The sequence below is a fragment of the Molothrus aeneus genome, chromosome 7 (genome assembly GCF_037042795.1).
Source record: "Molothrus aeneus isolate 106 chromosome 7, BPBGC_Maene_1.0, whole genome shotgun sequence".
Taxonomy (NCBI): Eukaryota; Metazoa; Chordata; class Aves; order Passeriformes; family Icteridae; genus Molothrus; species Molothrus aeneus.
Window position 1 is genome coordinate 16,965,993 of NC_089652.1, and position 71,555 is coordinate 17,037,547.

Genomic DNA, 71,555 nt, shown 5'->3' on the forward strand with positions numbered 1-71,555 from the left:
GTGTACATTAGCTGAAGTGCTGCCTGTACAGGGAGATCACTGGCCTCTCATTTTATCTGCTTTTCTGTGTAACTCAGGGGGAATTCCTCTCTGACTCATCCAGACAAAAATCCTAATGTAGGAAAGAGAGACCCAGATGCTTGACCTGTAAGATTTCCAGGACACTTCTACTTTTTTGAAGGTGTCATGGAAACACCAGCTTTCATTTCAGAAAACCATAATGCCTGCCATACTGCTGCTTCTCTCCCAGGCTGCCAGTTTCATGCCTTATTTCTGAATATGTATCACAGCTTCCCTCTCCTGATGTGCTGTGAAAGCCATGACACCTCCTGTGGCCAGGAGAGCACACTGAGGGGTCAGGCAGCACAAACAGCAGCAGATGTCACCAGAGCCAGCTCTGGCCTCCTGCCCCCATCTCCCCAGTGCTCTGCCAGCACCCTTTGGACACATTTCCCTGAGAAGCATTTCAGATATGCCCTGCAGAGCTGAGGCAGAAGGATCAGGGTCATGACCAAGAAGCCTGCGAGGGAATGTTTGCGCCTGGGAGGCACTGGGCGCTGCAGCGTGTTCCCTCAAGCCTCGTGCAGGTGCACTGAATAAATCAGCCCGAGACTGCTTGAAAGTATGCAGGAATTTATTTGTAGCCAGGGGAGCATGTAATAAGGGTGTCTGGGAATGAAGAGCGGGTCAGCTCCAGCTCTGCATTGCTATGGACATTAAACAGTCTAAATCAGGGAATATCTGGTGAGTGTAGGGACTCTCAGATGGTCTTGCAGTAGCAGCTGAAAGAGGAAGATGATCAAAACACAGCTCTGCACTTGGACCCTGCTCTTAAGTCAGACTTAATAGGAACAAGACCTCTGAATATACTGACTGCAAAACATGATTTGCTTCTGACTCTGCAGAGCCTTGCTGTGAAGAGCCCTGGAGCCATGACATATAAAAAGGGGGGGAAAAGGCTTAAATTGGAACAGAGAAAATAAATTCCATGTCCTAATGCTGGCTGTTTAGATATGTGGGGTTGTAAATGAAGAGTTTTAAATATTTCTTCACTGTAGCATGATGTTCCCACTTGCTAGGAAGGCATTTGTGTTCACGGAAAAACAAAATCAGTATGCACTTATTTCAATAGATTGTTTGAATATTCCAGTAAAAGTTTATTTTATAAAAACAGATTAAGCAGCAGTGATGAAGTAGCATTTAGCTATAATATTACACAGGTCCTGAGTAGTGATATCAAAGCTAATTGTACCATTTAATGAGAATGAATCAGCACAGAGGGAAATACCTTTTGTAGCACATTACATATTTACAATTCCTGCCAATATATTTCCCTCTTTCCTCTGAAGAGAGTTCATTGTGTTTTCTTCTTGCAATTCCAGTCTATTACACCTGTGTGGACTCCTCTGAGTCTGTGTACAAATATGCCTGTACACACAAACTCTGTTCAAGATTATTTTAATAACTTTGGCCCATGAATAAGGAGTGCTTGGTAAGTCCCAGTAAAGCCACACTACTAAAACAGAGAAGGTTTCTTGTGAAATATTTCCAAATGCATTAAGTAGTTCTGGATTCTTCTAGGAAGTTCATAAGGCAGGACATTTCAGAAATGAGCATAGTGAAACTAGAGCTTAGACATAAACAAAACAATTGCTTTAACATTATATATGTGTGCCATTTCTGCAATTATCCATAACAGCAGGATGAATCCCATGGGCTTGAGAAACTGCTTTGCAGTTGAGATTCTCTGTGTGTTTCACAGTCCAACAGATGATCTGTTGGTTTGGGCCATACAAATCACTGACTCCTAAGCCTGTGATGCCTTTGATGACTATAAGTAAGAAACTATTTAGTAACTCAATGCTTTTCTGTTCACATATAATTAGAAACACCACAGGAACATACAGTACAACTGGGCCATCTGATTAAACTATCTTTTCTTATTCTTTGTGTGATCAACTACTAGTTTACATATTTAAATGACTGCTAACAATTTAATACAGATTATCTTGATCACACTAATATAACATGATTTGGTTGCTCAGTGTAGGTATTTGTATCAGCTCTCACAAACCCACTTACAATGACTGTTGACTGAACTCCTGGAAACAAGATCCCAATGAGTACTTTCCTGTATTGGCTAAGTGGCTATTTCTTCATGGGGAAATGTGGAAATGCATTTATTCTCTAGCGAGAATTGCTTAAGAGATGTGTGACCAAGGAGTTTGTAATCTGAATTTCCAGATAGCTGAAGTAAAGAAGGAACAACAGAGTCACAGCTTCAGACCTGCAGGTAGGAGGTGACCACTGGGGTCAGAAATTGGAAACCAGGACTAGGCTGGCTTTTAATTTTTCTTACTTTTGTTTTGTCTTTTCTGAGACTTTTTTCACTTACTAGTGGAAATTTCTCAAGAGCAGAGAAGTTTGCCACAAAAGCAAACCTGGAGAGAGATGACGTGAGGCATGTAGGGCAGATTGTAGTGTGGAGCTAGTTCCATTTACCTACAAGTCTGGTGTAATCCTGAAATGCTCAGAAGTGTAAGCATTACATTCAAATGGGATATTGGAAGCAGGTTGTTGCTTGCAAGTTTGTTCCAGCCTGCAAGCCTGCTAGAGCTTGTGAATTTAATTTTAGCTCTGGAACTTGCTCCAGTTTTGTAAGGTTACTGAAAACCTGAGAGAAGCCAGATTTCTTACATGAACCAAGAATAGCATGACAGTGTTTTCTCAAGAATTAAGACACACCCCCACACACACTCACCCCACCCCAAAACCACTGCCCCCCAGCACCAAGGGCTTGAACCTGGTTTTCCCACGTGTCAAACACATGCTGGACTATTGCTATTTGATAGCAATCATTCCCCACCCCTTTCCTCCCAGGAGCTACAAGGATTTAATTACTGAGTTTTTTCCAGCCTCAGAAACCAGGAGACACAAAGAAGACGGGAGCCAAAGTTTCTTGGTGCTGCAATTCATACTGTGCCCTGCTTAGCTTTGTCTCTGCTGCCTGCATTGCAAATAAAATTTTAAAAAACTGTTTCAAAAGTTAGAGCAGCGTTGGTTTGGCTAACAGCCTGCTCCTTGCAAAGTATTTGTATTTGAGCTTATTGAACTTTCATTATGTATCAGCTACTCAGCCTTGTAAAATTGATCCAGGCAAGGTTTGCTGCCCCAGCTGTGCTCCTGCCTTGCTGGCTGGGTGTTGAAGAGTGCATTGCTTTTGCTCCACACTCGAGCAGACAGCACAGCTAAAGTTCCCTGAAGCAGCCTGAGAGTGAGAGCACCAGAACAGCTCTTTTCCTGGCCATTAATTCAAACATCATGCAATCAATCAGATTAATCTGCCCTCCTCTGCAGCTCTTGTGGAGATTGCTGTGCTCTCGGCTCCCTGCAGTCACCTCAATGCAGTAGCACATCTTCCTTTCCTTGGAGTCCATGATAACCCACAGGCAGGCTCATTTTGCCAACAGACACGTACCACACAATGATTTGGGTCAGAAGGGACCTTAAAAATCAGTTCCAACCCCTTGCCACAGGCAGCAGCACCTTCCACTAGACCAGCTTGCTCAAAGCCCCATCCAACCTGGCCTTGAACGCTTCCAGGAATGGGGCATCCATCGTTTCTCTGGGCAAACTGTTCCAGTGCCTCATCACCCCCAAATCACATGGCCATCACTGCCTGGCATCAACAGATTGCTGCTCATAAACAAAGCTGACATGAAAGCAGCAGGCACGGCAACACCCCAGGAGACCACAAACATATCTCTTATGGCCCTCCTCTCTGAGGCTGTCCCACAGTCTGGCTGGGTTTTCATGGTTTTCTTAATTTTGAGCACATGTCAGAGCTGAGAGTGGCACATCAGCCTTGAAAGAGCCCTTTGAAAATGCCTGTGTAGGCAGCCTCATCTCAGCACCAAGCCCAACTGCTCTGGAGCAATGTGCAGTTTAAGGAGAAACAGCTTTGGCAGTCCATCAGTTTTCCTCTGTTGCTGCTGCATATTTTATGTCACCACTGTATTGCAAAATGGATACTCCATATTACAAAATTAACATCGGAAATATTTCCTCTGCATTTTATGGACTTTATTTGTGCTTTGTTTTCATGAGATTTATTTTTTATCTTATTTTTGCCTCTGGAGAATTAATAGTATTATTATCAAGGGCAAACAAGCCTAGAATTAATCTGATTTCATCTTTAATTATTACTTATTATGGGTTTTAGATTACATACCAGTATTGTCGAATGCCATTTTACAAGCTAGAACAGAGAGATGCACAGTGAGCTGGGGCACTGGGATTTCTCTGAGACTGCCTCAGTGAGGTTTGTCAGCCATTGTGTGTTGTGAGGTTTGGTTTCAATTGCTATGGCTCTAATCAAGCAAGCAGGGACAGCACTTAGACAGGAAGCTGAAAAAATTATAAAAATTTTAAAGCTGAGCTGAGAGCACCCACCTGGATAATTTTGTAGTGAGCACAGCTCAGGCGTCCCAGCCCTCCTCTTTGGCAGTAGCTGTTGTCTGGAAGGTTGCACGGAGCATCTGCTACAAAAAGGAATAGAAAAGAAACAAAAAGATTAGTGCACATGTGTTTAGTATCATCTGTGTGAAGGCAATGGGGTATTTCTGTGACTTCTTCTGAAAGCTGGTACAGTTGAGTTTCCTTCTCAAGCATACCCAGCTGCCTGGCTTGCAGAAATCCTGAACAATACAGATGAAAATTTGGGCTCTCTGAAGTTCACAGATAAACTGCAGTTGGTATCAGTGAGAGGCAGGGAGTGAGACTCTGATTTTTCCCTAGTCTGCCTGCCCTGAGAGCAAGGGCATGGATCTGGCTGAGTCCAACCTCCTGCTTTGAAAGTCTGCTTGGGTGACCTGCAGGAGCTGAGTGCAGGCCTGTGAGCAGTCCATTCCTAGGGGGACAGTGACAGTGCACAATGAAATAGCCATGTCTCCATGCAGAGAAGTGGACACATCTTTTGAGATCATTTCCAGGCTTCCTAGAAAGGAAACCCTGCAGTGAAGCCCTGATGTCTGGCACTGTGTAGGCATCAAAATCAATAGCAGGGCAGCATCATTCTGTTAAAGATGGGCTTGCAGACCCTGGGATAGTGCTGTCCCCAGCAGGGTTGTGCTTTCTGCATTACTCCAGATTGGGGAGGGAGCTGGAGCTGTGTCCTCAGGTCTAGCAGGATTGAAAATACCTGATTTCAACTGACGTTACCCAGTAGGAAAAATTGCTTTTAAATTTCTCTTTTTCTCTTTGTCTTTTTCTTGTTTTTTAACTTGAAGAGTGATTGCAATAATGGAGCTGAAGGGTGACCAAATATTGAATGCAAATTGTTTCATTTAAGATAGGACTTTATAACTTCTGGCAAGCCTCAGACAAGTCATTCCTAAAACCTCCTAATTGCTTATGGCTGTCCACATTTGAAATTTAGTTTACATGAAGATTTAGGAGTAGTGCTAAATAATTACACAGCAGGATAATCTGTTCTTTTATATAATATTGTAATAATTTTAAAATCTATCCATGGAGTAGTTCAGCAAAAACTGTTCTTCAGCAGCTATTTTGGGTTAGCTCAATGCATAGTCTATTAGAGGTATTACTTCTGCTGCAGAGTCATGAATCATATTTGCAGTCACAAAGTCACTTGTGTAATTGTCATTAACTATAACGAATACAGGGCTATTTAAAGAATTTCAAGACTGTCTGATGTTCTGTTAGACACTGTTTTTCTGGAGAGAAAGGGTACAAGTCCCTTATTCCAGTGTTCTCAGTGGTTTAATATGGAAGAAAGGGCACTGTCAGGGTTTGTGCAATGGGATATCGCCATGCTTTTGCAATTTCTATATAAAGTGAAAAGAGGGCTTCTTAATTTGGAAAATTGACTGGTAAGGAGGGTATAAAAGTATAGCAGAACTCCTCTGCATATTAAAGCCTTTATTATTGATTTTAAAACCATTCTCTTTGATTATTTATTCTAAGCCCTGTGTTAACACAGGACTTAAACCCCCTATTGCAAATCAAAGCAGAAACTCTGAAAATACTGATTGTTGCAGACAAATTCCCTGGTGCTTCATTTGACAAAAAGATGGATTAGAACAAACTCCAGAGTGTTATTATTACCCCATACATGAAAGATTGTTTCTTTTATTTGTATTAATTACTGATTAGTGCTTTCTGTATCTTCAGCTCTTTCAGATCTTTTGAATGAGATGTATTGCCTTCCATAGTTGCTTATCTAAAGGGAACCCTGACAGAAAACTGGTGTCTAGCCACTGTGTACAAGGAAGTCATTGTGCTGAGACACTGTTCTTCAGGGAAAACCCTGGGTGAGATTCTTGAGAGGTAAAAATAAGTTCACAGGTAATAATGCAGACAGATCATCTTCTACCCAACAAAACTGTCCTGAGTAAATATATGGTTTTAAATTGAAGTACAGGAGAAGGAAGGTGAGCGTGTGGGGCTCCTTGGCTGTGTGGTGCTTGGGGAGCAGCCTGGAGCTCACAGCAGCCCCAGCTGTGGGAGGAGCGTGGGGCATCCCTTGCTGGATGGATTTCCAACCCTGCAGGGCTGCCCAAACCCCTCCTCCAGGCAGACTGGCACTGCTGGCATTGTCTGCCTGTGGAAATATTCGGGGGCTTTCAGTTACTTGGAAAGAAACCCAGCACAGTGGCTCCCACCCCAGCTGGGACACTGGGGCAGAAAGCTGTGGGACATGTCCCAGCCAAGGGCATCAGGGACAGACAGGGTGGCTTCTGACTGCCAAGTGCCACATTGCAGCCAGCCCTGGGGCTGGCAGCTGCCCCCAGTCCGTACAGCTTGGTGTTCCAGTGGTCTCAAATGGGGGAAGAGTGTCCTCACACCAAATCCCTGAGTCCCACTGCTCAGAGGGAGCAGAGGCCTTTCTCTCTGCCAAGGGAAAGGCACTTGAAGAAGCAGCAGGTACATAGGTAGATGGAGGAGGTTGTGCTTAAGAACTTTAAAATATTATTGAGCCCTTGTTTCCCTGTGGAGATTTCAAAACAGAAAACTCCAAGGCAGGTTGCCAAGAGTTAGGTCTGCAGGTTCAGCATCCTACCTGAGTGTTAGGGGGGGAAAAAAAAGAGGTTTTCTGAGGTTCAGTGGTCTTGTTTTCATGTTTTTGCATTTAACAAAGTGTTTTGGATGCTAGGAAGTGAGGCAAGGTATCAATTAAGGTATCAATTAACATGAGGCCAATGTTTTGCCAGGTGACTGCATGAAATTCAGTGATGAACCTTTTGTGGTCCAGGTTCTGTTAAAAAGGGTAGTTTTAAAATAGCCTGTTGTACGTCATCAGTTGATATGTCATTTTCCATAATTCATGAGCACTGGTGCAAGATTAGACAATGGAGCCCAGAGTGAGAATTCATTAATTTCCTCCATGGTTTTAGAAATGTCAGAGGTGCAAAGCTGAGAATAATAAAAGTCAAACTCCTTAGATATATCTACTGTGCTAGGAAAAATATTACTCTGAGCATCTCTGATAGTATACAGTGTCTTAGTGTGCATGTGTCTTTAATTGGTATGCAAGGAGTTTATCTGCTTTACTGCCTGCACTTATCAGAAAAGATATAAAATGGGATGGTGATAATGGCTGCCTTCAAAGAAAAAGATATGTTCTTTCAAGGGTGTAAGTGCAATAAATCTTTCTGCTTTAAGGGCTCACTGGAAGCAGAAAGATTCTGTTCTGCTGACAACTGAATGTGGGGAATTTTCCCAGGGGAAAACAAATCACATTTCTCCATTCAAAATATAGTAAAAAATATCACTGAAATGTGATACTCCAGAATGTATATTACAGTATTTCCCACTGAGTCCTTTACCAATTAAGCACACTTACAGTTCTCAAATGGTTAATCAAAGGTGTCTGGCATTGAATACATTTAGAATACACTTGTGAACTCCCACTGTAATCTGTAGTTCAAATTTAAAAAACAAAAGACTAAAAATAAGTGGTCAGCTTTAGGTCTTTTTTTAAACTATACTGCAGGAATTAATTTGCCAGGAATAAGAGAGACAATGCTGAGGTCATTGCTATTCCAGCCCCATTCTGCACGTCTGTGGAAAGCAGAGTTAATACTACCGGTACCTACCACGTCTCAAAGGGATCTTTTGTGAGTTGAAATCATTTTATTTACTTTAGAAAAGCCCACATTATTCATAAGAATCAAATGTTGTGCCTGACTGTTATAACAAAACAAAACAGACAAGGGTGTTTTAAATTAATCTGTCAGTATGGTGCTTTCCAGTGCTCACTTTGTTCATGCAGCCAGCAACTGATGTTAGCATGAATTTAAATAATTCTTCTTGCTCTGGATAATGACTGTGAAAGTTGAGTAAGGGTATCTAAGAAATATCCAAACTTTTGAGGAGCTGCCTCTTATCTAGGACTGTTTGCTTGCTCCTCATCTCCCCCACCCCTAATTGCAGGGGGGTGCTCCACACAGCATATAACTGAACATAATACAATTTGATTTGTGCTGCAGCGTTCTCCAAAGAACAAATCTGTAAAATTACAACATGTGAAAGCTTAACACAATGATATAAAATGGCAGTGGCACGGTTCATATCTTAAACTGACAGACTGATGGTGATTATTGCAAGGACAATGCCCTGCATATGTCAAACGATTTGCAAATAATTTATGTCACCTTATCCTCCATTATTGTTTTTGCAGAGGACATAAACTGTGTCACTAATATTAAACTGTCGGCAAAAAAAAGCCTACCTCAGCTCTTTCCTAGCTGAGAATGCAAAGACATCTGCACAGAGACAAACATGCATATGGCCATCATTTGTCCAACATCTTACACATTGTGAAGGTTTTTTACTTGAAATGCCAACCTATGTGGCAGATGATGTATGTGTTTCTTCAGTCCTGTGATTACCAGCACAGAGCTGCTCTGCAGTGCTCTTCACCTCATCAGTTCCACAAGCTGCACTCCAAGGTGTGTGAAACATTTGCAGGGAGATGGCATCTGACATGCAGCAAGGCAAAAGCATTCTGGTGTGAATATTTGACTCCAGATTTTGTTCAAATCAGGGTCAGATTCTGACCTGGAGAAATTAGTGTGGGTAGAGATTTAGTACTACAAAATAGCAATTTGAAAACTGGAATGAATATATTTTAAAGATGGGGAAGCAGAAGAAAGTGGTGCTGTCTCCTGGGTGACTCCCAAGGGGCTGTGAAGGAGAGGGGAAGGGGGAGGGCTTTATAAATGACCTGGGCTTTATTCTTTGGAAATAAGCAGAGGACAAGGCAATCTTAGTCATTTCTGTTTGTTAAGTTGCATCATCTCAACTGCCGGGTTCTTTGTTTAGGTTTTGATGGTTCATTTATTACTACCAAGAAATGCCTTTGAAGAGTGATTTTCAGAGGCTGTTGTGGTTAAAAAAGCAGCAAAGAATGCAGTGTGGTGGTTGGAGCGTGGAGCTGGGAAACGAGCCTTCAGCCTCCCGCTCTAGATTTTGCCCTGCTCACATTTGGGACAAATTACTTGCAACTGCTGTGGCTTGACTTACTCTTATGTCAGGCAGGTTTTTCTGTGTGACTCATCCAGTCGGTTAAATTCACCAAGTATTTCATAATCCTCAGCTGGAAATCACTCGTTTGATTGCAGATCAGTGACATTTCAAATAAGATGCATCACATAATTTCTATTGGCTTCAGTGCAAGAGATGGCTCCAAATCACTGCGATGAGAAGGACAATGCACTGACAAACTCTCTGAGTAAGGACTGGAAGGGTGCTCCATTCTCTTGCTGCTACTAGTTTTTCCTCTTTTGGATGCCTCATTTCCCAGACCGAGGGAGCTTAAAGTGCAAAGCATTTTGTTCTTTAAACTCCCTCGGGAGTAAAGAATCTTCTTCTTGCCCTTCCAAGCTTTTCTCAGCCTGCTTCGCATTAAATCAGAGTTTATGACTACATTGATAATTTTCTAGTGTTATAAGACATAAATGCCAATGAAATTTGAGAGAACTGCATTATCTATATGAGTTTTAATCTCACTTCCCATTCTTTCAATGTTAAATTTTGTCAAGCTTTAAAAAATCCCAGTTAACACCAATTACCTTGTTATTGCAATTGTTTCTGATTACTGAGTTAGAAAGCAAATTTTGGGCATTTTAATTTTTTGGAAACAAAATGCGTTTCCTGTGGCAGCAGCTTTTGGACTCCCTATAGAGCAGAAGGATGCAAGCTTGTAAGATGACTCTCTTTGCCTAATAAATCCTTGAAAGCAGGCTTGTTTCTCTACTCACACTAAAGGGATTTTACTGGCACAAGAAAACTCTTTCGAAGCAGAGGGAGGAATAGAGTCCACAGGTGTGAAAACCTTTCCCAGGAGTGAGACCCTTCCTTTTCTCCGTGCAGGAAGACCCTGAAGCATCAGAAAGGGCAGGGGAATCACAAAGGATATCAGGGAGAAGGGGCAGCAGGATGGGCCCCAGGTAGATGCACTGAACCAAATGAAAGTGCCTCCATAGAAACAGGTCTGCAGGAGCTGTCCTGTGTGTGTCACAAGCATTTCCATCAGATGACAGGCAGCTTTTTCCACAGCAGTACCTTTGGGCTTTGCCTCAAATGCGCTTTGGCACAACAGCAAGACCTTTGCACTCACATTTGCATGTAATACACAAGTCATGGTCAGGCCTGTGGTCTTTACACACACATGCAGAAACCTACCTGTCTTTTGCAAAATGTCATAACCTACAATAAAACACGCTGGAAAATTTATTTAAATAGTTAAAAACTTACCCTTCCCATAATGCCCCCAAACTACTGATCTTCATCAACTGGTTCCTTAAACAAGCCACAACATAGACTTAAAGCTGCAAATGAAAGAGATCATGGTGATAGCCAGTAATCTCAGTTATACACTTCTTTGCTAGGAGGCATCATAGATCAAGGTGCTACACACTTGTGAGGGAAGGAGCCTGTAAAAACTGCAGAGGAACTTAAGGGAGGAATTTACAGGAATTAAGTTAGAAACAGCAGTGAACCTAAAGAAAAGTTTTCAGCGTCATGACAAGAAAGTGGCTAGCTCTTATCTAACAGTCCAAGTGATAACAACTGAAAGATGAAGGATAATTTCCACAAGATAATCTCATGTAATAATCCCATGTGTTGGTGAACAAAATGTTGATCTCAGCAGTGAGAGAATATTATAACCAGAAACAGATGTCTTCAAAGCCAAGAAACCTGGACAAAACTGTACTTTGTAGCCAAAAGTTGAAAGAGATGTCACAGCCGTGAGAGCATGGCGGGGCAATCTGAGATGTATGACTGGGGAGGCGGACTTGCTGTTGACAAAGTCTTGGCAGGAGAAGTGACAGAAAACGTAAATTCATGCTGAGAGAAGACAGCCTTGGAAGAGATAGATGCTCTGGGGACTGGGTGATGCCATAGCTTGGCCAGACCAGCTGGGTGATGATTGGTCTACAGAATTTGTCATGGCTAAGCTTCAGTGGTTCCTCCCCACAGTACCTACAACAAGGTTCATTCAAACACATTCTGGTGATTCCTGCTTAGCCTCAGAAGATGGTCTATTGTTTGCAGCAAGCCGTTTGCTGCCATTTATATTTTCTATGAATGATCATCCTTTTCATTCTTGTTTCAAATCTTTCTGTGTGAACTGAGAACATAAACCCTGGAAGACTGATGATTTGAGCAGTGATTGTAGAGAAGGTGACCATTATATTCCTAAGGTCTTTCATTTTCTTCTTAAGTGCAGAATAAACTTCCAGGTATAAAAAAAAATCTGGATGAGAAAACATATATCTGACACAACACTTACATTAAAAATCTTTATTGACAAACTGGGTTACTGTCAACCCAGTACTATCAACCCACAGCTACTGTCAGGAGAGGGGTGAGTTCATGTTGACCTCTCATGTCAGCTCATTGTTTCAAGTCAGCTTCTGAGCAGACCAGCTTGTAGACAGGAGTTACTTTGGCTGCCATAGATGTCATGTGTGGCATGGATGGCAGTCCATCTGTGTCAACAATGTGAAGTTCTTTTTCTCAACTAGCACCATATTTGAGGTCTGAAGCAATAGATGGGAATGGTTGATATTCTCTATGGAAAAAGCCTGTCCTTTCTTTCTAGATAATGAATTACTTGAAGCCAAAAGGGGTCCCTAAAGCTCTCACTGTTTAAATTTTTTCTTGTAAGTCTCAACAAGCTAAGATTCAACAACCACTGCTTTCAGAGGTGAGGCATCTCCCCCAGGCTTTCTTTGACCATAGTCAGGGCTAACACTCCATTTTTACATCTCATTTATGAACTCAGGAATCAGCACTTCTGTGGGCACACAGCAGCTCCTCAGCTGCCCACAATGGCCTGTCAGGGAGGGGATGTGGTGTCATGGTCATTTGGTGGCTTGGGGTTGTAGCAGCACACACAGACCTCACACCAATGCTACCACTTCTGTGTAGGCCAACCCTTTCTGTGGGTGAGGTACATGTGAAACACACCTGATGAGGCAGCTGTCATTTGTGGGCCCCTTTAATCCCATGGGTGCCTAACGGCCCCAGTGTGGATCCAGGGTGTGAACTTCACTCCACTGATGTTGTGGATCTTGTTTCCTGCACGCCTCTTATTGCCTTCACACAATGGTATTTTACCAGGCTGGTAGCTGCTCCTGTGGCAAAACCTTCCAGCCTAGACAAGCCCTAGAAGCTTTAAGTCTTTCATTTCTTTCGAGGCAGTTACACAACAGGCTTCAAGCTCCCTGCCAAACACTGGTTTTTTACAAAGTTGGCACGGGGGATGTAAGCCAAGTATCACAAACCTGTGAAGCACGTGTTAGTCAGTGAATGACAGAGTAGATCAGCCAGGAAGTTTCAAACTGCATCAGGCTAGAGCCTGACTTTGCTAATGCTTTCTACTTCCTACTCCTACTTTTATCCTAAGATCAGATAACGAGTAGCAGTTTTTCTTTGTAACAATTCATTAATCAGAGAAATGATCCTTGCTGGTGTTTAGATGTTTTACTTAATTTGGTACTTCTGGCCTGCTGCCCCAGTAGTGCCAAAATTATTATTTCTCACCCAGCAGGTGATAAATAACAACTTCAGTCATGATTAATACCATGAATTTCTCAACCTGACTAATGCAAAAACTTCAAACCTGCAGAACAAGTGGGTGCTAATTGTTGTGAGAGCCATTGGAGCTGCACCCTGCTTATAAAGAAAGAAAGCCACAGGAAATGAAGTGTTTTTCAGCAGCACAGCTGATCCTAAGAGGCATCATTAAGTGCAGCTCAGCAGCATTCTCCATGTGTAAGGCTATGCTAGCCTCTTTTTTTCCACAACACTGAGCTTTAAGTACATTCAAGAGGTAGGAGATTGCCAGGTTGTTTTCCTTTCCCTGGGGAGGAAAAGGAGAAATAAAACAAAAGGCAGAGAAAACAGCAGTTCAATGTCTCATTAACACCATTCAGTACTAAAATTTTTATAACTGATATGTGAAAAGTGATAGGTCCTAGCAAAAACTGCTCGCACCAAAACCCTCTCACATGTCTCCCTTGAAATCTCATCACATAATAAAAGGCAGCATCAAGAGGCTACCCAGTCAAGGAGAACTTGCTTCAGAGAGGAAGAGGAAAACCAGAATATCAGGGAGGACTGTCAGCTGGAAACAATGCTCCAATACTATAAATCAGCCTGTGGCTGTCTGGCCACTTTCAAATCACCAGCTGGTTTGCTACAGCCTGTGGTGGAGTAGGGTGGTTGCTCCTTTTCCTGTGCTGTACTTAAGAGTGGCACAGGGCACACAGGATCCACAGTCTAGCTGTGTGTAGAGTGCTGTGCTGGTCAGGCCAACGAGACCTTCACACCTGGAACTGGCACCCTGCTTATTTCTGATAGGAGCAGACACCAAAATCCAACAAGAACATGAGCAGGTAACTGCTGCAGGTGCTGAGGGGCGTCTGTGCTGAGCACAGTCCCAAAGAAGCATCTAGGGAATGGAGAAGCCGTCCTGTTTTCACCAGGACTTCCCCAAATGTTTTAGCTCCATCAGGTGAAGAAAGTATCTGCTACTTTCCAACTTGAGCCTTGCCTCTGAAGCTAATTACTTGTAGAAGGAAAAGACTAGGAGAAGCAAACCACAATGGTCAGGTGATTTGTACTCAGACTCAATTATGTCTATTCACTTGTAGCTCTGAGAGCTTTTGTAACTTTGTGTGCTGTTTTGGTTGGGTAACTCCTGCACTTCCTGGTAAGGCATTTTTAGAAGGTGAATGACAATCCATGGTACAGTTGATTCTGACATTTTTTTCTGTTGGAAACATAAATTTTGTCTTAATTTGGGGAAACTTTAGAAGTTCCAGCTATCTCTCTTCACTCAAAATCGCCTGTAAGAACTTTGTAATTTTGAGCCTGAAAAGCTAGGGAAGAAAACCATCATACCCCCTGTCCTGCTATGTGAGACAAACCACAGGCCTTCCTGGCCTGATTCCTGTCTGGTGCAGCAGCTGTGCTTTAGGCATGGGAGATCTCCCAGAAACACCCACAACTCAAGAGTCAGTTCTCACAGACTGCACATGCACAGCCTTGTCTACCAGAGGGCCACTCAGAGCAACAGAAAGCCCTTGCTACTACACCTGGGAGAAGGCAGCTCAGTGCCCTTGCTCAATCTCTTTGTGAGAAAGGTTCTTGGGTTAGGGTTGGTTTGGTTTCCTGCCAAACTGTGCACCCACAGAAGTGCTAATTCCTGAGTTCATAAAGGCTATTGGGTTTGGGTTGGTTTGGGTTTTTTTCTGCCTTTAATTTGTTTTATTGCTGGTGTTGTTAAAACTTTTCATTCCCTTTCCTGAGCTGTGCCCAGCATTTCAGGAGCAATCCGCTTAAGTGTCCTTTGTAGGACTGCAGCTTCACTGAGTTAAAGCACAGCTTGCCAAGCAAGCCTTGGTCCCTGGAGCTCAGCCCAGTCAGCTCCACAGCACCAGTCATGCTACCAATGTCACTTTAAAAAGCATAATAGTTTCTTGTATTTATGAGGTACAAAGTCTGTCATTTGGCTAGGATTTTAACAGCTATTTTCAACACGGGTAGCAAAGCCAAGATTTTCCTTCTAAGTTTAGATATCACCTAGAATGAGCTGCAGCCTGAACTACAAACCAGCTCTGTAGCAAATATGCCAAGAAAGAATCCTCTTCAGTCAAGGAAGTAAGGAATGCTCTTTTCCATTTAAATGAAATTATCAAAGTCACACACGAGGAATGAGGGGTGGTTAAACTTTCAGAAACTTCAGTGTAACTTGAGAGCTCAGTCTCTGCTTGTCCTATCACTTCAATATTGAAAATTCGATGTGATTTGCCTGTCTCTGTATCCTTAAGTGGAGTCTGAGTAGCTCAGGTGGATTTACACAAACTTTGTTTGCAAGAGATCAGTATCTTTTGCCCAACCACTTCCACAGCATTTATTTTCTAGATGAGACATTCAAAGCAGGTTAATGCATATCGTTCTGTGGGGTTTTTTTACTACTCTGAAGTTATAAAGCTCACTGTATGCTACTGCACAAAATCTGCAATAACTTGCTGTTCAGCATTCAAGGTGTTGTATTATCAGAGCTTGCTCTGCCTCACCTTGCCAGAATACAAAAAGTTTCATTCAATGCTGTTTCAAAGCAATTGCTGAAATTCAGCTACAAGGTGGCTAATGGCCACTGAAGCCTTGAAAGAGGAGGAACACGTGTCCACCAGCACTTTTTAAGACCAATAAAAATTAATAGGCAGGTTTAAAAATCCATTAAGTAAATTAGTTCTGTAGTTCAGTCTACTGGTAGCAGAATTGTGAAAACAACAGAAGCTAGCTTAAAATCTTTCCTCGTGAATGGTGCTCTGCAAATAGCAAGAGGGTAAAAGACCAGTTTAATTACTCTGGATTAAGATACTTGAGTTTTCACACAGGATTTCCTCATCACCACAGCATGCTAACTTTAGTCTGAGTGCTCAAAGTAGCGTGTATCACAATATTCTCTCCAAACTTTAAAAAAAAAAGCAAGTTTGAAAGAAATATCTGGGTTCTCAGCTACCAACTGGTTTGATAGTAGAAATAGCCACTAAGCAGTCAACAGCTGATGGGGTTTAATTTCAAAAGGTATTCAACATAGAGACGTGAAATTCCAAGACTGAAATGCAGGATAAGGGCAATCTGCCTCTCCTGGCAAGAGTGGTTTAATGAAAGACCAAGACACCCTGATACACTGATACTTAGTGGATTTGGCTGCAGTAGGACTTAGGACTGTTATATCAAAAAGCAGGCAGTAAGAATTCAGCTCTGTTTTCCAGTCCAGCTGGCAAGAGCAATCCCGACAAAAGCAGTGAGTAAGCAGGAGTGGTTCAGGAGCCTGTCATGGGAGATGCAGCCAGTCCAAGGCATGCAGCTGCTTTCTGCTCAGTTTAAGAGAGAAGGAAATAGCAGCCAAAACCTCATGACCATTGTATAACCATTTATAACCAGTTCAAGCCATTAAGTGTTCTTACAGTGAAGCATATAGTCAAATGAACATATTTCAAAGTAAGAACACAATGGTTCCAACAAGCCAAACAGCCTGAGCTGGTTCCCAGTTGTGCCCATGACTTCCTGAATGCACAAGGTTTGTTTCTGCCACCAGCATGTTCCTGGTGGTGCTTTTGGAAAAGCATCAAGTACAACTGACACAGCAGAACAGAGCAGCACCATTTAATGCACTTGAAATAATACTAGTCAGATCAGTCCTTGCCTGCACACAAGAACTCTCCCTTGAAAAGTTCCAAGTTGCCAGGGTTTTTGGAACACCACAGTGATATTTCTTTGTTTACTCCTGTATCATTGTGGCTACATGTACCATGAATAATGTGGAGGCAGAAGGACCTAGACATGCCAGCCACAGGCTCACAGTGACTCCTTTTTCTATGAGAACCACATCTGGTAGATAGATCAAAGTTCACAAGCAATGTCAACATACTGGAAGTGGAAACAGTGAGGCAGACACTTACATTAGTGTGCAAAATTAGCAAATTAGTTTCTTAAACACATTGCAGGACAAGCTGGGGATTAAAACTGGGAAACTACAGGATGAAAAAAAATTATAATCAAAAAACCAAAGGTGAACGAAAGATAAAAGCAGAGGCAAGACACACACAAGATGAAGGACTGACACCCAGAAGGTACTTTGACACAAAAACAGGAACTGACTGAATAAGTTCACATTAATTGTGTGCTACAGAGCTCCAAGACATTTTTTTCACCCACAATTTCTGATTAAGTTTTAGCTGAGGCAGACAAACATTAAGATCTCTAATGCATACTTTCATTCTCAGCCTAGTAATTGTAACTAGTTCACAACTTTCTTCCAAGTGTCCTGTCAAATGGATCCCATTCATGAACTACACAGAAATTAAATTTATTAAAAGAGGCATTTAGAAAGATCAGGGATCAACTTTCAGTGTTTTATTTTTTGAAACAGATATAATATTTTTCCGAGGTCATTTTACAGTAAGTGGCATACAGGCTATTAAAATGGAAACACTCGTACAGACATTTCAGCTTAAATGTGCACAGTATATTCTACAACACAAAAACTGTACTGAACATTTATTCTTGCTCCAGAATGACTTGGCAGCTTCAAAAAGCTAACACACATCTCCATTCTCAAAATCCATTTATAGAGCAATGATAAAACCAAAACTATGACATGATCCAGCCCAAGCACCACGCTTATCTCAGCAGGGACCTCTTGGAAGATCGGGCTGCAATTGCAGCGCTGTCTCTCTCCTGACCCTCAAAGTACTGCTGCTCTATTCGCCGACAAAATGCTGTGAGGTTACTGTAGTTCTTCACTTTTTCAGAGAGTTCATCAGTGATTAGCTGAGTAGTAAGGATTGTGAACAGATGTCCAAACACCAGAGCATCTAATTCAGTTGGTCTGGGAAAAAAAAAAAAGAAAAAAGAAGAAGAAAAAAAGAACAGGTATTTTGGAAGACAAGTCCTGATCAAGAAAAACCGTGCTGAGTAACCTGTAGCTAGTCATACTGCCTAAGAATTGGGATGAAATCAAGCAAGGCTAAACCAAATGTATGAAATCTGTCTAAAGGGTGTATTAAGAACTCTGCTTGTTCTCAGGATGGCATTTTCCTTGCTTTAGGGAGCTTGGAAATGTGGAAATAACATCTCTTAGACCAGAGAGACTTACTGATCTAGTTTCAAACCATGCTCCGCCTTTTAGTCCTGTAACAAGGGCAAGTGCTTCTCAGGTGGTTTGTGGCTCTTCTTTCTCTTCTGCAGATGTGTGTTGAAAAAATCCAACTATTATCTCACAAGGGGGGAAAAAAAAGGAGATGAGTGGAAGCTTATGACTCCCATTCCTTTTTTTGTGCTCTGCAACAGTTTGGAACTACTCGACCAACAAAAAAGGGAGTTCCATGGTCGCAGCTTCTGGAAACATCCCTTTTCTGAAAGGGGATTACACAGAAGAAAACAGGTGTTTTGGGAATGTTTTAGGTATGATGACCTGTCTGAATTGTCACCTTGGACCTTTAAGTAGTCCATGTATGTAAGTAGTCCATTTTAAAATAATCAATTTTTTTCAAATCTATTAATAACTTCAGAGTCCCCCTCTACTAACCTTCAATGTATGCAGCATGAAGCTTTCCTAACTGGTAAAATTTTTCCCTTTTGATTTGTGGATCACTAAGCACTCTCCAGTGGAGATGTGGACCTCTGCATAACAAACTTTAATCTGTCAGAAACAGGCTGCTTTTCTTATTTACCTCCCAAAGACTCGCAGAAGTCACAGACTGAAAACTACTGGACTAAAACCACAGATTTTCTTAGTCATATTTCAGACAGCTAAAAAATTTAAAGGTTGAAACCAGCAAAAAAGTCTGGTTAACAACCAACCAACACAAATTCCCCAAGTTACAATTCTTTAGAAATACAGAAAGAAAAATTAATATACACTATGTTTAATAATCAAAGGAGAAGATGTACCTTAAAGTCATCTTCTGTAAGGCATATTTCTGTATACTCTGAATTAAGACTACCCAACTAGTCTCAATTTGGAATAGACTAAGGGGCAAAGCCACAATGCAGAGAAGTAACCAAATGCTGCCATTTGAAGACATCTCCCTGTTCAAATGCAGTAAACTGAAATCCAGACCTGAGCATTTCTAGACTGATCTGTGCACAGGGGACAAGGGGGAGCTAATGTGATGTTATTTAAGTGTGTAACTTAATTGCATATTGCAATTTCCAAAATTGTGAATTATTGGAGAGGAAAAAAAAATTAATGAGCATATTGCAATTAAAAGAAACTGGTGAGAACAGAGGACATTCCATAGAGGTCAGGTAATTTCTTTTTTCTCTCCTGGCAATGTGAATCCTGTTTTTCACTTTGCATTTAGTCCTTTGTGGATCAGCTAGCCTTTCCCCCAGTTGTTAGAACTCAGACACCCTCATGCTAATTCAGTTCATTCAGAACTGCTTCTCGTGTTAAGCTGCCCTGATCAGGTTGGCACAACATACATTCACTCCTCTAGCAGAGAATGTTAACCCCAGAAATTCAAGTAATGCTTTAAATGTATCATTTTTAATAAGAAACTAACTATATAAAAATGTACATTTGTAGCCTACATAAGTTGTGGTAGAATCTGCAGAGAAGACAAGCAGAAGTAAAATGAAATCATAAATACAACAAACTTCCAGAGGCTTTCCCTTTAAAACCTTTAAATACTTATTCCTGAAATTTCATGTTTAGATTCCAGTCACACATTTGTATTTTTGCAACTACTCACACAGCATTAAAATAAAATAGGATTTTCATATAAATACATTTGTATGTATGTGGCTATATACCTATATCTCATATTGCTGGGTGCAGTATTTCAATGAAAAGTAACTTACTGCTTATTGAAGAAATATGGTTGTGTTCCTAATCTCTGGGAGAGAGCATGACAGCACTGATCTACATCTTCAAGCACCTATCAAAATACACAGGAAAGAAAGAAAAATCCATATTGTCAGGAAGTAACACCATTGCAAGAAATAACCTCCTTATTCTATTTGCACTGACAGTGGCAACAAGGAATGTAACATGTTGGAATACCAAAAGCAGTTAAAGTCAGTCAAACCTACACAGCAGGCAGGTACCAAAGTGTTACTTAATCTAACATTTGATGCAAGGCAACTCTGATTAAGTGCTTCCCATAACATTTACAACTAAGCTTAATGAAAGGTACTGAGTTAAAACCCACAACCTGCCACGATCCCACAAAGAGTGCCTATCAGCATCATACAGGAAGCAGGGCACAGAACTCACAACCTATTTTCCAGACTATGGCCTAAACTAACACTGACAGAGTTGTACAGTCATGGCAAAACATCCTTCCTTGGACCCCATCAAGTTGCACATAATTTAAAATTTATTGCTGCTGGAGGCAAATACCTGACTCCTGATAATGTTTAAAGTACAGGACATACATTTCACTACATCTGTTTCAGAAACATACTACTCTCATATGCCTATTAAAAAAAAAAAAAGAAATTAAAGAAATAAGGTTCACTTTTCATAGTTACCTGTTCAAGTGTCTTCCCAGCCCATCCAATGGCTTTCATCTTCCTCCTAACCTCCCACTGCTTCTGATAGGACAAAATGCGGTTCAGAGGCCAGGGGTAAGGAGAGCCATACCTGGGGTGAGTAATCTGTGTTGAAAAACAGAAAGGTACTGTGTTATAATGCAAGAAATACAGATACCTCTTGAACAAAACAGCTGATATTTAAACATTTCTCTCAGAAAAGGAGCTGCAGAAGAGAAAAGCAGCTGTGTGTATGCTCTAACTATTTGCACAGAACCCACTGTTTGCAGCATAACTATTTAAAGCTATTATTTCAGAAACATGAACAAAACCTGTATCTATTCTGCTGTCAGCTCCCTCCAGTAACACAGCTTCCCTAAAATGTGTATGAAAGTGAAATTAAAGTGAAAAGACTTTATCATTAATGGTATAAACCCCCATGTTTCATTTATGAGTAGGGACTTGCAGTTGTGAGCAAAAGTGTTTTCTCATTAAATTTTAATTAAGATGAATGCTGCAGAACCACTCACCTCCTCTACTGTAACATCATCACACCACTGGAGATAGAGCTAGGAAAAGAAAGAACACTTACTAAAACTCCCTAATAAAGGAGAATACAGAGACAATCATTTTTCACTAGTAGAATTTTCTTTTCTAAATTAGATTAAAACTTCCATTTCATTTCTTCTCATAGACCTTTGATGTACAAAAGAAATTAAAACTGGAAGGCAAAAGCCCAGCTGCTATTCCTTACTTTACCAGCCCCAAAACTAGGCTGAGACCAAAAGTCTGTTCCTGTTGCCCACACCACACCCAGCCCCAGGCACAGGTGACCAGCCCTCACTCCTCAGCCATCTGCATCCTCCCAGTGCTTCCCACACTGCTCCCACACCAGCACTGAGGCACCTGAACTGGCCACAGACAGGCAGCACAGAGGATCCCAGTGGGACAGTGACAGGGGGTGGCTGGCCAGCCAGGGGATGCAGTAGGACCCCAGGAACCACTGGCATTTTCTGTCAGTTACTTCAACAGCTGTGTGCCACACTTGACACAGGTGAGGGGAAACCCACAGGAACAGGTCAGCAAGCAATCCACAGTGTAGGAGAATTTGTTCCTGTCATTTCACCTCAAAAGCTGATGAACTAATTTAGGAACAACACTTTTTCCACTACAGGGAAAAATCCTAAAGCTTTCTTGCCTACAGGGTGTGGAGTTACTAGGGTTTGCTGTACCTCTGCTGTCAAGAGCATATTATTGACCAATTCCATGTAGGCTTTCATCTCAGCTTTTTGGACTTCATCCAACCCATCACTGAGAGAATGGCCCTAATGGGGAAAGAAAAAAGACACACATGTAAGAATGGGTATTGGAATATTCAGCAACATATGACCCAAGGACCTTAAACATCAATGAGCTTTGGCTCAGATCCTATTCTCTTGCATAGTTCAATAAAAAATTACATGTGAAATTTTTACATACAGTATCCTTTACAATTAAAACCAAATCATCATTATGTAACTAATCTAATCCATAAGGAATCTAAGCTAATCTACAAGAAATTTAGACTGTTATCAGTTATAGATGAGCACACTTTGAGCACACAACCTCCTGGTTAGTGTACCCCTATAGCACAAAGTAAACACAAATTTACATCCGTGATACAAATTCAACTTCTCAGTGAAAACATGGCATTTTTTAAAATAGAGGGGAGGGCTGGGGGTGGGAGAATAAAGGCAAAGTTGAACAGTATCTGACATTTCAGGATTTAAAACAGTCAATTCTAAGCTTAAGACCTTGAGACCCAGAGATAAAGCATGTAGGAAAACAGTCTCAGAAACTGGCACTGGAATGCAGCTATTCTGCATAGAATTTACTGGGAGAATTTGAGGAAATTACAAAGAAAAATATTTTCACCTCACAAACTCCTGTTCCATAATATCTGTCTTTTAAAAGAGTACTAGATTCCTATATTGTTTTAACAAATTTAGTAAGATTCCAGAAAAGCACACTAAATCAGTGCAATGCTAAGCAGGATTAACATTCATAATTAATGAAAACAATGTACTTTTACCTTGGCTTTTACAAACTGGACTATGGGTCCAAGTTCAGATACTACTTGATTTCCCACATGAATAAAGGGTACTTTGCCTGTAAAAGGAGAAAGGTATTGGAGTAATGAGACAGAGGTGGTGGGGCAAGAGAAGGGAACAGATGTAAACCTTCTCTGAATTATCATTAAACCAATATAAAGAAAGGAAACAAGGTAAGTGAGTAAAAGTGAGTAAAAACAGTAAAGGGCTCCAGGAGTAAAGAAAGGGCAAAAAGAATACATGTAATTCTGCCTACATTTAAAATTGAAGCAGAATCATTTTCCCTCTTGTTCTCCTTGTTTTTAGGAGAAGGAAGTGTTCAGACCTAAATTACAACATCAAATGCCAGCAAGTGTGGACATGAGATGTGAGTGGCAGAGAAGCCATAGCATGTAAGTGTCACCAGTCCTAGTCCTGCACATGCAAGATGTTCCTGTGTGCCTTGATTCAGCATTTCAAAGCTCTATTTACTAACAAATAATTCATATACCTGCATATTTTGCTTTTGCATGGGTTTCACTCCTCCCAAGCAACTGTTGGTTTTGGGTATTTTTTAAATCACCTAATTTCACTGCTTTAACCAAAAATATCAGTACCAGCAGTAGAACCCATATAGCTGGCAGACATATACTGACAGGCACTTCCATATGGCAATCACAGCCAGAGCCAGGTAACCAGTAAATATGGGCCTCCTCACATAACAAAAATCTGGGACAGAGCGCGAGGATCTTGGCACCTTGTGTTCTGTAATTCTTTCTGATTTTTAGGCAATTTTCTGAAGCTGGTGTCTGGGCATTTTTAAGCAGTCACTTCCAACAAAAACAGGCTGTGTACCCTTCTAATACTTAACTTTTTGGTGGTGGGTTTGAATTTTTTTCCAGACAGTCTCATGGATCTGAGGAAGATTTAAAATCACCTGTCACCATTTACAGTGAAAATGCACCATTTGGTCTCCTGCATTCTGGCAATCAACTCCCACACAGAGAAACAAAAGAGAACCTTTCTCCTGTATTGTTCCATTCCAGCAACAGGAAAATATAACAGCATTTCCTGGAATATTCCCTGGATGCAGAATAAAGCCATTTTAGGACACATATGTCTTTCGGCTTTAGGGCATTTGAGAAAAGGTTTCCACCAGGCACTGAGCTGTGTGAACACTTTACACAGGTACTGTTACACATGGTGCCAATGTTATTTTGCATTTCACTGTTTTGATTGCTTGCAGAGGAGAAACTGCTCTGGAGAGGAGGGGGAAAGGCAACCCACACACAGCAGCACTGCCTGTTATCAGCAAGACAAGGCCTAGTTGCCATGGTATCAAAATGGAGGTGTAACACAGTAATCTAAATGAAGGCCACACTTACCAGATGGGGACATGTACTCGGCGTTTGCCCTGCAAATCACCCGGATTGGCAGATTGCACATTTGCAAAAAGGCCTGGAAACAAAGAGTCGCATTTGAAAAGCATTCATACACCAGTGGCAAACAAATGTGGTGTTCTCCATGCATTTGCCTGTGTTAGCTGGCTCCCAGCACACACTTATGAAGTATAGCTCCTTGCATACTGTTCTTAGGAAGAAAGAGGAAGGGTAAGTAAAAGAAAAACAAAGGAATTTTGACTTCTTTAGACAACTATTTATCATTCAAATGCTGACTGGAATTCTTCTAATGCAGTTTCATCTATTTTTTATTGTTTTTTCAAGATGGGCAAAGAAGCAGTATCTGACAGACACAATTAGTGCTGTGGCTGTACAAAACTGAGTGGCATTTTGCCCCTTTTAAAAACCACAATACTCATTTCTCCTGGCTAAAGCTGGCTAGTCAAGGCAATGTTATGTAACATGGCAAACACATATGGCACCTTTCCATATTATAATTACAATTTTGCTCTGTGACACTGTCAAAGCACAAGTCTGGTTTGGGACAAAGTATTATTTTTAATTTATGGGATTCATGGAGAGCATAAGTGATAAATTTGCCATTTCCTTCTATCTGTGTTCTTAGATTCAAAGCTTTCTCAGGAGGGTAACAATTTCTGTCAGCACCTGCCACTACCACAAAATCCATAGGCTGTTTCTGTTGAAATACCAAAATGTCAAGACAATTATTTGCAGTTTGGACAGAACACGGCAAATAAGGAATCTCTTACTTGCTAGAGATTCTCACAGCTCAGCTCACTCCTATCATTCATTTTGTCTCTGCAATTAGAGAGGTGACAAGTCCAGATTCCAAAATTATTCTATTAACTATTTATACAATGTGACTTGAGGTAAAAAAGGCCTAGAGCAACAAGGCTCCCACCATGAAGAAAAAGAGTGCTGTAACACAGCACTTTGTACACAAGCCTCCTCCCTGCTCTTCAGAGAGCAGAATCTGGCAGTAAACCACATTCTCACAGCTTTAGCTGCTCAGACTCTAATCACACACATGAAAGCAAACTAAACCCTAACTTTAAGATTCGCTACTCTTCATAATAGAGCATAGATTCTAGTAATGTTAGAAATCATTTAGTCTACCCTCAACTAAAAAATTAAAAATTAAAAATAAATATAAGAAGTCCCTAAAGTAAACACCAAATCAAAAACCTGAGAAAACTTTCTTGGAATAGTCATCTTCAGTTCTGATGAATGCTTCATTAGGACTGACACTGAAAAGAATGATTCGTGCTTAAAACTGGATTAACCCATCCAGTGCTGAATTTACCAGATCAGTCTTCCTGCGAGGTTCTGAAGCAGTGACCACTGACCACTGGAGCTGCCCCTTCAGCAGCTTTACAAGGCTTCTTCCAGCACCCCCTTCAGCATCCCCATGCCAAGACCTGTTCCACTTCAGTCTTTGTCTATATTTAGGATTGGCTTTAAGATGAGTGATGAAATACACCTAAATACGTAATTTACTCTGTAATATTAATAGTATAATCTAAATATAAAATACAATCAACCCAAGAAAACAATTTTTAACAAACCCTGCTATTACATCTTTTAAAAGATAGAAACCCAGGTAATACAAAGACCAGTATATCTGTTTGTTATGAGCTGTGACTTGTATCCAAAGCATGACCTGCTCAACTTTAGGTGCTCCTTACAAAATGTTCTGCAGCAAAATGAAGGAAAGGTCCACAGTATAAGACAATTTTCATCCTTATTGAATCTACACTGCTTAACTAATCATTAACTAGAGAAGTAGGCCAGTATCTACTTCTTGCTTCAGCTTGAACTAATGGTCCACTGGACACCCTTCATGTCAACTAAAATATTCATGTGAATCAGTAAAAGACAGCAGTATTATCCCAAATTAGGAGGGCTCAGTCTAAGAAACAAGCCTTGCAATTTGCATTACTATGAGTACTTACATTCTTTCACTGATGTAACTGACAGGCTTTGGAAATTATTAGCATTAACAAGTCAGGTGGTTTTGACTTTTCAAGCACAGTGAATGCATTCCATATTTATGGAAATTATAGTTTCTTTTAGAAAAAAAACCATGGACAAAGATCATGACCAATGGATCCCTATAAATATTCACAGCCAGAAATTTTTTTCTGATGCATTCAACTAGGTATGCTAGATATTAGACAATAACTGATATTAGATAGTAAGTGGCATGAACTATTACCAAAATAGTTGAAACTGGAACAGATCAAAGAAATCTTAGAGAGAGAATATAGAACAAAGCAGCAATTTCTCTGAGTCTTTATCTCATTACACGCTTTAGCCCAGTGATCAAGGGAGGATTTGTTCCCTTTTTGACCACTCACACAGAATGTCAAGAACCAGCACATTTGGTGTGCAGATGGTATGAGACCACCATGGCTTCCAACTCTGATAAAAGATGCCACGGAACACTGATTACTTCAGCTCAGAACATCTTGTTTCCCTTTGGGTATCTCACATACACAGTTTGAGCAGGCAAGTTACCCTTGCTTTTCTTGTGAGAGAAATCTTTTTCTGTGAGCAAATGGGAGTGTACTCAGCTCCTCTGAGTGCTTTTGGGCAAAAGACTGAAGGCTGAAACCACCCCAGTGCAGTTTCACTGAGATTTATGAAGATTTATGAAGATATCAACACCCCTTCAAAGACAAGGCATCAGAAGTTGAGCAATCTGAAAGACCAAGGGCCCAGGCTCATTCTAGTACATCAGAGATTATTGTTAACATCCTAAATTTGGCTGATCAACTTAAAAAAGGACTGAAAAGGGCCAACTGAATTCCAAGTAACATACAATCTAGTTAATGACACCCTTGTGAAAATTCACCAGAAAATGGCAAGCAAGACAGTAACAGCAAAACTAGAAACAAGATATTTAACTGAGCACAGCCTGTCCCACCTCGCAAAGTTGCCTGTAGTTCCAACAGCATTACACTTCCAGCTCCCTTCTCCTCTGGAAAAAAAAGTGTACTACCAAAGAACAAAGAGGGTGACCCTACAGGCCTCAAGCTGGATCTCCTCCAGCATCAGAGGAACAGAATGTATCCTTTCTTTGGATGAGCTTAATGTAAGAAACAGATAAAGGCGTTAAAAAATAAAGATTTGGCTTAATAGGGTCTGTCAGTTTCTCTCCCACACATGCTCTCTGCCTTTTTCCTGCAGTCTAACAATCTCCTCTCTCACACTCTTCCAGCCTCTCTAGCTGTAGCATTACCTAACACCCAGAAAGAGAAGGAAGAAATATGAAAAAAAAACATTTTTAGCAATGATACCTCTCTTTTTCCAGGCTGAAACCATTGCATCTACAGTGCTGCTACTGCCCCTGTGCACCTTGTTTTTAATGGGAGACTTTGCTGTAGACAGAGATGGAAGGTTTCTGCACATCCATGAGGAGAAAGGGATGAGAGCAAGGCAAACAGAAGCAACCAGATGAATAATGTCTGTCCTCCCCTATGGTCCCAATATTTACTCTTACAGAGTAGGGAAGAAAGAGTTGTGGACAATGAATTGAAGAAAAGTATGGGGAAGCATCTCAGTGCCTTTCCTGCCCACTGCACACTGCCTGTGGTTTGTACTGAACTGCCTTGCAATCACAGAGAGGAGCATGAGCCACTCTGTTTTCAAAATACGGTGGAACAACCAAGTTGGTATTTTTGCTGTGAGAGAATGAGGTATTGGCAACTATGTAAACAGGGCTGATAGGAAGCTTTGGGATGACACTTGTTACAAAATTAATCAAATATTTTATGCCTATCATTCATTTCAATCATGGCAGGTGACACCTCCTGCCAGAATTATGAAGAATATTTACAACAGCACTGCTTAAAGGACACAATCCATGTAAAGCTTGCTTCTTATAGCCCACCCAATTTAAAATTCAAAATTTAAGTAGGATGTTTGATTTCAATTATCTAGAAAAACAATCAGAGCAATCACCTTTGCACTGATTTGGCACAGTTCAAAAGCCCAGAAACCACAGCCAGACACAGGACAACTCAGCCCACCTTTCCCTTCCTCCTCCCTCCCCACCCTCCTCTTCTCACAGGACTGACATTCTCATCTCTGCTGCTGCCACCCCCAGAACAATGCAAGAAAGGGGTTCCATTGTGTCCTCCTCTGATGACAAATACGGGAAGTGGCTGTATATGAAATACAATGGGAAGGCACAGGAGAAGGGAAAGAGGAGTTTTTTTAATTTATTACTACAGTTGATTGGTTTAGGAGTGATTTTCACTCTTGCTCTCCCTTCCTCTCTGCCCTGCCAGCTAAGGACACCGTCAGCCGGACACACGACACGCGCTGGGCAGCCAATCACCCTGTCACAGCTCCACCACAATGCTCTCCTCTTCCCCTACAGCTTCCTCCCAGAAAAACACATATGAGCAAACACATACACTCATTAAAAATGAGTTACAACTTGAAGTAAATCATATCCAGATTGCAGTTTCTGAGATCAGAGGCAAGAATGAAATTACTTATGCCAAGACTCAAATAGCTCACAATTTACGTCGCCACATGAGGAACACTATTTTCAGATGGCACAGTCCAGGCTTCATTTGAAGAAGATATATTCATGGTTAGTTTTTAATAAAGAACGAGCCATTCCAAACCATCTCTTACTCAGCAGCCCTTCTAAAGGCACTCACACAACATACTGTTAGGAAGAAGGAGTGAAATGCATTTTCTGTTTTCATTTTATGTTATTTCATGAGGATACAATGGACAGTATGTGATGACAACTAAAGAGTTATTCTCTACTTTACTGCAGGAACACATTTTAAAATTAAAACCTATGAAAAAATCTACAGAATAATTCAGTTTTCATATCAAACAGCTGCAGTCCCTGTAACTGAAATAGTGTGTCTAAGGTTATAAATGAAAACTGTTCAGTATCATTGCTTGAGTGACAGATTAAATTCCTAATCCAGTTATGGTAATGGCCACATGTGTAGTTTAACATAAATTAAGATCTTAATTATATTTGTGACTATTTTAAACAAAATAACAAATTCCTCTGTACCTGTGAGTGTAATTTATAGCAAAGCCACGTTCATTCTCCAAAACAATCTATTTTATACTGCATCATGGCACTGCCTCTAATGGTATAATGTAATTCTTGTTGTAGAATGTACAAAGAGTGGATTCACTGGTAGCACAGAGGTTTTGAAGATAAATGAAGATTCTATTCATTCAGAGGTAATTTCATCTTAGAACTATATGAAAGATGTTTCACTCACAAACAGTACCTGTATAGCTTGGGATTTAAGAATGTTTTCAGCAACAACACAATGCTGCTAGATTGATTATGTTGATACTGCATTCCTCATCATGAAAAATTCCAGCTTTTATTCTCTTTTAAAAAAAAGGGATTGGCAGATTTTCATTTCAGTACCAAGCTTTTGTTTAAGACTCAGCAACAAGTTCAAATTTCTGCTAATGTTTTGTCTAGAGAAAAACCAAACCACAATTCATAGACACACAGAGAAAAAAAATCACAAATCTGTCAAGGGCAATTAATCATGTCTGATTTACACATTTATTTGATTACTTGTTGAAGTAAATAAGCAATTGGTCTGTGTAACACAATTTTAAATTGCTCAAACTTCCTTCTGTCCTTCAGGCCTAAGAACAGACAATTTTAAAAGCACTTTCCTGGAATATGTTAAGACCACTTACAAGGACATTGACTGCACAAGCAATTAATACATATCTTAACCAAATGAGCTGCAGGCTCTGTGACCTCAGGACAGCTGTCAGAATTTCCAGAATTCTGAACATTTTAGACAGCCTTTTGAGACTAACTGCATAAAGATTCCAGAAGAACCTGTAATAAAAGAGACAGTCTCAACATCCACATTCCTCTTCCTGACAAGTTGGAACAGTGCAGAAGATGCTTTGAGCTGCCATTTGAGGCAAGAGGCCTGGCAGAGTGCAGCTGTATTAACCCCCTCCCTCCTACTTGGCCAGGCACTAAATAAAATGGCTTTACCTGCACCAGGCATCAATAAGGAGACAGAGCCTGGACAGACCCTCTGCTTCAGACTGAAATACACTCTCCTATGGTGATTCAGTTTTAATCTACTTCATTTTTCCCTCTTTAAAGTTGTAGCATTGTTTTGTTATTGAGATATATCTGTGCATTGCTTTTGGTGGCTTTTTTTCACTGTGATAAGCCAGATAAGCAGGAATGCTGTATAACGATAGTTGCACATGGAGAATGGTCATGTCATGTCACCCAGGAGGGTGTTTTCACTAACATTGATGGGAAGAGGGCTGAGTGTCCACAAGAGCAGAGCCTTCATTCTGTTACATTCTCCTTTCAATAGCTCGATATTCATTACTGATTAGTATTTTCCCTTAATTTTAATTAATTTTCAGTGAAAATAAAATTTCATTCAATATCAAGGCTTTGCAGCCCAAGATCAAGTGGACTTGGCTGTATAATACACTACTTCAAGTTAACAAACAAGAAGTGCAAACACCAAGATCTACCAGAGATAATCCACTTGCTACTTGAAGTTATGTTGTATTTTCAGAAAACACAAAGAATCTGAACCCAGTAAAAGCCAAAGAAATTGCTAAATTAGTCTGATTCCAAAATAAACAATGAGCAGAAGAGGAATTAAAAAACAAAAATAAACAAAAATAAACAACCCTACCAGAGAAGTTCCACAAGATGAGAACAATTTTTGTGTTTGGTTGGTTTTTAACTACTATAGGCACCAGCACAGTTACTCAGCAATTCCCAGAAGACTGTCATCCCTTCTCTCATCTGACATGTGGTTATTAAGAGTCCAGACTTTATTGCACAATGAGAAGTTGTAAGTCCAATCATTATTAAAACAGCAAGACTCAATCAACTTCCTATATTCAACGTGCAGCCCCCTCTCCTCATTAATTACATCTGCAGTGAGAGCAGCTTGCTCTGCTGTCTGCTTGCTCTGCTCCCTCAACCAGCAGTACCTGAAACGCCATCTGTGTTGCAGGGTTGGCAACTGTGAAACAGTCAAGTTTTACTCTGGCTATTACTTACTATGGCACATGGATTGCATGTGTTATTTATGTGTAGATACCAGTGTGTGTGTCCCTCTGAGACCTGAGAGCAGCTTTACAAAGAGGTGCTACAAGGAGATTTTATAAAATACCTGAAAGACTGGCTACAACACATTCAGAGTCTAGCAGTTAAACCGTGTTTCTTAAAGATTTGGTGGTGGCTGATTCCACATGCTCTTTTGACTCAAATTGCTAATGTTTTCACCACATGGAAGTTCAACAACCTCAAACAAGTTATGCATCTGCTGTGGTGATATTGATGTGCCCCAAATCAGTAACAGGGGGAAAAAGAATGACAGTAGTAGGAAAGAAGTCCCAGGTACCAGGCTCCTGTTTCTCCTCCTATCCCTCATTCCCAAATTTTCCTTTGAGAAAGACACATATCCCCCAACTCCCACCACCCCCTTAAAAAAAACCCAAACCAATAAACAGACAAACAAGCTCTCATCAAAATAAAAAGCAAATTCCTTATGCAAAACACACTGTTGTATTTAAACCTCTCTGATCACTACATATCCTACTATCGTTTCAAAATGGATCAAAGACATCCTTTCCCTGTCACAACCATGTTACACAGATTCTTCAAAATTGATACAATTCCTCAATACAGAATTATTCTATAAAGTTTAAGATCAGATATCCACCAGAGCCATATTTATAGTCATGGCTACTATCAGCTGTCCAGCTAGAGAATATTGAAGAAAAACAAGGATTTTTAATATATTATAGTTAATTTATCATCTAAGTGACATGTGTAGGATAACAATGTACTAGAAACAGTAAAGAAAAATGATGCATTAGAAAAGGAAATTTTAGGGTTATTTTGTTGGTGAGATGGGGGGGGGTTGTGTTTTAAATACAAGCCACATATACATCTATTGCTACATGGGAAGAAAATTCATGAGAACCCCCAAAAATACAATTGTTGGGATAAAAAGGAACACTGAGATCAATATAAAACATACTACTCAAACCAATAAACACTGCCCCATTTATTAGGTGTATCAGAGGTGATTCCTCTTTCCAGCAAAGGATAAAGCTATCTTCTTCCTGTGATCAAATTTACTCTTAGAGCTATCTCCTAGAGTGCCAGACTGGAAGGAAAAGTTAAGAGATCCTGGAAGTAACTACCATGATCAAGTGATCCTAACCTTTTCACCAGTAATATCAGTTACAATCTCCACGTGTCCCTTTTTTGGTAATGAAATGTGACCTCTTTGGACAGCCCTCAAAGACTGCCTGCTGAAGCTTCTCTGAGCTAGACCACACACAAAAAGCAAGATACAGGAGAACACTGCAACTCCCTGTTAAGCAAAGCAGCCACAAAACTGCTTTGAAGGACAAGAACCTTACAGACATCCTGCTCCCCACCACTCTGACAGCCAGGCCTTTGCTACTAACAGGAAAAACGTCCCCTTGAGATTTGGGGTTACTGAACCTAACAGGTTAATGGAGATTACATGGACTTCACAGCCACAGAGGTGCTATTAAGTCAATTAGAGGTGCAAGTTTGTCAATTATATGGACTATTTCTAAAAACCACATTGGAGCTCCAGTCTGTACACATGATGAAATTGAAAAAAAACCTACCAGAGACACAGAAAGACGTGACGCTCACAGCTTGAAGCAAATATGCCCTGAGTTTGGGCATATTTGGGCATAGTATGAGCTGTGAGAATTAAATGACTGGCAAACATCATGAAAGATGCTACAAGACAAACGTGCACAGCAAGTGACAAAAGGTATGAACTATGCAGTTCCCAGAGTAAGTAGGCAAGCAGATACTGTACACAGACCAATATAAACAAGAATACAAGGAGCAGAAGTCTACATAGGACTTTCAAAATCCTCAAACCATTTAGGCTCTGGCACTTCAATGACAACGTAAAGCAAATCAGAGGCAGGAAGTAAGTCATTCATTTTGGCACAAATAATTCTTAAATTAATCTTTTAGATAAATATAGTTATGTTACCTAGATAATAATTTAAAAACTAAAATTGCATCTTTAACATCTTTAGTTTAGAAAATATGATATTTTACCTGAACAGCAAGGGAAGATGCATTATCAGAAAGCAAAATTTGGTCCTCTGTTGAAAGAAAAAAAAAAAAGAAGAAAAAATAAACCACACAACTACAAAAAAACAGTGCCCCTTTAGCTACTGACCTGTAACTGTATATGATGCTGGGTTGCATTTCTTATGCATAAAACAAGGAGCACATATATAATTATTATGCAGCAGGACTAGAAAATCTATAATATAAATATTAAAAAACAGGAAAAAAATACCAGGAATTTTTCTCCCACAAATGCAATTGCACTTATCATATATTATCACCAATGTTCAATTAAAAAAAAATAAAAAACACTACAAGAAAAAAAGCAAATGCCTGACTTTTATGCCAATTACTCTCCTTCTAATCAAAGTTAAATAAAATCGCATCTTCATACCTCCTCTGGCTAAAAAGTAGAAGTATTCAGAAACCTATAAAAGCAGCTTGCAGCTAATATTGCACACTGTGTCTAGGTCTGTCACACAAAAGAAAGATGACAAGTTCACTGCAATAAAAATTCCATGCTTAGAAGACTAGAGCTGCTACCTATTAGTCTTCATTACTTTGCAGTCTTCTGACAACTGTAGCAGGCTGCTGAGCCCCAAATGGGGGCCATAATGTGATCTGATGATATATGAAGAGCTGCTAAAGGGAGAGTGAACCATCCTAGCCTATACATTTTAACAGTTCCTTTTTACTGAGAGCCCACTTTACCACAAGACTTCAAAAATCTGCTGCCTCAGCTATTGGTGCAGTAAATCTGCCAACTGTGCCTGCAACCACATCATTTTACACTGGCTACAGCAGCCAATATAATGAGTCAATAATAAACCAAGGACCTTATAGGCCATGAATAGCTGGTTTATATTGGCAGATGCAAGCATAACTAAAACTTCTGACCAAACAAAAAAACACAAAGGACTACTTTAACAGTTCCTGTGCTTCCTTCCAGTTAATTATCATAGTGCATATTTAATGTGTTTTCTAAAAATAAGGTAATTATTAATTGCCCAAACCAGGGTACCTACCCTTCAGTTGCTGATACAATGCAGCATTTTCAGGCCAAGGCTCTGCGGCTGTGGAAAGAGAAGAAATTAATTAAGCAAGCTGAATACCAATGTGCTTATAAATGCTAACTGAACACGAGTGTTACCCAGAGCAAGAATTTAGACTGCAAAGACGATGATGCAATATTTAGCCTGCCCTAAAAATGTCCCACTGACAAGCTCTCCTGCTGTACTTCTCTCCTGCTCACGGGGTACATCATGGAGAAGGAAGTCCCAGAATGTAATGTTGCAGGAAGAGCTAAAATTCAAGCTACATTACAGAACGGCCTTGTAATTCTGAAGCAACTGATGCAGCTATTTTTCCTTCATCATAAAGATATCCTTGTGCACATTCCCATCCTAATTCTGGCCACTCCCAAGAGCAACTATTTATTAAGATACTAAATGAAGAATTCTGGAGAGAACAGAAGAAGATACAGAGGAAAGAAACACAAACCTCCAATGTGTGAAGAATGCTTTAGGGAAATGGAAAAGCTTTCTGCCTTTTAAAGTTGCGTCCTCGCAATCCTATGTAATACCCACAGAGCCAGGAGCCCAGGCATGTCAGAACTCTGCCCACCACGATGACCAGAGCTGCCTACAGGTTTAAGTCATGTACTGCTCAACCCTAAAATGGGAATGTCAATATGCATTCATGAAACTGAATCATCAGTTCAAAACAGTTGAGCAGTTGTTAAAAAAAAAAGGCAAGGAAATAAAAGACAATCACATCCTCTAGTTGAGAACCATTGCATGTAATCAATCATACACCATATGAATGTAAGGGAAGGCAAAAATAATAATCAGTACCAATTTACTGTTAATGGTAGCATTAAGGTAACAGTTCATCACATTTTTTGTATCCATTACATTCCTTATTAATGTCTGATTAAAAATCTGTTTTTAAATATTGGTTCAAACCTTGCATTCTACCCAAAATAGCCATTTGTAAATAAAATTTATGTTCTAATCATGTAAATTATTTTTTAAAGCAATAGTGTATATAAATAGCTATGCGTGGATCAAGCATAAATATGTCACCAGATTAAGTAAGGCTTTGCATCTTTGCCTTTAGAACTCAAACTGAAAAAGTGCACAATTTTCTAACTACCATTCCTTTTGGATACTCATGAAGTATTAACTTTTGTGGGAGTCACACAAAATGTAAAGCTTAAAACACTGTACACAGTTTTGTGAAGGTCACTGCCTCTAACATTAAGGCATGGAGCCTATCAGAGTGATACTAGTACGGGCATGAGAAAGCAACTAATCACATTTAAGTGTCATGGAAAAATGTTTTATGTTTTATTGTAGCAGTTATTGGTTTTACACCCTGCCATTAAAGTTTTGCCCTGAAGTAAAAATTCTTGAGGTGGAAGTACATCTACATCTTTAAATAAAAAGAAACTAAGATAGTGTCTGCAGTACTACAACCTTAAGCATTTAAGATAATTTATCTAATATACATTTCCTCAAGTCCACTGAAGTCTTCCAGGAGCAAATGAAAGGAGGAAAATAAGAATGTTATTATTATATTTTAGCAAAATTATCAGTTCTGGACTCTGAGATACTTACAGAAGTAACTAAGTGACAAAGTTACAATGATCTTCTAAATGCTCCAGGCAAACAGTGAAAACATCCTTTTTACAGGCCCAAAAGGGTACAGAGAGCTTCAATTGCATGCACCCATTCCTACTGAAACTTTTTGCCTGATCCTCTTCTGACTGAAATGTCAGATTTATAACTAATTCTTGGATTCCAGCCTAAACTGGAAGTCGCCTATGGCTGAAATATTTCTGGACCGCAAAAATCAAGCAAACTTTTCCTTCTCAAACAAAAGAGCTAGGTACATTCCAAGAAATTCAGATTCTAATTCCAGTCTGATTTTGGCACTCAGCTATACACAGCCATGGAGATACAGAGATATAATACACGCACACACCCCACCAGCTTCTTGGCACACAGAATCCAAAACCACACTGCTGCTAAGGCATGCCATATCCATGCTATAAACTAAAATACAAGTAGAAGATCGTTTGTATATTTTTTGCCCTTTTCAGCTTAAATCTTACTTCCACAATCTACTGATCACATACTTATTTTCATGAACCAAATCTGCTGACCCTAATTTTGTTAGCGATGATACAAAGTCTTTATCTCACAGTCCTAGTACACAAGAGCAGACACCCAACCTGAGGGAAGGAAAGGACAAGGAAAGTTTAAAGCCTTTGCATTCACTTACACACAGTTTAGTTGTGTACTAATATGTTTCTGATGAGTAAATGAAACAAGGACAAACAGCCAAATGAAAATCCCAGCCTTCATTATGAGTACACCTGGAACTCCAAATTTCAGGTGTTGTAAGAAAATGCATAATACACCCTGCACTTGGCACCTGACAGTCTCCAGAGTGAGGTCACAATTCTGACCATGTTTGGATGAGGTAAACACATTCTCACAAGCCTTGAACCAGTCTTCAGTTCTTTGTATGCAAAGAAGATCAAAGGTATAACTGATTTCACTGTTTCTATACAGATTAGATTTTAAAATTATCAGTTTCACATTAAGATTCACATGTAATTACCTATATTCTAGAAAATAAACAAATTCTGCAGTATGCATTCAGAATTGCATGCAGATCATGTTCCACAACACCAGATGTACAAATACCTGTGCAATACTCTGGAAATCAAATAATTAAACACCCATTCACTATCTGTCCCATACCTTACAATTTCTACTCATTCACCCTCTTCCAAGATGTCTAGAATATGAAACATTTCTTTCAGATGAAGCAAGAAGTTTAAATACACACTGCTAGGTAAGGGGTGCAGGCTCATCAGGTCCAAGCTAAATTCAAGTAGGAGCTCCCATGCTGCCTTTGGTTAGTTCCAAGGTGCAAACATGCAGCCAAGGGACACCAGAGCCCTGCTGGGGAAGAGAGGAGCAGGAATCACTGAAGGCTTGTCACATGTCTGCACAAGAGGAGAAAGTGTGTAACATCTTTAATGTGCAGCAATGACTCTTGCCTTATGAATGTAGGTGAAGACATAATTTGTAGAATAATAGGCACTAATATTACACGCTGCTTCAGTTCTGTCATATTTCCAATCCATCAAGTTGATTAATGCTATAATAACTCCTCACAAACTTATCATTTGTGCACTAATGAAGTCAAATCCAGTTTATCCTTCGGCAACTATAATCTTCTGGTCTGTAGATGTTCATTTCCCTGCTAACCATGGCTACTGTGGCACTCGGTATATAAAGAGAAAATTAACAAATGTGATGTCAATTCAGCTTCAGAAGCTTTCAACACAGAATCACATTTACGTGTTAGATCCTACGCAACAGACATTTTTATCATTACTTGCTCACAGGATGAAATAACTGCCTGGAAGCATGCCTTACAGGAATAGCTTCTCTACATTTCTTAGAAATAAGGAACTATTTCATTCTTTCTTCTGCCTCCATAATCAGAGGAATTACTATTGTGTGGTTTTCAATGGGTCTGTCTCGCAGGCTTGCAGTCTTTAGTAAAAATTGTTTTCCCACCCTACTGAAACTTTTCCCATGATTAACAAATTCAAATATTTAGTCTTTCATGTGGATTGACTGCTGTTCAGGACAATCAAATCTCATATTATTGTCTTTCCCTACTTCTCTACCACACTGCTAGTTGATTAAAACAATAATGCCAGTTATAGGAAACAGCCTATGGGAAACAATCTGTGGGATTATTCCCCCCCCTTCTACCCTCCCCCATTAACAATGTCTGAAAAGGGCTTGAGTTCAAAAGTAACAGGGAAATAAGAATTAAAAGGATGTGGACACAGAAAACATCACTACATTACCCTTGTAATCCTGGGTGCTGAGAATTTAGCAGACACAGCACCCCAACAAATGGGGAAGTCAAACAGCAAGCAAACTTACTCCAAATCTTCTTTGGTTTTGTGGTTGACTAAAAATGCATGAAAATTTCACTAAGCTAAATGAATTTGTTAGTCTAAGTGTTTTACTTATTAACAGTTTAGCATAGAAAATGCTGAAGATTTCAAAGTGATAACAGGGTTCTTAGTTGTCAAATTAAAAGAAAATTCTGTGAACTGGTGCACTGCACATTCCCAGTAGAGTTTGTAACTATTGAAACAGATTCCTAACTCCTCACCTGTCATATCGGAGAATGACTCAGAAAAAAACATAAATTTTGCTCTTAAAAAGCAACTTCCAAAGCACAGAATGAATCATGATAGTCACATCAAATTCTTTGCCACTGAAGGCATATTGCATTAGGTGCACTTTTCAGATTTTCACATAGTGTGAAATGTTTTACTTGAGCAACATTAAGACCAGAGACAGACATTCAAATAACAATCTGATTTCAATGTTTCCAGATGTTTCAGACTGACATTTCAACAATAGGACTCTACCTACCCAAATACTTTTGGGACAGTAAGAGAAAAGAACACAAATATGTGTAAGAAGACTCAAGAGCACTGAACCCCACTACCAGCAGGAGATCAGCAGCTCACCTGAAGCCTACACATCTCAGCTCCAACTAGAGCTTTCAAAACAGGACATACTACACTTGCAAACTGGTGAACCTTAATTCAAAGAATGAGAGGCAGCACTAACATTCCCCCAGTGAAGTCTGCTCAAGAGGAAGCACCATATCACTAAGATGCTCTACAGTGCCTCAGCCCCACCAATTCCTTGGCTGGGCTGGTCAGAATCTATTTATGAGTGCACAAAACTTGATTTCAACTTCTACACTCTGAATTACTGGGAAACTCTTCATCCTGTGTCAGTGCTGCCAGGATGTACGGGGGAAACAAACATTTTTATCCACCTTCCCCCAGCAGCTTCACGATGATGAAAGAGATGTAATGAAATAAATGGTTTACAGTTATGCCTTTAATCCTCTTACTTAAAAAATAAGACTCTGACTGTGAAAATGAGAAGACAAAATACTTTGCATGTTAAATTGTGGAATATGCTAAACAACATTTTAGCCACTTCAGAGGTCTAGTAAGAATAGCCAGTTTCAGCAGTAGGGCAGGCAGGCAGTGTGATTTGCCCTGTAGTCTGCCACTAGTTCAGCTTGCTGGCAAGCTGTGGCATTCTTGAATACCAGCCACAGACAAAAGCCACAGAGCTCTAGACCCAGGCATCAAGATGTTCCCTCCTGAATGAGACATGAAGTCATCAACAAGTTAAAAGTTTTTAGGAAAATACTCAACTTGAAATTAAGTCTGTTCCCAGCTCTCAGCAATACCATGGAATTCTTTTGGGACAAGAATATTTTTGGAAGGCAATGCAGATAGAAATATTTTTCTGTTATAAAAGCAACCTATGCCTAATAGGAATCAAGGCTAATAAACAGTAAATCAAGATAATTACTACCCCAAATCTCCTCCAAACTAAAGTTTACTATATTCTCAGTTTGTCACCAGTTTATTCTGTGATACCTTCTGTTTCTGTAAATGCAGTATGCAGCTGACTAACAATCTCTTCCACACAGTTCACTGTGTGCTGTTGTGTAGGCAAGGCTAGGACCTGGCCTGGGAATATCTGACCTTCTTTAACACAGCAACTTCATGAAATATTATGAACTTGTTACGGATCATATAAAAGTAAAGACTACTCCTTCTCTAAAATCACCATATTTGCATGGATCACTTTCCTTTTTGTTACATTTTTCTTAAACACTTTGATACTTAACTTACATTAAAAAAAGAGGAAAGCTAAAACATCTGTATTTACCAGTTTGGTTCACATGGCATTAAAGGCCTGCTGTAAGAGCCAAGAGGCAAGATACCCTCTATTAAAAACAAGCAAACAAAAATACTTGGCATTAATCTGAATCACTGTATTGCAGTATTACAGCTGGAGAGATTAACTTACATATTATTTTCAAACAGTTTCCTTTAGCCTCTCCCTAGGTACAGATTTGATTAAAATATAATGAGGATTCTCAAAACTGCTTTTTCACAAGAGTAAACACTAAAAAGAAATTCAGTCTTACATCTGGGCAACTATATCCAGCAATATTATTTACAAGTCTCTAAATGTCATGAAGCAAACATTACAACAATCAGGAGGAAAAATTACCCTTTTTGGTTTCCAAAGACTGGTGACATGGTGGGGACCTGCTGCTCAATACCAAAGAATCACAGAATATTCTGAGTTGGAAGGGACCACAACATTCTAAATTTAGTAACCAAAAAAAAAACACATGGAAAGCTATTCCCCAGACTGCAGAAACAAGGAAGATTTATAAGACACTTGATATTAAAATGCATCAAAGAAACAGTTCATACTCTTTTAACATAAATCTGTGTTTTCAAGCAACAATACATTGTTTAAAAAGAAAATGCCAGGAACTGATGTGTTTCTAGTATTCAGGAAATAAGTGGAGGGGTACATTTTGCCTAATACAGTGAAGCTGCAGCCACTTTGGAACCAAAGCAGTTAAATGTCTACATCTCATACATTAAGAGTGACCAATAAAGGAAGTACAAGAAAGTTGTGAATAAGCTTCCTTAAGACCTACCAGTTCAACCCACCCACACTGAGTATACATCAATTTCATGTAATTGCCTGATCCTGTAAACTAACAAGGGCCAAGAAAAAACAAAAGCATCAGCAACTCCCTGGCTCTGCTGAAAAAGAACCAAAACATGTTTCATAGTGCCTTGCCAAATGAAAACCAACTTTCACACTAGTTAAACACTCTGCATTAAATCATATATCAAATAATTACATCATTTGCTTAAATCTGTCTCTGGCCTCCTCTGTAGAGATATTACAGTTCAGATAAAACATGACTGTCCAGTAATTATTGATTGAGCAGATATTCGATGTAAAGACTCAATCTCAGCAGCAATTCTCAAACTTGAGTTTCCTGTAGCTGTACCACTATGAGAGTCAGCATGAGACACTACTGCAGCAGCCATTTAACATGACATAATCTGCTTCTTCACCCTCCAAGAAAGCTATTAATTGCGTGTATTTAAGCATTAGTCCAATTCTGTTACTGTCTTTGAGTTGACTTTCAAGAGTGTACACATCTGTGGTTCAATCCTCCAGGGTGCTTTGCACTCTTGCTGCTCGGGCAGGCCACAGGAGGGAGATCCTGTCAGGAGACAAGGCCAAAAAGATCTCAACAAAATCAAGTCCATAAATAAAAGTTCTTCCTAAATCAACATCTGGATTTCTTCAGAAAAAATCAGACAGCGTGCCAGCTAAATGATCTCAAAATATTTATTTATAAAGTCCTGACAAGCTGGAGTTATTTTACTTATTTCTGATATTAAGCATAAGTGCTTCATCTCAAAGAAGTTCTGTAATTCTTAAAATTAGCTTTTTATAGATCTCTAAATCAATCCCTTCCCTTTGTGCTACTTAACTCCCTTGCTCCTCTTTGGTCCTGACCCAAGAAGTCAAACTTCAAGCACAGAAGCTGTGAAGAGCAAGACAGTGGAGATCTGATACTTATTGCCTTGATTGATACTTATTGATACTTAATGCCTTATTGGACTGGAACATTTCTTAGCCATGATATCTACATTTGTAGATATGTACATTTTTAAATCAGTCCTTTGAAAGCTCTCCTAGCTTGTGACCCCTCTTTTCTGTGGTAGTCTGAACTCTTCCTCCCCTAAAGATGTCTGGCAGGCAGTCTGACCCCCACTTCTGTGGAGTGCCCCAAGGAGCTCCCAGCTCCCTCGTTCACAGCACCCCTGCTCTGGTCCACACACACCTGTCCCACCAGACAGGACCGAAGCATCCCATAGCTGCTCCAAAAGCTGCTTCCCACACACAATTCCAGCTCACCCAGCCCTGGCCCCTCTGGCCTTTCATTAAGGCTCCCCTCCACTGTCTCATTCCCATAACCCTGAGCACAGCAGCACCAGTCTTGCAAAGGTGCCAGATGAGCTGAGCTCTGCAGGCAGGAGAGCTCTGCAGGGTACAAGTGCAGACAGTCAGCACTGTGCAGCCAGCCAGGGGTTGCTGCCAGCAAGGGGAAGATGCTGCCTTAGGGCTCTGGGCCTTTAAACCAGCCACAGCAGACAGTGGCATTTGCCATAGCATCTCTCACACTCTCCCTCACCTCCGGGAAACACTGCACACTCCCTGCTTCAGAGCCTAAAAACATTATCCTATTCTCTTAATCACACCCTCACAGTCTCCCTCATTTCTTTTCCAAGGCTTTCAGTGAGAACACTCCAGTGCATCCAGAGTTTCTCCAATACAGCATTCAAATGCCAAAAAAACCACACATGCAGTTGAGCTTTGGAAGTTCTTGCTAGGAATGCAAACACTACATTGGCTTCACTGTCATTATACCACAGCTAGAAGGCAGAACTGCTAAAAATTCCCACCTCTCAGCATTTTTACTTTCCAATTCAGTATGTACAAACCAATTTTTTTAGTTGAGCTCCCATCCTCCCCAATGAGACTTGTCCTGCATTCTCTGCAGCATCATTGGAATTTTTTCCTTTGATGTTTCCAATACTTCCTGAGCATTTCATGGGTTTTATTACTACATATAACTTCTTAAGGTTTGTGTTAAAACATCCATGTTCATGTGATATCTATGTCATCTTCTTAATAACTAAAGACCAGACAGTAAAAGTAATAATAAGAAAAATTTGAGAGCATGGTGTGTACTTTCTCTCTGTCCTCACCATGGCTTGCATGCAGCTGCAGTTTCTCACTCCCTTTCAAAAGGGACAGCTGAAAATGCCCAGCAGCGTACAACATGTGATGCCTGCTCAACTAGAGCAAAGAACAGCAACCAAGCTCTTTCATTTATTCTTGTTTTGAAAAAAAGGTGACTCAGCTGGTCCAAACCTACAGGAACAGACCAGGTTAATGCCTCAGGACAGTCAGAGAACAGAGCATCCAAGGACCAGAAAGAAAAAAGGAGTGAGAAAGAGAAGAAAAATCTGATTCCTCTCCAAAGTTGCTCCCATTCTTTGCTTTTTTTTTCTATGACCTCTTGAGCTGAGGCTCCAAAACAGCACTCCCATCCAAACCACTTGCCATGGTTTCATCAGCCAGGGAAAGTTTACTTTCAAATTCAAACTGGACAATATCAAAATAGGTGCTACATTTGGTTTACTGATTTTGTTACCATTATTTCTAGAGCAATCTCATTTCTGGAATGAGAAAAGAAGACATCGCTTTAACAGAAAACATGTAACAATAAAATGCTGATTAGAGAAAGACTGCTTAGTCTTAATGGAGACAGAAACAATTATAGAAGCATGCTCTACTATAAACTGTAATTATGCTGCTGCTTAAAAACAAGAAATAACAACATTTCAAAATGAAATATGTACTATACTACAATAATTGTGAAAGTAATGTTTTCCCCGACCTAAAAAAGTAGATTGGATAAGCAATCCACTCAAAGGATTGGTGGAAACCAAGTCATGAAACATGTCTGAGCATAAATTGGCAGGAGAGACATAAGAAACTTGCTTATTGAAACTGAACAGGAGTTAAAAGGGATTCCTTTCAGCTTGATTACCAAAGCACACATGTAAAAAACTCTGTAAGATAAAATCATGTAGCCTGACAGATTTGGTATTTTCAAATAAACTCGAATTTTTCATTACAAGAACCTCTGCAGCAGGCTTAAACAATCTCTGCTGACAACAACCTACTTTAAGCAAGAATAACTATTTTTTTCACCTCACACATGGAGGAAGTGCTAACACTTACCTATGTGCATTTTGATGCAAAAAATGCATACTCAGTTTAAATATCGTGCCTTCGTGTATGGGAACAATTTAGGTGGTCAGGTTTTACTCCCAATGAATTTTTTCTCACTCAGATTGAAGCTTGTCTCAATACACAAAACATGCATGTCAAAGATTTATTTGTACTCTGGCATGCAACACTGGAGGCAGACTCACTATGAACATAAAATACCTTAAGGCAGGAGGGCACCTGCTTTTCACACTGCATTCATTTCCCTTAGTATTAAAACCAGCCTAAGACCCGTGGACAAAACAGCAATAAACAGGAGTCGTTTTCCAGAGATCAAAGGACAAGCAACAATTATTATTTTCTCTCTTTTGAAGACTGACCTAAAACTAATGTATTTTGGGGGAAAAAATAAAGCATATTGAGTAATTCAGTGATCAATTAAATGTATGCTCAACAATCATTTAGAGATTATTTGAGCAGTCATCTTCTCAAAACTACTAGAGTTAGATTAATGTTGTAGACCACTTGAAAGCTGGCACTCTAATTCTTCTTACAGCATAAACATTCATTTCCCATCCTGTTAATATGTGATTGATGCTGAGCTACTCTAAATAAATTCTCTACCATATTATTCAATTAATATTTTCTACAGTTTAGAAATGGATGATTTAAACTGTGATGCCTCTTTCTCACGAATGCTTACAACTCATGAGGCTACGGAAATACATGTTTATTATTCCTTGAGACATCATATCAACCTCTTTGTATTTCTGAATGAGCAAATGGCTGAATGCCACTAATGCAAGCATGACACTCCACGCAGGTGATTCAGTCATTGCCTTGTGTTTAATCATTAAGGCATTAGAGCAGGAGGCTGTGCTCAGCATGGTCAGGTGAATGCTTGTTGCTCAGAGAGGATGCAGAATTACTGCAGCACGGCAAGTAGCTGAGAACTGATGGGCACAGAACCACTGAGGCTGGAAGGCACTTCTGGGATGTCCAGAGGAAGCCACAGCAGGTTGCCCACCTCCACTCTCCTCCAGGGATGGAGACTCCACAACTGCACTGAGCAATCTGCTCCAATGTTAAATCATCCTCACACTGAAAGAAGGTTTTCTCACATTCAGAAGGTGTTTTCTGGGTTTCAGTTTGTGCTGAGATGGTGAAGTGAATGCACAAGGCACACGCAAAGTGAAGAGACGTATTACTTTAAAAAAAAATCCAAATACCTACACAAAAAGTTGGTGTGCAAAATAAAGTTACAATCCTCTTGTCTACTAAAACCCTCCCCTAAGCTTTTAAAACATTTCTAGAAAACAAATTATGCTGAGCTGATTGTCTTAAATACCTGTATGTAAGGACTCATGCATTATAGCTGTTATATGCTAAGAGCAGCCGCAGCTCATTGCACCTGCTGTGATAAAGGGACATCTTCATGAGTAGGAACCCAATGAAAAGCCAATGAAATCTCATTTTTAGGAACATGGAAAACATTCTCAATCATTCACAACCACAGATATGGGATAAGATGCTATTAAAACAAGTGTCATTGTTAAGCAGTATTCTTTCCTTGCAGACACACCATTTTTCTTCCTCACAAATATTCCTAGATCTGGGGGATATCTTCTTAGTACCAGAATTAAATACTCCCTATGTCTGTGTTAACATCTCAGGAAATCCAGCTGTGTGGTGGGCATTGGCCAAGATCCTGGTTAACCTTTAAATCTGAAAATTCTTTCATATGAACAAATTGAGCAATGTTGCCATTATTTACTTTCAATCTGGTGTCTAATACAGACAAGCTACAAAGGTCACAACCCACTGGCAAATGTATCTTTTCAAGGTAGATAACTGCTTTTGAAACGGTGAAACGACAGCTTTTTGAATAACAGAGCAATGAGATGCCTACACACAGTATAGTCTTGAGTTTGTGTTTATAATTCCAGAAAAAATAAGTATTAGCAAGCTATCACTCTAGAATATTCATAAAGGTTACAGAGCAGACAGGAAAATCAAGATTCAGTCATGTACGCCATTATTCTTGTATTTCACAATATAAATAAAATATACTAAAGAGATCACAAAGGCAAGTAAGTACCCTATTCTCCACATCCCAAGGATCCAGAGCTCTGGCCCTCAACATAAGCATGGCTTGTGCTAGCATCTGAGTATTAGCAAGTGCCAACTCAAGAGGCCAGCACAACTTTCAAGCTTGTCGATGGGTACCTCTACAGACCTAGACTGAAGACCCACCACCTTCACATGACCTACAAGTCAGGGCACACTCACAATAGAGATTCCTATGTGGAGGTCTCTATCAAGTGGCAGAAGACCCAGCTCCTGAGACAAAACTCAGCATCCTTCTCAACAGGTCCGTATTAATCAACATGCTGCTCCCTTGCAGTATTTATTGTCTGGCAGCTTGCATAGCAGCAAAAATTCCAAAACAGGGAATAAGAAGAAAGGAGAAACTGACCAAGGCACTTATTTTAAGCATGCAACACACTAACTGGCTTTTGAACTTCCTAGACAGGCATTATCTAAGGTTCATGTTTTGGTTTTTTCCTTGAGAGCATATAATTATAATTTTTTGCTAAACAGCTCCACAGTGACACACACTTCTTTCTGTTTTAGCTCAAGGTCACGTTCGGCGCAGACGGCGCAGCTGCAGCGGCTCCCGAGAGCACTGACAGGTAGCAAAGGTCCCGCCACACGCCCGAGCCGCCCCGCACAGGGGACACCGGGGACACCGGGGACACCGGGGACACCGGGGCACAGCGCGCACCGCGGGGCACGGGCCGGGCACGGCGCCGCACCGAGCTCTCCCACGCAGCGCGGCTCAGCGCCAGCTGCCGCAATTAGAAACACGGTTTGCTGGACCACTGAGGAAAATGAATCCGTTTCAAAGAAGTTATTAAATGAAAGTCACGATGCGCCCCGGCACAGCGGGGGTTGGGGAGCCCATAGAGGAGGGGACCTGGTGGCCGCGCACGGCTGCGCTCGCAGAGGAGCCGTGCGGAGGGACCCGGCCCCGTGCTCCGGGCCGGGCTCCGTGCGGCCCCGCTCCGTGCGGCACCGCTCCATGCGGCACCGCTCCGTGCGGCCGCCCCCCGCCCGCCACAGTCCCGTCCCCGCGGCCCCATCCCGAGGGGTCACCCCGGCACCGAGGCCGCGGGAGCCCGGCGCCGCCGCCGCCCTCACCCCGCGGCTCGGAGCGCGGCGCCCGGCGAGGCCCCGGAGTCCCGCCCGCCCCCGCCCCTCACCGGCCAGCTGAGTCACGAAGGCCTCGGCCACCAGCGACATGTCGCGGAGGGAGGGCGGGCCGAGGGCACGCACAGGAACTGGGCGCCGCGCCGCCGGCGGGGCAGCGACTGCATCCGGGGCCGGGGCGGGGCCCGCGGCTCCCCCGCCCGCGGGGCGCCGGGCCGGGCCGGCCGGGCGGGAGCGCCCAGGGATGCTCCCGGGGGAATCCCCGAGCACCCCGGCCTGGGAGCGGCAGTCACTGCCCTCCGCTATCCCAGCCCGAGGGCAAACCCCGGGAGCTCCCGGCGGGGCGCTGCCTGCTCAGCCTCTGCCCCCTTAGCTTGGACATGGGGCACAAGGGAACGGAGCCCCAAATGCTTCCCGAAGCGTCTCGGGGACAATAGGTTAGAAATAAAGGGTGTAGCTCCCTTTTCTTCGTCCCAGGTTGGGAGTCTTAATTCCAGAAGACAAACTCTGCTTTTTGGAACGTACACCTTGCCTTGAAGCAACCATAAATTTGTTGGTCTTAATTCTGTAATATAAAGACTACTTAAGTGTTGGAAAATGCTGTAAAATTAAATACTCAGTGTGTTGATTGCAGAGAAGATAAAGGATATGTGAATTACTTGTTTCATTATCTCACAGTCCCTCTTGATCCTCATTTCTTTAGCAACACTTTAATAAGAATTAGAATATCTCATTTTATCAAGTATGACTTACACTACTGTGAAAGACAGATAGCACAACATTTCAGTCTTGTAAAATCTTAAATATTTTATGTACAAAGGACATGGGACATAAACATGTATTAATGTTTGTAAAGTATGTGAAACTGCCCTGGTGACACTTACTCTTGAATCATTCTTCACATGAATATATTGAATATATTCTTCACATGATAGTGGAAGCATGCTATTAGAGCAGTAGCAAAAGCAGAAGAGCCAGTAGATACATTGGAACAATGGACTGAGGACTTAGAACAGTGAAGTTTAAGAGAACTGATTATTTTTAAATGATGATGAAAGCTTCATTTCTAATTACAGCTGTAAGTTGAATAGCATTGAAATTACAGAAACTCTGAGCAGTCTTGAGAAGCTGAGTGGCTTTGCATTAAGAGATTGCAAGAGTCTAAATTAAGCTGGTTTGTGCTGTTTGAGTCCTTTCATCATTAGAACTACTTAGAAGGATAAAAACACAAGCCATGGGGCAAAAGGCCGAGCTTGAACTAAGGATAGGCTAGGCCAAATCCATATCTTAGCAGCCAATTAAAAAATACTGTTTCTTTGAAGAGCTCAGTTTGATACAAAGATGTCATCTGCAGAAATGGAGACAGATGATGCAAAATAAATCAGGGTACAAAAATCAGGAAGTAATCTAGCAAGTATGAACAAATAAATATCAACAGAAATCTGCTGTCAAATCCAAATAATTAGCCAAAACAGGAGGAAAACTGAGTGGTGCCCAGGCCATGCCTCCAACAAGTGGCAGAACACAGACACTCGGGCTTCTGTCTCTGGGACCGGAGATTGGGGCAGTAGTTTTGTTTCTGCATTCCCAGTCCTCCTCCCTGCTCCAAATGAAGACTGTTTTAGCAGAGCACCTTGTAGGAAATCCTACAGGGAGATCTCCAGGGACAATAGATGGGAGCAATGAAACTGACTGCATCCCCACCTTCAACTTTATTCAGTATGCCTATCTCCTCCAGCTTTTCAGGGAAATGCATCAGTCTCATGATGAAGCCTGGCTTCCTGCAGGATCTGCATGTGAGTTGTTTCTTCAGATGGCCTCACCATTAACAAACTTTTCTGGTAATTCTTGCTCCATGCCGTGGAAAGCTCCCTAGCTTCCATAGGTTTCAAAGGCTTCACAGTAGATCTCAAGGTGCAGGTACCTCTGATTTCAGTGCAGAGAAGGATGAGCTTTCAGCTGGGTTTTCAAGGGAAGCTAAAAGCAGAATCACACTGTCCCTTGGGCTTCACATTTCAGAAGGTCAGCCCTCAATGAGGGATGCTTACACAGGCACACCAAAAAGATGGAGTTCAGTTTTCTCATAGCCCATCTCTCCACTGGGCTGCCTTTATCCTGAAAGGTATTAGTTGCTAGGGTAAACTGACTGCAAGTGAAACAGGACTAGGACACATATACATACATTGCATTTTAAATAGTGTGGAACTTGAATAGGATTAATATTCTGCCTAGGAAAAAGCAACTGTTCGTATCAGTTCCCTTAATATTATTTAGACCATTTTTAACATCTCTTTTTCTCTGTTCATATTTTACAAAATGTATGGCAAACAATAACAATACCTTTATCTGCAGAATGAGTCCTTTGCAGATACAATTGTTAGGAATATTTTACAAAAGGAATTGTGACAGAGATGACAACAAAAGACTTTTGGTCTTGTGCCTTTTCTCAAGCTGTTTGCTTTATAACACTATTTTTGGCCATTCAAATTACAGTCTAGCTAGCCATATGGATGACAGTAGATAAGATTAAACAAATCACAAGAAAATTAAGGCATTTAAATTACTTTCTCCAAAACTGAGAATGCTGCTAGGTGTCACATGCAGTTCTCAAGTTCATGAAGCACATTATGGGCTAAGTCCAGTTTAAGGTGGATACAAGAGTATTGTATCAGCCCAACACTGATTGGAAATATTCCTCTTCAGAGAACTGTTGAGGTGGTAGAGGACACTGCAGAGTTGATCTGTGCTGCAGTATAACCTTTCTTCATCCCAAGACAGCAAGTTTGGGCCACGTGCTGCTCAGCAGGCCTCATCAGAGCACTTTCTCAGTGCACAGCTGGGGATGACTGCCCAAAACCCTGCTCTGCATTTCCACAGAGCAGGTCTCTAACAAGCCAGGCCTTTCCAAGACACAGGAGGAATGGTGACAGTCACAGATTCAATTAGCAATGGATCTGTCAAAGAGAACTGTGCAGAAATTTTGTGCATGGGTGAAGTGTCTGAAGACTACTTGTGTGGTACAGCTGGAGTTTTGAGAAAAGGCCAAGAAGTAGACAGACATAGGGGGAAAGAAACAGCACTGAAATGCCTTCTCCTTGCCTGGCCCACAGTCAGGCAGCCCCTCTGGTGTAACTTTAGGGCATCCTGGGGGCTGCTCAGCATTATGGTGCCTGTCAGTGTCTTTAAAGAGCTATTATGGCTGCTGGAAATCTCTACAATGAAGGAAGACTTGAGTAAGTCCTTCCCTGCCAACACATCTAGTGCCAGGCAGCAGCAGGAGGGTGTTTGTAGCATGACTTCATGCCAGAGGTTCTCTGTACACTAAACAGTCTGGCAAGGTACACAGACCAACAGAAACAGATGAATCTGGACCAGCATGATCAAATGGATCTAATAGGGCATTTGGTATATTTTTAAGGCAAGCATTTGCCTATCAGCCATTTCATGCAATCCACTGTTCAGCATCGGGAATGGTGCCAAAACTACTCAAGCATGAGCCAAGTTGCAAATTTTTCAGTTACATACACAGTCCTGTGAGTTTACTAAGGAGATACCATTATATGGAACCTGAATTCAAAATTGAGGGCAAACTCACCTCTGTAATTCTAATGCACTTCCTTGGGAAGTTGGTGTAAACGTTTTGTGGTAGTGTCCCTGATGGAGTAAGAAATAAAGTTGGGTTTGTGAAAGTTCAGGTGTACCTTACAATTGCTTTTCATACTTATAAAATTAATTGCATGCTGCTGACAGTATTCTCTTATTTTCATAATCAGATAGGCTCAAAAGGGTTTCATTGTTGCGTAAACAAGATAAGATATGATTTCTAGGAACATGTGTCTATAAAAATGCAATAGTCAGAGCACTAACATTAATCACTTCACACTTAAGGAAGATATTGCGTTCTTAATTGACAAACAAAATAATGCTGATGCATTTTCCAGCAAGCTACATGAAGATAGAAGGGGTTTATTAGAGTTTTAAGAGATACAAGAACAGCATTTCTGAAAGCAAACAGGGAATCACAAACTGTATGAATGTCATTAGATTAATCATTTTCTTCTTCTTTTCTCACCTGCTTTTCTGTATTCTTTTACTCAGCAGGGTGAGATTTTCAGGGGTGCCAGGCCTACTTTAGCACATCTGTCATCCCTGCAGCTGCACTGAGTGGACATCAAAGCAGCTGTGCAGAAACCCAAACTTCACTATGTTATTCACTGAAAGTGTTACCAGCCCCCAGGCTCTTGTATATCCCTGTCATTCCCAGCAGCTGCTGAGGAATCTGTGCTCTGAAATAGTTAAGATCTTGAAGTCAGACCTTGATCTTCCCAGCTTTACCTGAGCTTTCCAGAGGAGCTCTGCAGGTGGGCAGGGCACAGCCTCTACAGCCCATTCCAGTGCTCTCAGCCCAGGGCATCAGGCACTTCCACAGGGACAGGGACATCAGCTCACAGGTCAGAGTCTAAATAAGGAGGAGCCATGGCTAGGCAAAGAGGGCAATGACCTGGACTGAGCTTTCAATAGATCCACTGGGTCACTGGAGGGGAGACTGTCCCAGCTGGGGCCCAGGACCATGACAGTGTCTCAGCTTCCCATGGAGCTTATTTCTCCATGCCAGTGGTGGATTTAGAGCAACAGGTATCACACAGCTTATGCTTTATGGGATCAGGATTTGACTTTTAAACAAAATCTCAGATCAGAGGGGCCTGCAAGCAGGAGCTTCCAGAAGGGAAGCAACAGGTTTGTCCTGGTTTCCCTGCCTGTGCTACTGCACAGTCCACCCTGCCTTCGTCTGCTTTTCTTGCCAAACTCTGCCTTTGGTTTCCTTGGATCCAACCTCTGTTAACAGGCTTCTTCCATATTTGTCTATCTTTTTTTTAATCCCTAGTTGACCAGACACCAAGAAGTCTTTTTTTTTTAAGCATGGATCTGGACTACATTGTCGAAATGGCACAAATGTCAAAGCAGCAATCATGACTCTAGCTTGCAGTAGCAATGTCTGTAAAGGTTCATCCTGATATTTGTGTAGCCTATACTGTAGCAAAATCCAGATCCATCTTGTTAATGAAAATAAGAATAATGATTCAGTTTGACTGTAGGCACTGGTTAGGCAAGTCTTCTCAAACTCTACAGATGTTATCTGGAAAATTAAGGAGCTGCAATTGAATTCATTTTCTGGACAAGCATGGTAAATACTGAGGAGGTTTATTAATTCATCAAAGCTCCTTGTGAGAGGGTCTAAATCCTTTTCTGAAGGCCAGCATAGAAATAAAGTACTTTCTTCTTCTTCCTGTAGAAATGATCAAAACTGCCTACCCTGCATGGAGGGAAGACAGCTGAAGGGAAATATTTATCTGCAACACACTGTAAGAGGGATGTGCTGTGAATTATTGTAGAGCTGGGCAGGAAATAGTTGCCTTGTCCCAAAAGATTTTTTTTATTAAGAATGTGTTGCTATTCCACACCAGGATAAAACCAAAATCCTTTGAATGATCTAAGAAAGGGAGAGGGAGCAAGACCCACCTACAAAACCCTTCATCAGTCATATATGTGGAGCTCTTGGAACACCTGAGAAGAAAGTTTGGTCGAGAATTCATCAGATCCAAGCCATCCCATTCAACCTCCACAGCCCTGGGGATTGCTTTAGGGAGACCAACATGCAGGAGCAGGGACATAAGCCCTGCTGACCTTGCATGAATGCTGTCTCTGCTGAGCCAGGATGGGGCTTAGGTCTTGGCTTTTCATGCTGTTCATCTCACTTCAGCAAAAGAGTTGTGACTGCTTCTGCCTGATTACTTTGTCCTCGTAGAAGCAACCCATTGTTTATAGGGGCTTTTCCATTTTTACAGCTAAATGCTGCAGAGCTGAATGGTCTTGTATAAAATTTTTACCTCTAGATGGGAAATCTCCTCTTTTAAAAAGCTTACATGGAAGTGACTTTATTTTCTGAATCATTTCCCCCATGTATCTCATAAATAAGAAGTTTTCTCTAGTGGGGTTTGTTGGGGTTTTTTTCCAACACCTCCACCTTAGACACATAGCCTGATCATCAGAGTGCCATTCTATATTTTTAAGGGAGGCTGAGAACTGATTCAGTCGATACAACATAGCAGAAACTTCAGAAGTTGAATCTATTCCATCTAAAATCATTGTCTTGTTCCATAAAAGGAACAAGAAAAGCTTTGCCATATCTTCATTACAGCTGTAGAAGTTCATACTTGACATAGTTTCTCCCCAGGGTACAACTGTGGTAAGGAAAAAAAAAATATGCTGACTGAAATAACTCGGATGTATATACATTAAAAACACATGGTCTTTCTGGTTGTAGGTATGAGTTGGTGAGGCTGGGCACCTCCTAGATTTATGAGGAGATGTGGCAGATCAGATTGATCCTTTTCCTGGCACCAGCAGAAAGATGTGAGAAAAGCACCAGGTGTTTCCTTTGGTCTTTGTAGAGACAGAGCAAGCAGAAATAAAAACTTGTGCAGCAATGATTTCAGAACATTTTGCAAATAAGATGCACTTTTTATCTTTTTGAGCACTGGGACATGGAAAAGGAATGCCTGGTTGAGAAATATTTTGAGCCACGTGAGACATATTCAGTTTACATAAGTGTACAGGGAGCACAGGCTAGCTAAATTTCAACTTAATCCAGCTAAATTCCAGCCTTGTCCAGCTAGCAGCCATGTGTATGCATGATGTTCCAAATCCCTTATTCCCTGGAGGCTGGCAAAAGTTACAAGAGTAATGTTGCCAGGATCTGAAACCCTCTTAGTCAGATGTTTGGAACTAAATGTGTTTAGTTGAATTAATGCTGGTATAGAAGACTTGCAGTGATGAGTCAGATGGCTGGTCTGCCTGAACACTCAGCAGAGCTGGATGCAAAAAGGACCAATGCAGAACAAGCCCTGAGACTGACAAATCCAGCAAATGTGAGCGATTGGTGATGCTGCTGGTACATCATGTGGCCACTGGTGGGGCTCAGGCTGCAGCTGATGAAGACTTCAGGACACAAATTGCAGGCTGGCATTGACCACAGATCTGGGTGTCTGTGTCTGGATGTGACTGATGCCAACAACATCTGGTTATGCCATCACACCATCATATTTTTATTAAATACAATGAAATTCAAATTTAGGACATTTTTCTTCAGAAAAACAGACCAAAGCCATGTTCTTCCAATTCCTGAAAACATGGCCATCTGCCTCTGGGATGGGTGAGCTCTGTTGCAGGCCTTAGATTACTGGTGATGGACACAACAGCATCACAGATGAATGACACTGGCAACCTGCAGACAGGATGTAAAGGTTTTATTCTTGTTTGGGTGTGTCTTTATTTTTTTCTTTCAAATTTATTCTTACACCAGATTTGTGAGAGCCCTTTTCTTGTATAACTCTTGCTGTAACAATTGGCACATGTAAAGTCCCAAATCAGATTAACAAATCTATTTGATTTAGTGCTACATTTGAAAAGCAACCAGAGCACCAGGTGGTCCATTTCTTAAGTGAGACGTGACATTAAGAGTGTTCAGCCAGTCCTGTCCTATTTTTTTTTTAACTTCCTGCCTGGTCACATTGAAGTCACAGTTCTCACAGTACTGGTTACAATTACAAAATTTTACAAAATCTTGGACCTATTAGAAGAAGTCACCCTGTTACATGGACTGTTGGGGGCTGCTCTCTCTAGCATGAGAAAATGGGGTTGATAGCTCATTGATGTCATGTACCTACTACACATTTCCTGAGCTGCATTTCTAAAGGGAAAGATAGATTGTTTTATTGATAGGCTTTTAACACTGTTTGATAATTATCATTGGATTTGATACACTTGGATGTTGAAGAAAATGTCACTCCACATAAATTGGGTAATTTATAAATCTATAAATGTCTGTGTATTAAAAATAATTATACCAATATCTATGCTTAAGATATGGATCAAATACTAGAGGTTGCCAGGATTAGAAACTGTTTCCATTATCTGAACAGTAACTGGGCAAAATCGGATCTGAGTAGTCATTAAAAAATTTAGTGATATTTTTATCTGTTTTCAAATACCACTCTAAACTTTATAGTGTTTAATCTAGCTTACTTGTTAAAGGAACATAAAAAGAGGCATTAGGAATGTAGATTTAGTGTAGCACAGCCGTTAAGATGAAGAGTAATGGCAGGAAAGCCTTAGCTGTCAGATTCTCCTGCTATGCTAATGTCACCAAAATCATATTACTGGGTTACAGGTGTTTTCCATTGGCTGTATGGGCAGAAGGAATGGTTCTTTTTGCCCCACAGAAGCAGGTCTCCTGATCCACTGAATTCACACATGGGTGGCATTTTATGCTCACCCACAGCAGCATGGATTGATGCATTGCTGAGGTCCTTGTTCTCTCTAACCCAGGTTAGTGTGTCCCCCGTGCTGGCAGTGTAGGGGTCTCACTCTAAGGTTAGGGCCATAGGCCAAACTGATTGAGTTAAACCTGTTAAACACTTTCATAAGGCATGATACAGCATCCTGCTTAAAAATGCCACATTTTTCAGAACAAAATGAAATTTTTTGAGCTATTATTTGCAGCATTATGCTTTCTGGTGAAGCATAGTAAAAAAGATCTATTTTCCAGGTGGTGCGAAGTCTGCTAGGCTAGTAGAAAAGAAACTGACTGGATTTATTCCTGTGTTTGTTTGTTTACTTAAACTAGTGGTTTTCAATCTGCTAATCACCAGTGGCTGTTGTCTTTTGAAGAAACAAAACCACAAGAGTACCAAAATTATTTATGAAAAGCTCTTTCATGGACCAGTGGTCTAAATTTTTTCAGTATAAAGGAAGCCTTGTCCAGTTTACAAAAAGTTCTCAGGACTGTATCTCCAGCAGAGATTTTAACACTCTATGTAAGAGTAAATTGGCTTAAACAGCCAAGGAAGATTTACAGCTGAGGGTTACTTTGTTCACTTGGCTGATGATCAAGAACAGCAAAAGACTTCCAGATAAAGCTAACCTACAGTAAGACATTGGCTCTGTGAAGCATCTTTTCCCTAAATATTTCCCAGAATTATTTGGGGGCATTTTAGAGATGTGGTTAAGTAGACATGTGAATAACAGATATTGTTATGACAGGGAGAAGAATGATTTGTCATTTGGTTCACCTTCCTTTATCAGGGTGACTTTCCTTTGCCAAAGACTCCTTAGTTCACCGACATTAAGAAAAGTTATAAATAAACAACATTGAGATTGAGTGAATCACATAAACACATAGCTGTATGTAGCCATATATTGCAAATAGAACAGAATGTGTGTCCCCTAAACTTCAGTCACCTCTTAATGACAAACTGGTAACAGCCATGTCTCATCTGGGATTTCTCTCCATACCTATTTCTCTTCAGTTGTCAGGGATTTGCAAGCATTCTTGGGGCTTCCTTGGCGCTTAGGCTAACAGTGTGGTGCAGGACAAATCATAAGTATTATTTCTTAGCTGCTAGAGACAAGTTCTTGGAACTCCAAGGAGGTGTTTGCAATTTGTAATTTTGTCTGCAAAGATTTTTCTTAGAAGAAATAATAGTCTGTTTTTTCCTCTGCTAGCAATCTGTACCATTATTTGCATAAACCACAGTTCCGGGTTGTACCGATAAATAATGGAGAGGGACACTTTCAAAAGGAGATTAAAATGTGGGGGTTGGGTTGCATATTTTTGTTTTCTAGCTTACTGCTGGCTACCTGCATGGTCAAAATAAACCTGGATATGCAGCTCATAGCATAAAACAGAGTCATTGGTTTGACCCTCAGCAAAGTGCTCCCTGTGCTGTAATTCCAGGCAGTAACATACTAAATCTGATCCTCTTGGGAAGATAGATACCCAGGCAAGCCTGGGTTCTTGCCTAAACTTGGTTTTCAAAGAGGTCCATTCTTCTGTTATCATTTACCTATCCAAAAGATATTAAATCTCTACATTCACATATACCACTTAGGAACAGTAATTTTACAACTTTTTTTTCCTCTTGGAAGCCTTCCAAATCAATATTTTTGTTCTGTTTGAGGCAAAATGGGAACACATAAAAAATTACTTTGTTCATATCCCTTTGTAGCCTGGGGCCCTTTGAGCAACAGTCAGTAGGCAAAAATTAATATATGACTGAGACAGAATGGTCTTTCTGTGGTTTCTGATGATGGCTGAGGAAAAATAAAGCCAGGAAATAGTGGTTTCATAATTTGTGAAAAATTATATGGTGGTGAGTATCTATTGAGTCCAGTCTGGAATATTGTGTTCCGATTGCAGTGAAAACTGCAGCTTGTGCTCTTACAACTAGCTGCCAAATCTAAAACTTGTTTCCAACTGCTAGGCATCAAATTGGGCATGTGTGAGACACAACTCTTGGGATTAAGTTTAAATGAGTGAATCTTAGACCATTTATTTGACTCATGTGTGCACCCACGGGTATCACAGGCATTTTTATTTAATTATTTAAGAATTGGCATGTGACTAGCATTAGCTCCTTCCTTTGGGTAGCTTGCTGACAGAATAGTGCAAAGGAGCAATATCTAATCCTCATACAGCTAGAACTGTTTGTGAAGAGAAGGATCCTATTAAACTGGTCCTGTCATGTGAGCAGAAATCAATTAATACAAAGTACTGGTTCTTAAGACAGAATATAGTTGTGCTCATACCACCAAATTCAGACTGCCATAAGAGAGTCATAAGGTTTCATCTTAATTTTGGAGTAAATCTCTGGTCTGTGTCATTTTGATGGATACAGAACTGTGCACTGCTACAAGGCCAGGACATGTATTTATTTATTCAGGAAAATATATGTCACAAAAACATTCATTGTAAAAGACTTAGTGTGCTCTAATGGTCTGATCCAGCACCATGAAATCAATGAGAATCTTTCTTTCCATGCTGGTAGTGCAGGAGTGTGCCAGCAGTACAGAAAGCACTCCTCTGGCCTGAAGTGCCTGGCACAAATGTCAAAATCATTAGGAAAATAAAAGGCTGACAAACAAGCAACCCCATAGACATGCGACAAATTTGGAGGCAACTGAAAATACAGCTGTTTTCTAAAGTTTGTATGTGAAACGTGTTCTGAGAAAAATGGGTTATTCCAGCTGTATGTCGATGCTCACTTGTACTATTAAAAAAAAACAAATGGAAGAGTAATAACAGAGTAGTTCATAAAAATGGACCTTTAAAACAGCTGCAGAAAAGAGCTGGTTAGTAGTGTACTTGCCTTTAAAATTCAACTTGCAAAACAAATTTGATTTATTCAAATTTTCATTAATTTTACCAGATTTTGCTTTATTCTGCTTTAAGTAGCACCTTCAAAAAAATAAAAAAAGGTGGCAGAAATATTATTTCCTGGTTTTTAATGAATGATCAGCCTGCAGTATAAACAGTTGTTTGGTGTCATTACTTTAATGAAGAACTGCAAACCACACATTTTGGTTGCAGCTAGTTTCACACGAGTACTTCAGTCCTGGGAATTTTTAGGGCTATGCCATGAAGTGAAGCAGCCCAAGGGACATGAACCATAACTCTATGTACAGAACAAAAATGTACCTCTGTGCATGCACAACCGTGAGCCTCTAGCAGTGTTGTCCTTTGCTGGTACAGTCAGGATATGATGTGTGACAACTCTTCTGTCTTGGGAAGTCCCTTCCTTTGGATGCTCACTATGGGGAACATCCATCTCCTTGCCTAGGAGGCTCCTTGCCCTTTTTAGCCATGGACTTGTTGCCACAACATCATCATAACTTGCCTGCCCAGCTTTTGGGAGTAGCTTCCCAAGGTTCCCACCAACCTCCGCTGAAGCTTCCATCAGCAGTGGCTTCCCAGTCCCTCAGCAGAATCTTCAGAAGAAAGTCTTAAGCAGAAGGGCACCTGGGGGGATGGAAAGTATTACAGAGAGTAAGAATCTTCTTCGTTGCTGACTTTTGGGCTTGAGACATCCATCTTCATCTTCCCTCTGTGGTCATTTTACCCAGCAAGCATCCAACAAAGACAAATAGTTGTTGGTGTCTGGGGCTGGCTTCCAGACAGGGACCCAGTGCATTCCACAGGTCTCCTTGAAGTCTGTCTCCCCTAGTCCCATAATTGGGTTTTCACCCCAAAGTCCAACACTCAGCAGAAATCCAGGGCAGAAAGAGGCTTGTCCAAAACAAAAGTCCTGTCCACAAATAAATAAAATCACCTTCATGTAAATCCAGATGTCATTCCTCTCCACATTGCTGTTTTGCTTTCCCACGCAGAAATGGGAAAAAAAGTCTAAGCTTGGTTCCTTTGCCCACTTTGATACTGTTATTTTATCTGTGGGAATATTGCCAGTCTTTTTTATGCAGCAATCCAAGCAAAAGACCCAGGAATCCTCTTGGCCTTTTGCTAGAATTAGTCTTTGGTCAAACCCAAGTGTCTTTCTGAGCTTCAACAGGTCTTGAGGTTTTGCGTGTGGTGAGATTTGTTGCAAACAGATTTATAATGATGCAATTTTTTAACCATGAGATACAATGAAGACTGAGAGGGCTAAATGAACTGATTCTGGCCTTAGATGCTGCAAGAGGCTTTATATTGTCTACGGACATGTGAGGGGAGCTGGGAGTCAGCAGAATGGCCACTGGCCCATCCTGGGCTGCCCAGAGCCTCTGCAAGGGAAATCCCAGCACCTCTGCAGTTCAAAAGGGAACAGTTGCTCCTCTTAAGACTTTATTTCTTTTTACATTTTACCTCGCAGTTTTTTTCTGTCAAAAACAGACTTTTTACTAAATCAGTCACATCAGGAAAATAAATAGTAATGGATGGATGGATGGATGGATGGATGGATGAATGAATGAATGAATGAATGAATGAATGAATGAATGAATGAATGAATGAATACAAGCAAAACCAGCCTCTTTTTTGCAGCAATTTTGCAAAGGGCAGGGCAGAAGACAAGGACACTTCTTTCAAAAGAGGATCTTGGATTCATGCCATGACCATCCCTGACCCTTCCTCTAAGAGGAAGTTTCCCTGTTCTCCTCTGCTCTGCCTTCTCGGGGTGTCTCCCCTTCTGTACCAACGCTGCCTGAGCCCATGGATCTGTCTTTTAAATGCAAAACGGAGAAAGGCTCGGGAGCATGGGGCAGCCCCTCCACGCACCCACTCCGCCCGAACCCGGGCCAGTTGGCAGAGCCGCTCGCTGCGCTGCCTTGGGGGAGCGGCGCTCTCCGCTAACTCCCGTCTGCACCCGCCCGCTGCCTCGGCCCGCTCCGACCCCGAGCAGCGGCGCTCCGGGCCGGCGGTTTTCCCTGAATCCTCATAAATAAAACTGTACATAAAGATGCAACAGAAAAAGCAGCGGAACAGCACAGCCGCGGTCCGCGTGAAGGCACACCCGCGCCCGCCGGCCGCAGCTTCCCGCCCAGCCCCGACGTCCCCCGGGTCCCTCCGTGGGAGCGGCGGAGCCTCAGGCGGGGCCGCCCGGGACAGCGGCGGCGGGGGCGGCCAGCGCCTCCCGCTCCCGCTTCTTCTGCTTCATGCGGCGGTTCTGGAACCAGACCTTCACCTGGGCGTCGCGGAGGCGCAGCGAGCGGGCCACCTCGAGGCGGCGGGCCCGCGACAGGTATCGGCTGAAGTGAAACTCCTTCTCCAGCTCCGTGAGCTGCCGTGTGCTGAAGCTGGTGCGTGCGGAGCAGGCGTGCGCTTCCCCCCCGCACGGCGCCGCGCCGCCTGCAACGCCGAAAAACACCGCGCTTCAGCCGGGGCAAAGGCAGGGGGTGGAGGCAGGAGAAGGGCAGAGGGGAGCCAGGATGGGAGCAGCCCCCGCCCGCTCCCCGCCGCCCCACTCACTTCTCCCGGGCGGGCTCCGCTTCGCTCGCATCCACTCGAAGGTGCGGGGCGCCGCCGGGGCCGCCGCGGGAGCCGGGCAGCCGGGCGCGGGGGCGGCCCCGGGGCAGGGCGAGAGGTGCCGGAGCCCCCCGCCGCCCGCGCCCAGGCAGGGGCAGGGGCGCTCGGGGTCGGGCGGCGGCGAGCGGCCGCTCCCGGGAGGGATGGACGTGGCGTAGGCCGGCGGTCCGGCTCCCCGGGACGGGCGGCAGCCGGGACCCAGCGCCGCCGGGGCAGCGGCCGCGTAGCCCAATGCCTGCGGCGGGGACGCGGCGCTGGCCGTGGTGCCCAGCGCCAGGAAGGCGCCGTCCCCTCGCTGGGGGTACGGGGCCTGCGGGGCACCGCGGCACAGCCCCGGCGGAAAGGCGAGAGCAAAGTACCCCAGCTCCATGACCCACGGGGCAGCACCGCGCCCCGCGGGGCAATATTGCCCTAATATAGGCCCTGGAGCGGGGCACGTCCCGCCCCGCGGCCAATGGGAGCCCGGAGGGGCGAGCCCGAGCCGAGGGTCCCGGGCGCCCCCAGCTCCCCTGCCCGCGGCCGGCTGCCGGGGCTGGAGCGGGGCTGCAGGTGGGCAATCCTGCCGCGCCGCACCGGGATTCCCTCGGGACAGGCCGTTCCCCTGGGCTCGACGGAGTCTCCGCACACTTGGGACGTTTGCCGGGAGTTTCGAAGGTGAGCGAGCTGGCGCTTTCCCGCTATCCGGGCGCCCGTCTGCGCTCTCCCTTGCCCTGCAGCCGGCCAGACTCCTGGGGGCCCCCACGGGAGCCCACGCGGGCACTCCCCGGCCTCCCCACCCGGAGGCTGGGGCGAGGGGCGGGGTGCTGCTGCACCTCATGGCGCTTAATGGTCTCGTTCCATCAGATAAGTGCTCTGCAGCCTCTCAAAAATGAATCTCCTCACCGTTAGCAGGCTCACACCGTTAATGGACTTTTATTTTTCCCTTGGCGATTCGGCATTGTTTACTGAGTGTTTACAGCTGGCAGAGAGCAGCAAGTTGCTCTACCCAGCCAAATCGTCCAACTCTCTCTTGGTTTTCAATCCCCCAGAATGGCAGGAAACAGCAACAAGGTGAAGGAGGTGAAATCTGGACTCCCGAAGTGATCATCTTTCCCTAAACGTCTCCAAGTGACGTTTGACCATCCAGTCTGAGCCACGCTGATGTTTGATTTGGGTAATGATCGGTTTCATCCAATGTCTCAGCCAATAACCATGTGTCAGTGCAGTTCAGAAGAGCAGAAGGGTGTGCTGGGCAGAGTACACCTGGGCTTTGGTGACTTGGGACTGGACCTACAAGGAACATGAAGAAGGGCTACATCATGCTGCTTTGAATTAGACTTGCAACCTTCTAATTCTTAGTAGGTGGATGTGGAGTCAGCGGGGAAATGCAAGGGTTGTACTTTATTTAAAAATATATTTTATTTCTAAACAAAAGCATGAAATTTGTATGCCTTCATCCATCATCCAGTGCCTTCCACTCAACACTCTTGGCAAAAGTGCCATTTGCTGTGGTCAGGAAGAGGCCACAAATTTTGCAAGGACCAAGCATGATGCCAACGTCATGAAGGCAACCAGAATTCCCAGAGAAGGAAACATTTCACTGGATCCCCTGTGGATTTCAGAGGGCCAGACTGGTGACAGGAAAAGGATATAATGGGGTGACATAATCAGACCATTTCACTGACTCAGTATCAACTCTTTCCCATGGAGATTTGTGCTCTGCAGTTCAGCTCCACCATTATGCCCAGCTGATGAATTCAGAGCAGATCTGGTGGGTTTTTCCTGCAGGGGCCCAGAGAGGACACATTGCTAGGACAGGCATGCACATCCTGCAGAGGTGCAGGAGCATTTCCCTGCACAAGGACTCTGATCAGTGACATGGCCTCCTATCAGCCCCTCTTTCTCCCCAGCTAATATTGTTCATCTACTATAAACCAACTCTTGTAGAGCAAAGGCTGGCTTTGTACAGATTATGTCTTAAGGGTGCTTGAACTTCAAGTCTACAGACACAGCAGTCACTGAAATCTCAGAGTCCTGACACTTGGTGTTCTCCCGGCACAGACTTGCTCACTCTGATGGGCTGTGCTGCCCTTATACTCCAATAATAGAGTATCACCTAAATTTCTATTTTCAGGGGGTGCAGGTATATAAATCAGGAGAACAGTTTAAATCAAATACACTTTGTCAGGAAACACACATTTGGAGGAAGGGGTTAAATTCTGGATGATGCAAACTTTCTCAGCATTCCCATGGCAATCAGAGCAGTTTGGAAAACATTATCTTCTGAAAAATCAGAAGCCTGGGAACACCAGGTTTTCTCTTTAGCAGAGAATGGCTGTCCATGCAGCAGAGCACCTGCGCTCTTCAGTCTCCTCTGCTGTAAAAATTCCTGCCTGCAGTGAAGGAAAGAAAATTGGCTTCAGAACAGGGCTGCTGCTTTATTTGGGTCTTGTGTTTGCAGAATGCAACTGGTTTAATTACACCTAAGACTATTCTAAATGTTAGAAAAGCTGTCTGTGTTCACACCAACATACAATCTTTCCATTTACCCAGCTGGATGCTGTTACGGGTTTCCTGTTCATTACCTGTTTGTTTTGGCAGGACTGTTCAAGGGTGACAAAAGCAGAAATCAGTGGCTAAATACAGGACAAACATCTCTTGTTGATATTCTGGCTTCTGAGGGAGGGCTTTATCTACATGCAGGAATTTCAGTATTCAGACTTAAAAAGTTAACTTCCAGTAATAGAGAATAGAGTGACTGAAGCTGTTTTTTTTACAAGGAGTCTAATGGGAAAGATGAAGGACTCATTGGATGCCAAAAGAAGGAAGAAGAAAAGTGGGGGAAAAAAGAATGTGAAGAACATGGTGCTGTCAGAGACAATTTGAGAATGGCTGGGAGGTTTAGGGATGCCTGTGTGAGTAGTCAAGTGCTGGCAAGACAGGGGACCTGCTGGGGCAAAAACTCTGTAACAACAATGGACCAAATGAGTCCTTGTGTCACTGTGTTTCTGGGAGTATGTGGGCCTCTACAAAGCCTGAGAAAGCCACTGTGGAGCCCAGACATGATGTAGGAGCAAGTCCAGCCAAAAGCCCTGAGTCCCGTTGGGTGCAGACACCAGCCCCTCACCCTAGGGAGGCTGCTTGAGGAGCCTGTGTTGAAGGCAATGGCAGCCTGAGCCACAGACACTGCTTTGAGGCTGGGACATGTGGCCTGTCTCCCTAGAGCAGGAGCCCACCCTCTGTGCTTGTAGCTGACACCCAGGAGATCCAAGAGATCCCTCCCCAGCCCCCAGCCTGGAAGGTGTGCATTACCTTGTCCTTACCCCTCTGCTGCTGCAGCAGTGCCAGCTGGGCAAAGCTGGTTCTCATTGCTAAGGGGGATGTACATCCATGGTGTGGAGACAGCTAGGGTGGGGATGGGCATCCTCAGGGGAGATAAGCAAATACTGGGAATTTAAGGAGTGGCCCTGTTAGCTCAAACAAACCACTAAAGGCTCCTGTGAGAAAGGCTATTACAGAAGGAGGGGAAGCTTTTGGGAGTTTATTTTGTAAAATGGGAATATACCCAGGGATGAACAGACACTTCAGGGCAGAGATTGGGAGTTGTTCTGGCACTCTAGGGAAGCCATCCTCAGCTCCTGCACTAGCACAGGCAGCCACAGCAACCCTCAGGAAGGGGTGTTTCCCTCTGCCATCAATGTATCCCTGCAACAAGTTCCTCTTTCCCAGCTGACTCCTGGGACAGGAACCTCTGTTTTCCCAGTATGTGAGATTAACAACAAAGATCCTCTATATGAACACAGAGGATAGTCTATCCCTTCTTCTGTAAAGATTTGCTCTGAAGAGTGATTCCACGCTGGCCCCTTGCCATGTAAAGCCCCGTTTCCAGTCCCATGGCTGTGAATTTGTTGGGACAGAAATATTACACATCTTGATAACCCAGAGGTGTCAAGGTAAGCCATGCTGCTGGGTGCCAATGAGTTTGCAGCCAAGATTTCTGTCTTCTCTTGCCTTTCTTGCTCCCAAAGATCCTAAAATGTTTCTTAGAGGAAAGATTGAGGCTGTGTACCTCAATGAGCACGGGATTGCCTACCGCTCCCAAAACTTCAGCTGTTGCAAAAAAACTGCATGTCAGCAAATAAAAATTGAAGTGTTCAAATCCTACATTCATGAGTATTTTTATCCAGAAGATGTCCATCCTGTCTAGTATAAATTCCTTGCTGTTTTTACTCTGCTTTGTGCTTATTGTCATTGCAGCTGAGCCTCTCTGTAATTCATCCCAGAATGTTCTGAAAGCTTCAGGACCCTGGGCTCCAAAAGGAGAGACAAAGACTCACCTCTGCTCCTGAGCAGCATCTGCAGAGGCTTAGGGATGTGCAGGCACAGGTACCTCACTGAGTCCCATTTTGTGTCTTAGCCTATGTGACCAAAGGGGTTCAGTCCTGCCCTGTTACTCCATGGCTCTCAGGATCTGGAACTGTGTTCTGCTTCTGCTGGATGGGGTTTCTGCTCCAGTCCCAGCTGGCTCAGGTCCAAGCAGAAGTAGGAGGACCCACTGTCGAGTAAAAAGTGCTCTTGGTGTGATTGCTGACCCTTAATAGAGCCAGCCCTGTCACTCCCCTGGCAGCCCCACTCCAAGCAAGCAGAACGGGGTACCCTCTGCTGCCTCTCACGTGGGACCAGAGAGGCATTGCCCATTCAGGGATTAACTTGCCATTCAATCCCTGGAAAGTGGCTGCAGCCAACGGAGCTCTGGCCCAGCTTACCTTGCACCTTTTAAAAGCAGAGGTATGTTGTTCATCAGTGTATAAGATGGCATGACACCCAGCCACCACCACAGCCCTAACTGCTCTGGCAGCACCAGCCCCTGTGTGCTGCCCACCCAGCTCCAGCTTGTGTTCCCAGGCAGGTGTGCAGTGCAGTGCTGGACACCTGGGCCTGCCCACCGTGCAGCACACTGTGCCTTTGCCAGGCTGCCACAGTGTGTGGCACTGGGCACGCACAGCAGGCTGGCATGTAGAAGATGGCATCACAACCTGCAGCTCCTTTCCTCTCTCCTCAGCTGACAGTTATCAGCAAGGCACCCTCCCAGAGGTAGACCAGCAGCCCCATCCCCTTTATCCTGTTTTTTCCCCTGGTCAAGTAGTCCTTTTAGTGCCTGGATGTCCCTGCAGGCTCTTTCAAAGGGCTTCCCATGAGGCTGGAGGAGTGCAGACACCCATATGGTGGATCCTGCCTTCAGACTTTTTGCCATGGAGCCCAAAAGACCCAGCTGGCCCTCAAGAAAGTCAGGGGACTTCTAGTTGATGTTGGTGGGCTCCCCTTTCTTAGCCAGCCTCCTCCTTGCATTCCCTTGCCTCCTGGGTGTGCAGCCAGCTGCATCCTCTTCATCTTTGGACAAGGTTGCCTGCAGCCCCAGATGACCCTGGTGTGGTCTCATAGTGGAAGCCATGGGGGTGCCCCTGAGTCCCTGGCCTGCCCATGGAGCAGGGCTGAGAGCCTGCAGTGTCTGCTCAGGAAGCACTTGCTAATGGAGCAGGAGGCATTTGGCTTTGTTTTTCCAGCCAAACACAAGTGGCACCTACAAAACTGTGGCATCCCTGGAAGCCCCTGGCTGTGGCTGTCTAGGGTCCCTGCCCTGGTGCTGCTAACCAGGCCATGCACAGTGGGACACTGATGGGCCCCCCCTCCAAAAGAAACAGGATGCAAAAGGGTGGCTCAGCCCTGCACTCACTGCATGGAGATAACACAAAGCCTTTGCTCCTTTTTGCACTGGGGAAACTGCTGGAATGCCATTAAATGGTGGGTTACTGTAAAGGCCAAACCAGAAAGTGGAGACCCAAACCCCACTGGTCTGAACAAAATAACTTGCATGGCCTCACTGAAGCTCCATGCACCCCTGACACCTCCCAGCCAGTGCTCTCAGCAGCTGCCTATCCCAAATAGTGCAACATCACTGCCAGCATTTAGAGGGCCTGGCTCACTGACCCTTTTATGGGTCTGGAGCAGATGGAGGGAGCAGGGAAGGAGAGGAAGGGTGCTGTGCCTTCTATTTGTAAAGAAAGGCAAAGGTAAGATCAGCCCCAGGCCTGGCCTTGGCTGACTAGTTGTGTTTTAAATAGGTGACTGGAGTTCATCACATCAGATGCTCTTGCAAAGGAGCTGAGCTCCTGATGAGTGTAAAAGGGGGTTGTTTATAATTTATGGGTTTTAAACGATGGGCCAAGAAAAAGTCTGGCTTGTGCCAAAGAGTATCTCTCCTCTAGATTGCTGATGCTTGTACAAACATTGTAAAAATGCCAGCAATCTTGCTAAAGTTACATTACTTCTAATAATTAGGTTATCATCATGGACTTCTACTGCATTACAAAGAAGACACCTCTGCCAGAGTCACGGAGAAGAAAGTGAGTTTATTTACAAGAAGATTCTCCCTCACACAAGCTCCTCCTCCCCCCCTGGAAACCATGGCTGCTGGCCCTGTCTTCCTGCAACATGAAAGGAATTCAGGGCAGTGGGCCTCAGTAACACCGTGTTTGTGGTCAGGGCTCCTCTGAACTCCCTTCCTTCCCCAGATCTCTAAACAGCCTTTTCTTTCTTACCAGATTTAATGAAGGACTAATAGTGTAAGTCAGGGCAGACACTGTTTGACTAACAGCCTGCAGAGCACAAAGCAAAAGGGAGAAGGACACTGGGTGTCCTGCAGAAATGGTGGTGCCTTGCTGTTTCACAGATAGAAGCAGGTGAAGCAAAATATATTGTGTTTCAAGAACACACAAAAAAACCTACATGGAGAATTTTGTTTGTGGGCACACTGATGGCAGAAAGTTTTGGAGAGACAAACATATGTATATATTTATGGCATATTACAGAAGTATAAATCACAAGTGGTGTCTAGCATTACTTTTTGTGTTGTTTGTATGTTTTATTTACTCCTGGGTGGTGCTTCCATAGAATACAATTGTATGGCTTAAAAGGGTTAAAATATGTCTCCAAACAAAGAATTTTATTCTGTTCTGTTTTGTTTACAGATCTGTAACACATATATCCAAATTTGCTTGGTTAAAAGTGGAATTTAACAAAAGATACACTTTTCACTGTAGCACAGCATTGTTGAAATCTCACAGAGGGGAAAACAAAACCCTAAGTAATATTTTGAATCATTAGTGCTCAGCTGAACAAAAATACCAAATGGCAAGGAAGAAAGCAGGGATGGGAAAGAAAAGAAGAATAAATAAAAGAAAACTTGTCTGTCTTGACCAGAATGGGAGGTGGCAAAATATTTCTCACAATAGGAATGCCAGGTCTGTCATTAGAGGATGGAGTAGGAGCTGCAGTGTTTGTCAAACTGGAAAGCGATGCATCAGAAGCTTTGGTGGGGAATATAGAAGTTTGGATTAATATTTAACTCGACACTTTTAGAAAGAGACAAGAATAGTCTTCTCAGAGCAATATATACTGTCAGGAAGAGACTTTAATCACAGCGTTTACAAAAGAAGTATCTCTGTAAATCCAGCGAGTTCAATACAGCCGTGTAACTAGAGAGGAGGAAACACGAGGGTTCAGAGCACCGTTCCCTTTCTTTTTCCTATTTTTTTAATCTTCTCGTTACTTTATTTTTTTCTTCCCCGTGTTAACTGTCCTGTTGGTGGCAGGGGGAGGTGGCGGTGCCCACTGCCGCGGTCAGGCCGGGTGGGACTGTCCTTGCCGGGCACCGGGGGAGCGCGGCGGCACCGCCCAGCCCCTGCCCGCGCCCCGTCTCAGCGTCTCCCTTCGGCTGTGTGTATCTGATTGTCAATTTTCTTTCAAAGTTTACATTTATGAAAAAAAAAAAAAAAAAAACAAAAACAAAAACAAACCAAGAGGAAAAGCTCGGCCTTCCAAAGATGTCTAAAAATTGATTTATGGTTAGTAAAAGACAACAGTATAAAAATAACAAAGGAGGTGGCAGCTGCTGCACAGATTGCTATGGAGACCCTAATGAAATTAGCACTATCAGAGGGTTTCTAATTTTTTTGCCTTCTAAGCTTCTAATTTCTTTTCTATTTTGGATAGCCAGAGTGTAATTAAAAAAAAAAAAAAAAAAAGAAAAAAGAAAAGAAAACATCCCACCGAAATAATATGCGCTATACATATCCAGCCAATAAATAAATGTTAACCTCACCGAGGTTTTCATATTCAGGATTTGATCTGAAACAAGATGGCCAAGAGCCCCTCTGTGTAGATCGCCTCCTCAAAGCGGCTGCGCCTCCATCTAAAGGTGGCTTCACGCGGCCGAGCCAGCTGCCGGCCAAGCCACCGAGGCGCTCGAGTGGGGCCAGCCGATTAGAAATAAATACTTTAAAAATACTTTCAATATTTTTTAAAGTGTAACGGCTCTTTGTGTGATGCCACAGTTTGTTTTACTCTATTAATGATTTACGACTTGCTGTCTTAATTAATCCTTACATAAACTACAAACACCAGCCACTGTTACAACTGTTCAAGACTACTCTCTCAACTAGCTCAGACCGATTATACTAAATAGGTGAAACGTAAGTCACCACGGACCTGAATCCCTCTCCCGAAGTATTGGTGAAGAAACTCTACAAATACCCACATAAATACATTAAGACGAGGATAAATAATCAGTGATACAAAAAATGTCTCGCTTAAAATAATAAATACATATCATTTAGTCCAATGCGATCCTTACGTTACGGAAGAACTCATAAATTAACTTCTCTGAAATAAGCTTACGCGCGGGCGAGTTCCGACGGCTCACGACTGGTCTAAAACACCTCAGCATGACGCGCTGCTAACACTACAGCATCTCTAAGACTTACCTTCAAGTACATCATTACCAGCTTATCAGTCCTCGGTTGGCAGTATATTGCACTGTCATGCTTAAAACAGCTCTAAGAGAAAGGCTCCTGCTCACGGACCTACTCGGGGCTGCGGAAGAAAGAAGGGAGCTGCTAAGGGAGACAAATCCACTAATACTGTTGGCACTCGAGAGCACAGTAACACTGTCCCGTCAGAAAAGTGAGGTAATGGAGAGGGGAGCGGGGCCCGCTGGCCGCCGCCCCGCTACAGATGCGTGAGCTTGGGCGCCTCCTGCATCCGTCCCTGAGAGGTGTGGTGAGAGGAAAGGTCCGTGTAGGTAGGGTGGGGGTCGCAAGGTCCGTGGTGGTGGCCGCCGGGGATCTGGGCGGCGCAGCTGTAGTCCACGCTGGCGGAGGAGGGGTGCTGCAGGTGTCCCAGGTTGAACATGGGGCCCGAGGCCGGCATGGAGTCCACGAAGTTGCCCCCCACGTAGACGGGGCTGCCCTGCAGGCTGGGGTTGGCGAAGCCGCCGCCGCCGCTCTGCATGGGGTGGGGGTCGTACTCCGCGCCCGCGTAGCGCTTCTGCTGCGGCAGGCAGCTGCTGAGCGGCGCCGTGTAGGCGGCCAGCCCGTACATGCTCTGCTGGGACTTGGCGAACGAGGTGGGCGAGGGCGCGTCGTAGCTGAGGCTGTTGACGCCGGGGAGCTGGCTGGAGTAGCCGACGTGGTTTGGGCCGCTTAGAGGGGGGCTGCGGTCCGGGGACTGTCCGACGGGGGAGTGCATGATGCCTTTGGCTTTTTGGTCCTTTTTGTACTTCATCCGGCGGTTCTGGAACCAGATCTTGATCTGCCGCTCGGTCAGGTTCAGGAGGTTGGCCATCTCCACGCGGCGTGGCCGGCACAGGTAGCGATTGAAGTGAAACTCCTTCTCCAGCTCCACCAGCTGCGCGCTCGTGTAGGCTGTTCGCACCCTCTTGGAGGCCGGCCCGGGGGGGCTCTTGTCCTCACAGCTCTCTCCTGCGGGGAAGAGGCACAAAGAGACATTGGTTCCCCCCACGAAAGACAGCCCCCCCTTCCTCCCGGGGTCCCTTGGAAACCTGCTATACCCTCTCGCTCTGTCGGCGCCCGGGGAGGGGGTGCAGAGGGCCCGGGGGCGGCCTCCCCCTCCTCCCTGCCCCATACACACCCTCCCGCAGCTGCCTCCCCCCAGAGACACCGACCAGGCGTCCCCGGCACCCCGCCCCCAGCCTGTCCCACCTGCAGCGCCCGGCAGGGCTGGGACCCCTCAGCGGGGTGGGGTGGGGTGATAGGAGGGAGATGGCAGCTAGAGGAGTAGCAGACAAGGCCCGGAGCAGGAGCTCAGCCCGAGGCGCTCAGCCCGAGGGACTCAGCCCTGCTCTCCGGGCGAGCAGTGGGTCGGGGCGGGGGTTTTGGGCTACCTGGGGGGGCGCAGGTGCTTTTCTGCTTGGAGTTCTGCCGGGACTCCTTCATCCAAGGAAATATCTGCTTGCTGAGGGTGGCGCTGGCCGAGCCCGAGGAGTTGGGGCCCCCTTTGGCTTTCTTCGGAGGGGGCACACTGGGAGGGGGGTTGGGCGGGGAAGAGGGCGGCAGGGCCGGGGGCTGATGCTCGCCGATCCCCGGGGGCTGGCTGCCCCCAGGGCCGCCCCCGCCCGGCCGCATGCAGCTCCCGCTCAGCTCGCTGCCCTTGTGGGCCGGAGCGCGGCCGGGCGCCGAG

The 71,555-nt window shown here is 42.8% G+C and overlaps 3 protein-coding genes across 6 annotated transcripts in view; all 3 read right to left on the reverse strand.

Annotated features, from left to right (window-relative positions):
• Positions 1 to 17,448: 17,448 nt before the first annotated feature.
• On the reverse strand, positions 17,449 to 47,341 carry MTX2 (metaxin 2). Of its 2 annotated transcripts, none has more exons than XM_066553817.1 (10): positions 47,239 to 47,337; positions 34,238 to 34,285; positions 33,198 to 33,244; positions 24,041 to 24,113; positions 22,658 to 22,734; positions 21,819 to 21,911; positions 21,117 to 21,155; positions 20,587 to 20,712; positions 19,915 to 19,991; positions 17,449 to 17,938 (listed from the first exon to the last, which is right to left on the reverse strand). In XM_066553817.1, the coding sequence occupies exons 1-10, from the start codon at positions 47,276 to 47,278 to the stop codon at positions 17,731 to 17,733; spliced, it is 828 nt and encodes a 275-aa protein (XP_066409914.1). In that variant the 5' UTR covers positions 47,279 to 47,337; the 3' UTR covers positions 17,449 to 17,730. The 2 variants fall into 2 exon arrangements, with proteins under 2 accessions (XP_066409914.1, XP_066409915.1); XM_066553818.1 differs by lacking the exon at positions 17,449 to 17,938 and adding an exon at positions 17,950 to 18,325 and having other exon boundaries at positions 47,239 to 47,341.
• A 13,259-nt stretch (positions 47,342 to 60,600) lies between these two features.
• Positions 60,601 to 61,410, reverse strand: LOC136559132 (homeobox protein Hox-D1-like). Its single transcript, XM_066554081.1, has 2 exons — positions 60,984 to 61,410; positions 60,601 to 60,863 (listed from the first exon to the last, which is right to left on the reverse strand). The coding sequence occupies exons 1-2, from the start codon at positions 61,408 to 61,410 to the stop codon at positions 60,601 to 60,603; spliced, it is 690 nt and encodes a 229-aa protein (XP_066410178.1).
• An 8,675-nt stretch (positions 61,411 to 70,085) lies between these two features.
• The window catches only part of HOXD3 (homeobox D3), a 1,670-nt gene continuing 200 nt past the window's right edge, over positions 70,086 to 71,555 (reverse strand). Inside the window, exons 1-2 of one of the 3 annotated variants that reach the window (XM_066553655.1) lie at positions 71,260 to 71,555; positions 70,086 to 70,837 (exon numbers count right to left, since the gene is read on the reverse strand). The exon at positions 71,260 to 71,555 is cut by the window's right edge and continues 200 nt beyond it. In XM_066553655.1, coding sequence (XP_066409752.1) covers positions 70,086 to 70,837; positions 71,260 to 71,555 — 1,048 coding nt within the window. Of the gene's footprint in view, positions 70,861 to 71,259 lie in introns of all 3 variants that reach the window. The other 2 variants (XM_066553656.1, XM_066553657.1) reach the window with 2 other exon arrangements.

Bases quoted from the DNA above. Each gene is read 5' to 3' on its own strand.
- MTX2 (XM_066553817.1), bottom strand. From the start codon at position 47,278: ATGTCGCTGGTGGCCGAGGCCTTCGTGACTCAGCTGGCCG. The intron at 34,286-47,238 runs GTGAGGGGCGGG...CTCTTTCCACAG, and splicing joins CTTCGTGACTCAGCTGGCCG to CCGCAGAGCCTTGGCCTGAA. The intron at 33,245-34,237 runs GTAGGTACCCTG...TTCTTTCAACAG, and splicing joins ATTGTATCAGCAACTGAAGG to AGGACCAAATTTTGCTTTCT.
- LOC136559132 (XM_066554081.1), bottom strand. From the start codon at position 61,410: ATGGAGCTGGGGTACTTTGCTCTCGCCTTTCCGCCGGGGCTGTGCCGC. The intron at 60,864-60,983 runs GTGAGTGGGGCG...TCGGCGTTGCAG, and splicing joins GCGGAGCCCGCCCGGGAGAA to GCGGCGCGGCGCCGTGCGGG.